This window comes from Lolium rigidum, chromosome 5 (genome assembly GCF_022539505.1).
Source record: "Lolium rigidum isolate FL_2022 chromosome 5, APGP_CSIRO_Lrig_0.1, whole genome shotgun sequence".
Taxonomy (NCBI): Eukaryota; Viridiplantae; Streptophyta; class Magnoliopsida; order Poales; family Poaceae; genus Lolium; species Lolium rigidum.
This window is the reverse complement of record NC_061512.1, coordinates 25,156,427-25,228,515: the sequence shown is the minus strand read 5'-3', so window position 1 is coordinate 25,228,515 and position 72,089 is coordinate 25,156,427. Positions and strand designations below refer to the sequence as shown.

General features: G+C 47.0%; 1 protein-coding gene and 1 long non-coding RNA gene across 3 annotated transcripts; both read left to right on the top strand.

Moving 5' to 3' along the window:
- Window positions 1-22,123: 22,123 nt before the first annotated feature.
- Window positions 22,124-30,546, top strand: LOC124658151. Of its 2 annotated transcripts, XR_006989034.1 has the most exons (5): window positions 22,124-22,235; window positions 22,923-23,004; window positions 23,094-23,202; window positions 23,292-23,405; window positions 30,492-30,546. It is a non-coding gene; the product is annotated as an uncharacterized LOC124658151 (long non-coding RNA). The 2 variants fall into 2 exon arrangements; XR_006989033.1 differs by lacking the exon at window positions 30,492-30,546 and having other exon boundaries at window positions 23,292-23,699.
- A 17,131-nt stretch (window positions 30,547-47,677) lies between these two features.
- Window positions 47,678-57,877, top strand: LOC124658150 (receptor-like serine/threonine-protein kinase ALE2). Its single transcript, XM_047196570.1, has 6 exons — window positions 47,678-47,842; window positions 53,982-54,083; window positions 55,340-55,496; window positions 55,619-55,841; window positions 55,931-56,051; window positions 56,432-57,877. The coding sequence occupies exons 1-6, from the start codon at window positions 47,678-47,680 to the stop codon at window positions 57,809-57,811; spliced, it is 2,148 nt and encodes a 715-aa protein (XP_047052526.1). The 3' UTR covers window positions 57,812-57,877.
- Window positions 57,878-72,089: the final 14,212 nt, after the last annotated feature.

The following is a 72,089-nucleotide window of genomic DNA, read 5'->3' as shown; positions in this document are numbered from 1 at the left end:
GCATCCCCTTCTTCATCGACAACTTATCAGCTCACCTCTAGTGAAACTATATTTTTATTCTGTCACATCTTACGTGCTTTACTTGGAGCGTCTGTATGTTTTTGTTTTTGTTTGTGTTTGAATAAAATCGGATCCTAGCATTCCTTGTGTGGATGACGAGGGATCACCTCGGCAATGCCTACGTATTGTAGACTAGGGTTTCGAGAGAGAGCGACGATGGAGATTCCGGGGACGAGATTAGGCACACGACGTACCCAGCTTCGGGTCCCCTCGGTGGAGGATCCCTACGTGCTGCTAGCAATCCAGTATATGAGCATAATATGTTTACATGGTGCTGCCATAGGCGGAGCTATGTTGTCTATATTCTGTCTCTCTATTGGCCTCTTTATTTCGGGTGCCCTGGCTAGCTTTATATATGCAACCAGCCTAGGATTTTACAAGAGTCCTAGTCGACTACTTCTTCGGGTTGCCTTGTTGGGCCTTCTCCATATTTGGTCTTCTCCATATTGGGCTGAGCCAGGTATACTAATAATAGGTACCCGAAGGGTATGCCCATGTCAGTAGCCCCCGAGTTTATAGGAAAGTCGAAGACTTGCGTAGAAACTCCAAGCATAACCATCTCGGAAGTCGAAGAAATACAATGCGAGGTCCATGTCGTAGATCATATGTAGCGTAGATGATGTCGACGATTCTTGAAATTATCGGGTGCGCGGTAGCGCTCCCGATGGGAGTAGCCCCCGAGTCTATGGGCAAGTGCTTGCACTTGGGCATAGACTCAAGTTGTACTACTCGATGAAGAATTTGACTGTACTTCAGGCGCAGCCCCTTTTTATCGACTCTGTTAGAGAACTTAATGAAATCCAGCACTCCCGATGGGAGTAGGCTCCACTCGAGTCGTAGAATCGAGTTGAGTCTACAAACCTTGATTGTCGTAGATGCTTGTCGAAGTTATTTTCTATCGGGTGCGCGACCAGCGCTCCCGATGGGAGTAGCCCCCGAGGCTACAGCCAAGTGTTTGCACTTGGGTGTAGGCTCAACTTGCTTGTAATTGACTCCACAATTTTTCCTCTTTCTTGTATTCTATCGGGAGGGTGAACAATACTCTCGATAAGAGTAGCCCCCGAGCCTATGAGCAGGTGCTTGCACCTAGGCATAGGGTCAAGTTGTACTACTCGATAAACAACTTGGCGCAGCCCCTCTTTTTATCGACTCCAGGCCATTGCTATGTTTATTTGACATCCATATCTATATTGTACAGGGATAATGGTAATTGGGGCTAGTTCATCTGACGGATCAGGTACTAGTTAACTGCTCTAGTGGCAATCCGCAAAAACCTACTTGAAGATCACGTCCCTGGACATGATCCCGGGATACTGGTGTTAGCTCGACAGGTGCCGCTTAAGGTCTTACCATTCCGTCGAGTCCCAGTCATGTTTTATCGGGTACCTAACGCGTCCGTTAGGATTTTTCTTCGTATCTGTTGATACGGATAAAAGTAGCAAACCGACGTCAGAGACGGTGCCACGCCGCTCGGAATGGATCCGGGGTCTTACCTTCGCAGAGTTTTGCGGCATTCAGAGATTATTCGCGACTTTTGGCGCTCTGAGAATATATTGTCTGCCTTGTTCGGCTGATGCAATGACCCATTTTACGGGCTCTTCTATATTTTTCTCGGGCATGATGAGATAGCCGAATATACTGGGTTCTTCTATATTGTCAGCAGGCACATCGCCGATACTCTTGCTCGGAACAAATGACGAGTCAATGGACCCAAAGATTTGTCTATCCTCTTCTCTTTCCCTCTTTTTTTTTGGTTCCTTCTTGATGATAATTTCGTCGAGTTCCTCCTTTAGGAAAATTTCTTCGGGTCCTCCTTGAAGATAATTCTTCGGGTCCTCCTTGAGGACAATTTCGCCGGGACCTGTCCTTGAGGACAATTTCGTTGGGACCTGTCCTTTCTTGAAGACAATTTCGTCTGGTTCTCTCTTATATACTTTAAATTTTGCTTTCTCCTGCACAAATAAACAAACTTTTTCTATCTTTTCCTTGACTCTCTTTTTCGCATGCGGTGTCAGATGCTCGGATTCGATGATATGTAAAGTGAATATATGCCGCGCAGCCCCCGAGCGTCGGGTGCGGCGAAAGTAAATGATAATCAACTTTATGTGAAATAAAGGAACACTTAGCTTATTGGGCACAACAGAGTTGATGCATGATGAGGTCTTCGAGTGCAACGAAAAAGTCGAGCCGAAGTAGAAACCACCGAATAGCGAAAGTGGATGCCACATGAAGAGATAGCCGAGCCCCCGAGCACTGCTGGGGTGATGTCATTATTGTTGCTTAGATGCCGTGTCATAATTGTTACTCGGGGCGAAGTCGTTGTCGAGGCCCCGAGTATTATCCGTGTCGCCGAAAGAAGGCCATGGAGGATGAAATACTGAAGATGAAATCCGAGATGAAGTACTTGAGATGAATCCATATTAAAGATTACACCATCAAATATGAATCATATATTGAAGATGAATCCGCCGATATCATAGAGGTTGAATCCATTGACCCGAAGAATCCAGTAATAACCATAGAAGATGAATCCGTTGATATCATAGAGGAAAAATCCATTGACCCGAAGAAAATAGTTCCAGTAATAACCATAGAAGATGAATCCATTGATATTATAGAGGATGAATCCATTGACCCAAAGAAAATAGTTCCAGTAATAACCATAGAAGATGAATCCATTGATCCGGAAACGCATCGGGTAATATTGTATAAGTGGACCAATTATTAACCAAAGAAAACCAATCCAGTAATCCAAAGAAAATAAATCCACTGATCCGAAGAAGATAAATCCACTAAGTCGAAGAAAATAATTCCACTGAGCCGAAGAAAATAATTTCACTGAGCCGAATAAAATGTATCCAGAGCCGAAGAAAAGAAATTCACCAAGTAACAGAGTATATTTGCGATAACGAAGTAATGGCGCAGCCCCAGATGTCGGATAAATTTGCTGTAATGATGCAATGTTGCAGCCCCCGAGTATTCGGGTGTAACAAAAGCAAATAATAATTGAATCTTTAAAGAGGGACACTTAGCTTTTTTATCGGCTGTGGCGGAGCCGACGTGAAAGGAGGTCGTGCGACGGGCACAGTCGATGTAGTTGCGCGGCGCCTGACCAGAAGTAGTCGATGAAGAGGACGTAGTTGATGTGGCAGATTCGCGACGGGCGAACCCCCGAGCATGGCGAGTGCGCTATGTCGAGTCCGCGACAGGCGAATAGTCGGAGCTGGCGTTCTTTTTGTCGGATGTACGCAGTGCTACAACGAAGCCGAATCTTTGATCGTATAATCGGGCTCTTGTCGGAGTTACCAGTATAGTTTTTGTGGGCACCGAGATAGCCTGAAGAATATGCAGCGTATTCGAAATATTTCCGTATTGATGCTTCCTTCCTCCTGACACAAGCACTGCAATTTTCCATCACCCGATCACGTCATGGCGTCTTCAGGGATCCAATAATTTAGATTACTTTGAAGCTGGCTCCTTTGTTCACCCGATTGAGGCACCAAGAAAATATTGATGGTGAGCCCCATAATAAACTGTTGCAACTTACGGTGATGCTACTGACCCTGCAGCTTACAGATCGATCGAACCGGGCGGTGCACCCGTAGAAAATTGATTTGCTCTCACGATTGTTTCCTGATCTCATGGTCGAACAAGGCAGCTTTGACGTGGTTGACGTGGCGCTGACTTGCTGGTGGAAGAATCTATTTGCTCTAGCCTCTCACAGACTTTTCCTGACCTCACGACTTGAAACAAGGCGGCTTTGAAGTGGCGCGGGCTTGCTGGTGCGGCCGCGTCCGCGTGAATTTTCCGATCTTCCGATCTTTCTGATGATATTGCTCACGAACTCGAAATTTTCAAGATTGTTGATGATGAACCTCGACGGATCCCGCCCGGATAATAAAATCCAGTCGTCGCGATCCCCACGGACGGCGCCAATTAACGAGGGATCACCTCGGCAATGCCTACGTATTGTAGACTAGGGTTTCGAGAGAGAGCGACGATGGAGATTCCGGGGACGAGATTAGGCACACGACGTACCCAGCCTGGGTCCCCTCGGTGGAGGATCCCTACGTGCTGCTAGCAATCCAGTATATGAGCATAATATGTTTACATGGTGCTGCCATAGGTGGAGCTATGTTGTCTATATTCTGTCTCTCTATTGGCCTCTTTATTTCGGGTGCCCTGGCTAGCTTTATATATGCAACCAGCCTAGGGTTTTACAAGAGTCCTAGTCGACTACTTCTTCGGGTTGCCTTGTTGGGCCTTCTCCATATTTGGTCTTCTCCATATTGGGCTGAGCCAGGTATACTAATAATGGGTACCCGAAGGGTATGCCCATGTCAGTGGGAGAGAGACACGCTCCGCTCGTTCATATGAACACTGGTGTTCTTAGCTTTAATCTTAATGTTTATGGCGAAGGTTGAAACTGCTTCGTTCATCGTTATATGGTTGGAACAGAAAATGCTTCACGTGGTAATCGGTATATTGTCTTGAAAAATTTGATACTTGGCAATTGTTTTGCTTGAATAGATCATGTTTAAGCTCTTGCATCATGTACTTTGCACCTATTAATGAAGAACTACCATAGAGCTTGTTAAAATTTGGTTTGCATGATTGGTCTCTCTAAAGTCTAGATATTTCTGGTGAAGTGTTTGAACAACAAGGAAGACAGTGTAGAGTCTTATAATGCTTGCAATATGTTCTTATGTAAGTTTTGTTTGTACTCGGTTCATACTTGTGTTTGCTTCAAACAACCTTGCTAGCCAAAGCCTTGTACTGAGAGGGAATTCTTCTCGTGCATCCAAATCCTTGAGCCAAAAACTATGCCATTTGTGTCCACCATACCTACCTACTATGTGGTATTTCTCTGCCATTCCAAAGTAAATTGCTTGAGTGCTACCTTTAAAATTTCATTCCTTGTCTTTGCAATACATAGCTCATGGGAAAATAGCTTAAAAACTATTGTGGTAAAGAATATGTAGCTTATGTATCTTATTTCTTATAAGTTGCTTGTTGAGCACTAATCATGTTTCTGGGGACGCCATCAACTATTACACCTTTGTTGAATATCATGTGAGTTGCTATGCATGTTCGTCTTGTCTGAAGTAAGGGTGATTTATCATGATCAAATGGTTTGAGTATGCATATTGTTAGAGAAGAACATTGGGCCGCTAACTAAAGCCATGAATCATGGTGGAAGTTTCGGTTTGGACATCAATCCTCAATCTCTTATGAGAATATTATCTATTGTTGAATGCTTATGCATTAAAGAGGAGTCCATTATCTGTTTTCTATGTTGTCCCGGTATTGATGTCCTTAGTTGAGATCTATCAAAAACGAGAAATCAAATGCGATCTATCTCCTTGGACCTTTGTACAGGCGGCATAGAGGTACCCCTTTGTGACACTTGGTTGAAACATATGTTATGTAATGATAATCCATGTAAACCCAAGCTAATTAGGACAAGGTGCGAGCACTATTGGTATTCTATGCATGAGGCTTGCAACTTATAGGATGTCGTATGCATAACACATATGAATTATTACTACCGTTGACAAAATTGTTTCTATGTTTTTAAAATAAAAAAGCTCTAGCACAAAAATAGTAATCCATGCTTCCCTCTGCGAAGGGCCTTTCTTTTACTTTATGTTGAGTCAGTTTACCTACTTCTTTCTATCTTAGAAGCAAACACTTGTGTCAACTGTGTGCATTGATTCCTACATATTTGCTTATTTGCATTCATCATATTACTTTGTGTTGACAATTATCCATGAGATATACATGTTGAAGTTGAAAGCAACTGCTGAAACTTATATCTTCCTTTCTGTTGCTTCAAAATCTTCTACTAAGAATTTATTGCTTTATGAGTTAACTCCTATGCAAGTCTTATTGATGCTTGTCTTGAAAGTACTATTCATGAAAAGTCTTTGCTATATGATTCAGTTGTTTAGTCATTATCTTTACCATTGCTTTGAATCACTTCATTCATCTCATATGCTTTACAATAGTATGATCAAGATTATGTTAGTAGCATGTCACTTCAGAAATTATTCTTTTTATCGTTTACCTACTCAAGGACGAGTAGGAACTAAGCTTGGGGATGCTTGATACGTCTCCAATGTATCTATAATTTCTGATGTTCCATGCTAGTTTTATGACAATACCTACACGTTTTGCTCACACTTTATAATGTTTTTATGCATTTTCCGGAACTAACCTATTAACAAGATGCCGAAGTGCCAGTTCCTGTTTTCTGCTGTTTTTGGTTCCTGAAAGGCTGTTCGGGCAATACTCTCGGAATTCGACGAAACAAAATCCAAACATCCTATTTCACCGAGAAGGACCAGAACATCGAAGGGGAGTCGGAGAGGAGGCCCAGGCCCTCCAAACCATAGGCTGGCGCGGCCTAGAGGGGGGGGCGCCGCCCTATGGGGTGGGCCCCCAGGCACCCCCTCGCGCCGCCTCTTCGCCTATATTATCCCTCGTGACCTAAAAACCCGACAACAATTGACGAAACTCCAGAAAGACTCCAGGGACGCCGCCGCCATCGCGAAACTCTGTTTCGGGGGACAGAAGTCTCTGTTCCGGCACGCCGTCGGGACGGGGAATTGCCCCCGGAGTCATCTCCATCGACACCACCGCCATCTTCATCGCCGTTGCTGTCTCCCATGATGAGGAGGGAGTAGTTCTCCCCCGAGGCTGAGGGCTCTACCGGTAGCTATGTGGTTCATCTCTCTCTCTCCCATGGTGTGATCTTTATGTGATCATGAGCTTTGTATCACTATTAATCTATGTGTTACTCTAGTGATGTTATTAAAGTAGTCTATTCCTCCTCCATGATGTAATGTTGACAGTGTGTGCATCATGTAGTACTTGGCGTAGGTTATGATTGTAATCTCTTGTAGATTATGAAGTTAACTATTACTATGATAGTATTAATGCGATCTATTCCCCCTTTCATAGCTATTGTTGATAGTGTGTATGCTATGTTAGTACTCGGTCTAAATTGCAACGGTCTATTATGCACTCTAGAGGTTACTTTAATATGAACTCCGTGAAGTTGTGGAGCTTGTTTACTCCGGCTTGAGGTGTGCTTTTATAGCCCTACACAATGAATGGTGTTTGTTATCCAACAAGAGAGTGTTTGGAAGTAGCACAAGAGAAGAGAAGTTATTTATTTATGTGATCATTGTTGAGAGTGTCCACTAGTGAAAGTATTATCCCTAGGCCTTGTTTCTAAGCATTGAAATACCGTTTCCAACAAGTTCTGCTACATGTTCGCTTGCTGCCATTTTTATTTCAGATTGCAATTACTACTTACAGTCATCCATATTACTTGTATTTCACTATCTCTTCGCCGAACTAGTGCACCTATACATCTGACAAGTGTATTAGGTGTGTTGGGGACACAAGAGACTTCTTGTATCGTAATTGCAGGGTTGCTTGAGAGGGATATCTTTGACCTCTACCTCCCTGAGTTCGATAAACCTTGGGTGATTCACTTAAGGGAAACTTGCTGCTGTTCTATAACCTCTGCTCTTGGAGGCCCAACACTGTCTACAGGAATAGAAGCGTGCGTAGACATCAAGCTATTTTCTGGCGCCGTTGCCGGGGAGGTAAGGTAAAAGGTATTCACATCCTCCGACTACTAAGCTATTTCCTAGCACTGTTGCCGGTGTGTGAGTGCTCGAAGCTATTTCCTTTAGATCCTGCAATTATATCTTTTTGTTTCTTGTTTTTATTTTCACTAGTTAGGCTTAATGGAAAACAACAAAAAAATTAGAGATCTTTATGAACTTTATATTCAATTAGGACATGATGTGTTTGAAGAGACAATTAAAAAACCCATGGAACTTTGTTTGCAAAATAGTTGTAGCACTGTTATTAGCATGAACTCTTTGAACACTATTATTGCTAATGCTATGGAAGAATTTAAGCTTGGGGAAGCTGGTTGTGATATTTTTAGTCCCCCAAGTTTTGAGGAGAAATTTTTCTTTGATGATACTTTGCCTCCCATTTATGATGATTATAATGATAGTGGTATTTTGGTGCCACCTACTATGGAGGATAAAGTTTATTATGATAAAGTTTATTATGATTATACTATGGAGGATATTTATTTCAGATTGTTATTACCACTCATATTCATCCATATCACTTGCATTTTACTATCTCTTCGCCGAACTAGTGCACCTATACATCTGACAAGTGTATTAGGTGTGTTGGGGACACAAGAGACTTCTTGTATCGTAATTACAGGGTTGCTTGAGAGGGATATCTTTGACCTATACCTCCCTGAGTTCGATAAACCTTGGGTGATTCACTTAAGGGAAACTTGCTGCTGTTCTACAAACCTCTGCTCTTGGAGGCCCAACACTGTCTACAGGAATAGAGGCGTGCGTAGACATCAAGCGGCAATACCGGTCGAGGTACCGCTTGCGATACCATCTTTTAGGGTCAACCTTACAGTATCCCTGTAGGTACCCAACCGGCACTACCGCTTGAGGTCACCTTTGATGGTGAATCGCGGTAGTATTGGTCAGGTACCGGTGATGCACTGATGCGCGTAGTTGACACGTCCGTTGGGAACCCCAAGAGGAAGGTGTGATGCGCACAGCAGTAAGTTTTCCCTCAGTAAGAAACCAAGGTTATCGAACCAGTAGGAGCCAAGAAGCACGTTGAAGGTTGTTGGTGGCGGAGTGTAGTGCGGCGCAACAGCAGGGATTCCGGCGCCAACGTGGAACCTGCACAACACAATCACAGTACTTTGCCCCAACGTAACAGTGAGGTTGTCAATCTCACCGGCTTGCTGCAACCAAAGGATTAGATGTATAGTGTGGACGATGATGATTGTTTACGAAGAACAGTAAAGAACAATTGCAGTAGATTGTATTTCAGATGTAAAGAATAGGACCGGGGTCCACAGTTCACTAGTGGTGTCTCTCCCATAAGATAAACAGATGTTGGGTGAACAAATTACAGTTGGGCAATTGACAAATAAAGAAGGCATAACAATGCACATATATATCATGATGAGTACTATGAGATTTAATCAGGGCATTACGACAAATTACATAGACCGCTATCCAGCATGCATCTATGCCTAAAAAGTCCACCTTCAGGTTATCATCCGAACCCCTTCCAGTATTAAGTTGCAAACAACAGACAATTGCATTAAGTATGGTGCGTAATGTAATCAACACAAATATCCTTAAACAAAGCATCGATGTTTTATCCCTAGTGGCAACAGCACATCCACAACCTTAGAACTTTCTGTCACTGTCCCAGATTTAATGGAGGCATGAACCCACTATCAACTTGGCCAGAGCCTCTACTAGCAACGGAGAGCATGCAAGAACATAAATAACATATATGATAGATTGGTAATCAACTTGACATAGTATTCAATATTCATTGGATCCCAACAAACACAACATGTAGCATTACAAATAGATGATCTTGATCATGATAGGCAGCTGATACGCGTACAGCACGCGTCCGTTGGGAACCCCAAGAGGAAGGTGTGATGCGTACAGCGGCAAGTTTTCCCTCAGAAAGAAACCAAGGTTTATCGAACCAGTAGGAGCCAAGAAGCACGTTGAAGGTTGATGGCGGCGAGATGTAGTGCGGCGCAACACCGGGGATTCCGGCGCCAACGTGGAACCTGCACAACACAACCAAAGTACTTTGCCCCAACGAAACGGTGAGGTTGTCAATCTCACCGAGCTTGTCGTAACAAAGGATTAGATGTATAGTGTGGATGATGATTGTTTGCAAAGAACAAGTAAAGAACAAATATTGCGATAGATTGTATTCGATGTAAAAGAATGGACCGGGGTCCATAGTTCACTAGAGGTGTCTCTCCCATAAGATAAATAGCATGTTGGGTGAACAAATTACGATCGAGCAATTGACAAATAGAGAGGGCATGACAATGCACATACATGATATAATGAGTATTGTGAGATTTAATTGGGCATTACGACAAAGTACATAGACCGCTATCCGAGCATGCATCTATGCCTAAAAAGTCCACCTTCGAGGTTATCATCCGAACCCCTTCCGGTATTAAGTTGCAAAACAACGAGACAATTGCATTAAGTATGGTGCGTAATGTAATCAATAACTACATCCTCGGACATAGCATCAATGTTTTATCCCTAGTGGCAACATCACATCCACAACCTTAGAACTTTACGTCACTTGTCCCAGATTTAATGGTGGCATGAACCCACTATCGAGCATAAATACTCCCTCTTGGAGTTAAGAGCAAAAACTTGGCCAGAGCCTCTACTAATAACAGAGAGCATGCAAGATCATAACAACACATAGGTAATAGATTGATAATCAACATAACATAGTATTCTCTATCCATCGGATCCCGACAAACACAACATATAGAATTACAGATAGATGATCTTGATCATGTTAGGCAGCTCACAAGATCCGACAATGAAGCTGATGGCGTGTATTTCACACGTTCGTTGGGCAACCCCAAGAGGAAGGTATGATGCGCACAGCAGCAAGTTTTCCCTCAGAAAGAAACCAAGGTTTATCGAACCAGGAGGAGCCAAGAAGCACGTTGAAGGTTGATGGCGGCGGGATGTAGTGCGGCGCAACACCGAGATTCCGGCGCCAACGTGGAACCTGCACAACACAACCAAGCTACTTTGCCCCAACGAAACGGTGAGGTTGTCAATCTCACCGGCTTGCTGTAACAAAGGATTAACCGTATTGTGTGGAAGATGATTGTTTGCGAGAGAAAACGATAAAAACAAGTATTGCGGTAGATTGTATTTCGATAAAGAGAATTGGACCGGGGTCCACAGTTCACTAGAGGTGTCTCTCCCATAAGACGAACAACATGTTGGGTGAACAAATTACGAGTTGGGCAATTGACAAATAAAGAGAGCATGACCATGCACATACATATCATGATGAGTATAGTGAGATTTAATTGGGCATTACGACAAAGTACATAGACCGCCATCCAACTGCATCTATGCCTAAAAAGTCCACCTTCGAGGTTATCGTCCGAACCCCTCCAAGTATTAAGTTGCAAAGCAACAGACAATTGCATTAAGTATGGTGCGTAATGTAATCAACAACTACATCCTTAGACATAGCATCAATGTTTTATCCCTAGTGGCAACAGCACAACACAACCTTAGAAGTTTACATCACTTGTCCCGGTGTCAATGCGGGCATGAACCCACTATCGAGCATAAGTACTCCCTCTTGGAGTTAAAAGTAAAAACTTGGCCGGAGCCTCTACTAGAAACGGAGAGCATGCAAGATCATAAACAACACATAAGCATAACTTTGATAATCAACATAACAAGTATTCTCTATTCATCGGATCCCAACAAACGCAACATATAGAATTACATATAGATGATCTTGATCATGATAGGAAGCTCACAAGATCCGACAATGATAGCACAATGGGGAGAAGACAACCATCTAGCTACTGCTATGGACCCATAGTCCAGGGGTAGACTACTCACTCATCACTCCGGAGGCGACCATGGCGGTGTAGAGTCCTCCGGGAGATGATTCCCCTCTCCGGCGAGGGTGCCGGAGGCGATCTCCGGGATCCCCGAGATGGGATCGGCGGCGACGGCGTCTCGGTAAGGTTTTCCGTATCGTGGCTCTCGGTACTGGAAGTTTCGTCACGGAGGCTTTAAGTAGGCGGAAGGGCAAGTCGAGAGGCGGCACGGGGGCCCCACACCACAGGGCCGCGCGGCCAAGGGGGGGCCGCGCCGCCCTAGGGTTTGGCTCCCCCGTGGCCCCTCTTCGTCTCGTCTTCGGTCTTCTGGAAGCTTCGTGAGAAAATAGGCCTCTGGGCTTTTATTTCGTCCAATTCCGAGAATATTTCTTTACTAGGATTTCTGAAACCAAAAACAGCAGAAAACGACAGAATCGGCACTTCGGCATCTTGTTAATAGGTTAGTTCCAGAAAATGCACGAATATGACATAAAGTGTGCATAAAACATGTAGATAACATCAATAAAGTGGCATGGAACACAAGAAATTATCGATACGTTGGAGACGTATCAGCATCCCCAAGCTTAGTTCTCGCTCGTCCCGAGCGAGGTAAAACGATAACAAAGATAATTTCTGGAGTGACATGCCATCATAAACTTGATCATACTATTTGTAAAGCATATGTAGAGAATGCAGCGATCAAAACAATGTGTATGACATGAGTAAACAAGTGAATCATAAAGCAAAGACTTTTCATGAATAGCACTTCAAGACAAGCATCAATAAGTCTTGCATAAGAGTTAACTCATAAAGCAATAATTTAAAGTAAAGATATTGAAGCAACACAAAAGAAGATTAAGTTTCAGCGGTTGCTTTCAACTTGTAACATGTATATCTCATGGATATTGTCAACATAGAGTAATATAATAAGTGCAATAAGCAAGTATGTAAGAATCAATGCACAGTTCACACAAGTGTTTGCTTCTTTGAGGTGGAGAGAAATAGGTGAACTGACTCGACATTGAAAGTAAAAGAATGGTCCTCATAGAGGAAAAGCATCGATTGCTATATTTGTGCTAGAGCTTTGATTTTGAAAACATGAAACAATTTTGTCAACGGTAGTAATAAAGCATATGCATCATGTAAATTATATCTTATAAGTTGCAAGCCTCATGCATAGTGTACTAATAGTGCTCGCACCTTGTCCTAATTAGCTTGGACTACCCGGATTATCACCGCAATACATATGCTTTAACCAAGTTTCACAAGGGGTACCTCTATGCCGCCTGTACAAAGGTCTAAGGAGAAAGCTCGCATTTGGATTTCTCGCTTTTGATTATTCTCAACTTAGACATCCATACCGGGACAACATAGACAACGGATAATGGACTCCTCTTTTAATGCTTTAAGCATTTGACAACAATTAATTCTTTTCTCATTAGAGATTTGAGGATGTTTGTCCAAAACTGAAACTTCCACCATGAATCATGGCTTTAGTTAGCGGCCCAATGTTCTTCTCTCACAATATGCATGCTCAAACCATTCAACTCGGTGTAGATCGCCCTTACTTCGGACAAGACGAACATGCATAGCAACTCACATGAAATTCAACAATGAGTTGATGGCGTTCCCCGAGAAACATGGTTATCGCACAACAAGCAACTTAATAAGAGATAAAGTGCATAATTACATATTCAATACTACAATAGTTTTTAAGGCTATTTTGTCCCATGAGCTATATATTGCAAAGGTGAATGATGGAATTTTAAAGGTAGCACTCAAGCAATTTACTTTGGAATGGCGGGAAAATACCATGTAGTAGGTAGGTATGGTGGACACAAATGGCATAGTGGTTGGCTCAAGTATTTTGGATGCATGAGAAGTATTCCCTCTCGATACAAGGTTTAGGCTAGCAAGGCTTATTTGAAACAAACACAAGGATGAACCGGTGCAGCAAAACTTACATAAAAGACATATTGAAAACATTATAAGACTCTACACCGTCTTCCTTGTTGTTCAAACTCAAAACTAGAAATTATCTAGACCTTAGAGAAACCAAATATGCAAACCAAATTTTAGCATGCTCTATGTATTTCTTCATTAATGGGTGCAAAGCATATGATGCAAGAGCTTAAACATGAGCACAACAATTGCCAAGTATCACATTACTCAAAACATTTATAGCAATTACTACATGTATCATTTTCCAATTCCAACCATATAACAATTTAACGAAGGAGAAACTTCGCCATGAATACTATGAGTAGAAACCAAGGACATATTTGTCCATATGCTACAGCGGAGTGTGTATCTCTCCCATAAAGTGAATGCTAGGATCCATTTTATTCAAACAAAACAAAAACAAAAACAAACCGACGCTCCAAGAAAAAGCACATAAGATGTGGCCGAATAAAAATGTAGTTTCGGGGGAGGAACCCGATAATTTGTTGATGAAGAAGGGGATGCCTTGGGCATCCCCAAGCTTAGACGCTTGAGTCTTCTTGATATATGCAGGGGTGAACCACCGGGTGCATCCCCAAGCTTAGAGCTTTCACTCTCCTTGATCATGTTGCATCATACTCCTCTCTTGATCCTTGAAAACTTCCTCCACACCAAACTCAAAACAACTCATTAGAGGGTTAGTGCACAATATAAATTGACATATTCAGAGGTGACACAATCATTCTTAACACTTTTGGACATTGCATAATGCTACTGGACATTAGTGGATCAAAGAAATTCATCCAACATAGCGAAAGAGGCAATGCGAAATAAAAGGCAGAATCTGTCAAAACAGAACAGTTCGTATTGACGAATTTTAAAATGGCACCAGACTTGCTCAAATGAAAATGCTCAAATTGAATGAAAGTTGCGTACATATCTGAGGATCATGCTCGTAAATTGGCATAATTTTCTGAGCTTCCTGCAGAGCAGTGGGCTCAGATTCGTGACAGCAAAGAAATCTGGAACTGCGCAGTAATCCAAATCTAGTACTTACTTTTCTATCAACGGCTTAACTTGGCACAACAAAGCTCAAAACTAAGATAAGGAGAGGTTGCTACAGTAGTAAACAACTTCCAAGACACAAAATAAAAACAAAGTACTGTAGGTAAAACATGGGTTGTCTCCCATAAGCGCTTTTCTTTAACGCCTTTCAGCTAGGCGCAGAAAGTGTGTATCAAGTAACATCAAGAGATGAAGCATCAACATCATAATTTGTTCTAATGATAGAATCATAAGGTAACTTCATTCTCTTTCTAGGGAAGTGTTCCATACCTTTCTTGAGAGGAAATTAATATTTTATATTACCTCCCCTCATATCAATAATAGCACCAACAGTTCGAAGAAAAGGTCTTCCCAATATAATTGGACAAGATGCATTGCATTCAATATCCAAGACAACAAAATCAACGGGAACAAGATTATTGTTAACGGTAATGCGAACATTATCAACTTTACCCAAAGGTTTCTTTGTAGAATGATCAGCAAGATTAACATCTAAATAACAATTTTTCAGCGGTGGCAAGTCAAGCATATTATAAATTTTCTTCGGCATAACAGAAATACTTGCACCAAGATCACATAAAGCATTACAATCAAAATCTTTAACTTTCATCTTAATAATGGGCTCCCAACCATCTTCTAGCTTTTTAGGAATAGAGGCTTCGCGCTCTAGTTTCTCTTCTCTAGCTTTTATGAGAGCATTTGTAATATGATGCGTGAAAGCCAAATTTATAGCACTAGCATTAGGACTTTTAGCAAGTTTTTGCAAGAACTTTATAACTTCAGAGATGTGGCAATCATCAAAATTCAAACCATTATAATCTAAAGCAATGGGATCATCATCCCCAATGTTGGAAAAAATTTCAGCAGCTTTATCACGAGCAGTTTCAGCAGTTTTAGCGATTTCAGGCAGTTTTCGCGCTTTGCATTAGAAGTGGAAACATTTCTAACACCAATTCTTTTATTAGTATGAGTAGGAGGTGCAGCAACATGTGTAGCATTAGCATTACTAGTGGTGGTAATAGTCCAAACTTTAGCTATATTCTTCTCTTTAGCTAGTTTTTCATTTTCTTCTCTATCCCACCTAGCACGCAGTTCAGCCATTAATCTTATATTCTCATTAATTCTAACTTGAATGGCATTTGCTGTAGTAACAATTTTATTTTCAATATCCCTATTAGGCATAACTTTCGATTTCAAAAGATCAACATCGGAGGCAAGACTATCAACTCTAGAAACAAGAATATCAATTTTATTGAGCTTTTCCTCAACGAGATTTGTTAAAGGCAGTTTGTGTACTAATAAATTCTTTAAGCATGGCCTCAAGTCCAGGGGGTGTATTCCTATTATTGTTGTAAGAATTCCCATAAGAATTAGCATAACCGTTACCATTATTATAAGGATATGGCCTATAGTTATTACTAGAATTGTTCCGATAAGCATTGTTGTTGAAATTATTATTTTTAATGAAGTTTACATCAACATGTTCTTCTTGTGCAACCAATGAAGCTAATGGAACATTATTAGGATCAACATTAGTCCTATCATTCGCAAGCATAGACATAATAGCATCAACCTTATCATTCAAGGAAGAGGATTCCTCAACACAATTTACCTTCTTACCTTGTGGGGCTCTTTCCGTGTGCCATTCAGAGTAGTTGATCATCATATTATCAAGAAGCTTTGTTGCTTCACCAAGAGTGATGGACATAAAGGTACCTCCAGCAGCTGAATCCAATAAATTCCGCGAAGAAAAATTTAGTCCTGCATAGAAGGTTTGGATGATCATCCAAGTAGTCACTCCATGGGTTGGGCAATTTTTAACCGGAGATTTCATTCTTTCCCAAGCTTGAGCAACATGTTCAGTATCTAATTGTTTAAAATTCATTATGCTACTCCTCAAAGATATAATTTTAGCAGGGGGATAATATCTACCAATAAAAGCATCCTTGCATTTAGTCCATGAATCAATACTATTCTTAGGCAGAGATAGCAACTAAGCTTTAGCTCTTCCTCTTAATGAGAAAGGGAACAATTTTAGTTTAATAATATCACCATCTACATCTTTATATTTTTGCATTTCACATAGTTCAACAAAATTATTAAGATGGGCAGCAGACATCATCGAACTAATTCCGTAAAATTGATTGTTCATGACAAGGTTCAAGAAAGCGGGTTTAATTTCAAAGAATTCTACTGTAGTAGCAGGTGGAGCAATAGGTGTGCATAAGAAATCATTATTATTTGTGCTAGTGAAGTCACACAACTTAGTATTTTCAGGGTTGGCCATTTTAGCAACAGTAAATAAAGCAAACTAGATAAAGTAAATGCAAGTAAACTAATTTTTTTGTGTTTTCGATATAGCAAACAAGATAGCAAATAAAGTAAAACTAGCAACTAATTTTTTTTGTGTTTTGATATAGTGCAGCAAACAAAGTAGTAAATAAAACTAAGCAAGACAAAAACAAAGTAAAGAGATTGAGAAGTGGAGACTCCCCTTGCAGCGTGTCTTGATCTCCCCGGCAACGGCGCCGTAAAAAGAGTTGCCGGCGCGTAGTTGACGTGGGAGTCGAAATCTTTGTGGTGTAGCTTTTCTTCGGTCCCCGGCAACGGCGCCGTAAAAGAGCTTGATGGCGTGTATTTCACACGTTCGTTGGGCAACCCCAAGAGGAAGGTATGATGCGCACAGCAGCAAGTTTTCCCTCGTAAAGAAACCAAGGTTTATCGAACCAGGAGGAGCCAAGAAGCACGTTGAAGGTTGATGGCGGCGGGATGTAGTGCGGCGCAACACCGTAGATTCCGGCGCCAACGTGGAACCTGCACAACACAACCAAGCTACTTTGCCCCAACGAAACAGATGAGGTTGTCAATCTCACCGGCTTGCTGTAACAAAGGATTAACCGTATTGTGTGGAAGATGATTGTTTGCAGAGAAAACAAGTAAAAACAAGTATTGCAGTAGATTGTATTTCAAGAAAGAGAATTGGACCGGGGTCCACAGCTCACTAGAGGTGTCTCTCCCATAAGACGAACAACATGTTGGGTGAATAAATTACAGCTTGGGCAATTGACAAATAAAGAGAGCATGACCATGCACATACATATCATGATGAGTATAGTGAGATTTAATTGGGCATTACGACAAAGTACATAGACCGCCATCCAACCGCATCTATGCCTAAAAAGTCCACCTTCAGAGTTATCGTCCGAACCCCCTCCAGTATTAAGTTGCAAAGCAACTGACAATTGCATTAAGTATGGTGCGTAATGTAATCATCAACTACATCCTTAGACATAGCATCAATGTTTTATCCCTAGTGGCAACAAGCACAACACAACCTTAGAACTTTCGTCACACGTCCCGTGTCAATGCGTGCATGAACCCACTATCGAGCATAAGTACTCCCTCTTGGAGTTAAAAGTAAAAACTTGGCCAGAGCCTCTACTAGAAACGGAGAGCATGCAAGATCATAAACAACACATAAGCATAACTTTGATAATCAACATAACAAGTATTCTCTATTCATCGGATCCCAACAAACGCAACATATAGAATTACATATAGATGATCTTGATCATGATAGGCAGCTCACAAGATCCGACAATGATAGCACAATGGGGAGAAGACAACCATCTAGCTACCGCTATGGACCCATAGTCCAGGGGTAGACTACTCACTCATCACTCCGGAGGCGACCATGGCGGTGTAGAGTCCTCCGGGAGATGATTCCCCTCTCCGGCAGGGTGCCGGAGGCGATCTCCGGGATCCCCCGAGATGGGATCGGCGGCGACGGCGTCTCGCAAGGTTTTCCGTATCGTGGCTCTCGGCATCGGAAGTTTCGTCACGGAGGCTTTAAGTAGGCGGAAGGGCAAGTCGAGAGGCGGCACGGGGGCCCCACACCACGGGCCGCGCGGCCAAGGGGGGCCGCGCCGCCCTAGGGTTTGGCTCCCCGTGGCCCCTCTTCGTCTCGTCTTCGGTCTTCCGGAAGCTTCGTGAGAAAATAGGCCTCTGGGCTTTTATTTCGTCCAATTCCGAGAATATTTCTTTACTAGGATTTCGAAACCAAAAACAGCATAAAACAAAGAATTGGCACTTCGGCATCTTGTTAATAGGTTAGTTCCAGAAAATGCACGAATATGACATAAAGTGTGCATAAAACATGTAGATAACATCAATAAAGTGGCATGGAACACAAGAAATTATCGATACGTTGGAGACGTATCAGAAGCACATGAGGAGAAGACAACCATCTAGCTACTGTTATGGACCCATAGTCCAGGGGTGAACTACTCACTCATCACTCCGGAGGCGACCATGGCGGTGAAGAGTCCTCCGGGAGATGATTCCCCTCTCCGGCAGGGTGCCGGAGGCGATCTCCGAATCCCTCGAGATGGGATTGGCGGCGGCGGCGTCTCGCAAGGTTTTCCGTATCGTGGCTCTCGGTATCGGGGGTTTCGCGACGAAGGCTTTAAGTAGGCGGAAGGGCAACGCGGGGGGCCACACGAGGGCCCCACACGCCAGGGCCGCGCGGCCAGGGCCCAGGTCGCGCCGCCCTGTTGTGTCGGCGCCTCGTGGCCCCACTTCCTTTCCCCCTCGGTCTTCTGGAAGCTTCGTGCAAAAATAGGACCCTGGGCGTTGATTTCGTCCAATTCCGAGAATATTTCCTTTGTAGGATTTCTGAAACCAAAAACAGTAGCAGAAACAAAGAATCGGCTCTTCGGCATCTCGTTAATAGGTTAGTGCCGGAAAATGCATAAATACGACATATAATGTGTATAAAACATGTAGGTATCATCAATAATATGGCATAGAACATAAGAAATTGTCGATACGTCGGAGACGTATCACTCACAAGATCTAACATGATAGCACAATGAGGAGAAGACAACCATCTAGCTACTGCTATGGACCCATAGTCCAGGGGTGGACTACTCACACATCGATCCGGAGGCGATCATGGCGATGAAGAGACCTCCGGGAGATGATTCCCCTCTCCGGCAGGGTGCCGGAGGCGATCTCCCGAATCCCCCGAGATGGGATTGGCGGCGGCGTCTCGGAAGGTTTTCCGTATCGTGGCTCTCGGTACTGGGGGTTTCACGACGAAGACTTTAAGTAGGCGGAAGGGTAGGTCAAGGGGCGTCACGAGGGGCCCACACGCTAGGGCCGCGCGGCCAGCACCTGGGCCGCGCCGCCCTATTGTGTGGCCACCTCGTGGCCCCACTTCGTTTTCTCTCCGGTCTTCTGGAAGCTTCGTGGAAAAATAGAACCCTGGGCGTTGATTTCGTCCAATTCCGAGAATATTTCCTTACTAGGATTTCTGAAACCAAAAACAGCAGAAAAACAAAGAATCGGCTCTTCGGCATCTCGTCAATAGGTTAGTGCCGGAAAATGCATAATAATGACATATAATGTGTATAAAACATGTGAGTATCATCATAAAAGTAGCATGGAACATAAGAAATTATAGATACGTTTGGGACGTATCATGCACCGATTAAGGGAAACGTGGCAGTGATACCGGGTCCGGTACCACTCTGGTACCGGCCAAGCATCCAGTGCTCCCAGAACTCATGCCGGTACATTGACGATATCAGTACCGGTTGGAGCTCCACGTGTCCTTCTCAGAAGGCACCTGTATGACCCTAGGCCGTAGTACCGCTTGACCAAGCAGTAATACCAGTTGAGAGTAATCTGTGAATAACGGTTGGAATTGACGAGCCCTATAAAAGGGGGTCTTCTTCCCCAACTCGAATTACATATTTTCCACTCTCTCGATCTCCTCAATTTTTGCTGAGCTCAAATCTAAAGTTTCTCCCTCCCCATTTAACCAATCATGCCCATACTTTGATGAGTGAAGGAGGAGGCCCCGATCTACCTATCCACCAAGAAATAATTCGCCAATCCCACCTAGTCCTTTGTGGATCTTGTAACCCTAGGGTCCCTTTGTGGGATCCCTTGAGATTAGCATGTGTGGAGACTAGCTTGGTGTTGCGCTAGTCCTACATGATGTTGGGAGCCTTCGGCTGTTGTGGAGCTAGTCCCAACCTTGTGTGAAGGAATCGCCGCCTCCACCGGCCTTGATAGTGGAGAAGTGAATACTCCTTTTTGGGGTGTTCACGAGGAATAAGGTGAATCCTTCGTGGTTCACACCTCCTCAACGCAGACGTACTCCCTTTAGTAGGGGGAACTGCGGTAAACACATCGCGCGTCTCGTCTCCTCCACCGTCCACCCGGTTGTTTCGATTCCCTTACACTTGCTCATTACTTGATCTACCACGAAACCTCAGTGACAGAAAGGAAAAAGTAATGGTACGTGTTTAGTGATTCATTCGAGATCAGCGACACAATCATCTAACATAATGGTTTGGTCTGTATTCATTTACTTAATAACCGTCGTTACTCGCGATTGTGGGAACAGTGGTTGGACGAAGAGACTATTGTCACCTCTGGATTTAGGGGCAAGAGTATTTACGAATGTACTGCTCACAAATGTCGTATCTATTTTATTTACTACACATTTTCACTTCATTTCTATATGTATGCATAGTTGCAGGAGAATCCTTAACCCTGACATATTTCCATCCATTGAACACAACCCAATTAAGAGTAAACTAGATAAGTCCGGTAAACATAAAAAAAATAAACTAGCAAGTCTTGTAGATGTTTCCTTTACACCATTTTAGCAGTGCTTCCCAAGGGGCTAGTGAGATGCTCTAGATGAAATATCTTCTGAGAGAAATGCATCTTCTAAGGAAGGGGTCCCTAAAAGTTTGGTGTGACAATCATTCAGCTATAAGTATTACAAATAATCTAGTCCAACACGATAGGACAAAATATGTGAAAATTGACCGCTTCTTCATTAAGGACAAACTTGATGGTGAAATCATCAGTCTTACTCATGTTAGCTCTAGGCATCAAATTGAAAATTGTTTGACAATGGGATTGTGAAGTGATAGCTGCACAATCCAGCATCTATACTTGAAGAAACAAAAGATGAACCTATCTCGCGATGCTTGAAGGGCAATGGCGTAGATGAATGCATTTTGAGTGAAAGTAGCCACTTCTTGGAGAAATTATAAGATATTATCTTGTTTTGCATATTTGGGAGAAACTTGCCAGTAGTTGCCAATGGCAAATGTTTGCCTTATCATTTAGTTGTCAATTTGCTATTTTTTGAACACATTTGATTTTCGAGAACTTTTGGAGAATACATCACACTCTTGCACCCTGTTGCCGCCTCATCCCCCTACCGGCCCCTATCCAGCCCAGTTGTAGCCCATGTACGTCTTGCATTTTCCGTGTCAGCAAAGCCCACGCACCAACCCGAGGAAGACACGAACTTGGCTCGCTATCTCTCTCTCTCTTACGCCGAGGCCGAGCCGGCCAGACCTGCAGGTACTCGTTGCCGGCTCGCCGCTCCCTCCCGCCACCCATCCGCGGCCGCCGGACTCTGCTACGCGCGCTCGCCGCCCCGTCGTCCTCTCCTCCGCCGCTGGTCCGCGTCGCCTCCCGGCTCCAGCCATGCCGGCCGCCGCTTCTACCGCCTGCTAGCCGCGCCTGCCTGCGCCGCCACACTGGCGCGCGCCCCGTGTCCGCGCCGGAACCTCAAAGCAACAACCCAGCAGCCGATCCCGGGCTCCCCCCTCCAGTCCTGCTGCTCTCCGAGGACCCACCAAGCCCTAAAGTAATTTCTAATTTACATCCATATCAATTTCCTTTTGTACTCTGTATGTGTCTTGGAGACTTGGACTGCAGTATTGAATCAAGGCATTTGTTACCAGCAGTATCATTTTATTTAAGTAGAACGAAACTATTCTATCCGTCAGTGTCACAGTACCCAACAGATCACCGACCCACCCCATGGTCTGAACAAATTCTACAGAATGAAGCAACTCCACAAACTGAAACAGCTGTTGTGTTGTGCTGTCAGTGACAGGACCGCCGAAATAGAACCTTCGATCTACGTTCACTAAGAATTGAGTTCAAATTTTGCATTCATTGCGGAATCAACCCATTTTTATGCTTCAACATGAGGAATGTTTTGGGTAGTATGCAAGCACTTAGTTGTTGGCCCGTGGCTTGCTCTAATACTGTCTCCGATACTGCTTACTAGTTTCTAGTAACCAAGTGCTTTTCGAAAGCCACCGGAATGCCAAAATATGAGTGGACAATGCAGTGGCTGTAGGTATAGAACACAAGGTAGGCTAGAAAACCAAGCTGAAAAGTGCAGTTGATTGGAAGAACTATAAACGTGCAGAAAGTATCGATGCATGATTTATTTCTCATCGCGGTGTTGTTCTGATAGCCCTGTTTCAGTATTACATTTTTTTCCATGTTGTTGAAGTTAATAGCTAGCTCTTTCTGGATTCAGATTCACGTTTGGCCTCAACCGCAGTATGGATCTTGATCCTTTCAAGCTGGATATTGACGAGCTGCTAGATGATTATGCCAAGGTAGTTTTTGTCTCGTGGAGTTCATCTAGTTGTGTCATGTTCATACTAAACGTTAAATAAGTAGCATCCTTTGCATTTCTGTGTGGCAGGAAAATTTCAAGAGAGTGTGGATGGCCAAAAAGTTCTCTTACATCTATGAGGGCAGACCCAAGATCAACTCGGGTGTTTTCATGCAGTCCCTCCTTTTGCATTGAATCGGTAGGCTATTGTTTCCTGGAAATTGGCACTTTCACCACAGATAATATTTTTTTGCAGCACTGCTGATGCATTTTCCCTTTCTTGTAAAGTTTGAAGTCTAAACGGTATCTCCGAGGAGCTCACGAGAGTTCATTGTGGGGAACTTGCGAGGATTCTACGAATCAATAATCTTGGACATGGACTGGTTTGGCAGGTTTAGAGAGGTACAACTATTTTTCTCGAGTTGCCCGCTTTTTGAGGGACGAAAACGAAGAAAATTCGCTACGGAGGCTTTCTAGTTGGACCGGTAGACTTGTGACCGGGTCCGTTGCACATTTTTTTGGGGGATTCAATAAGCTACGAAGAAACCAAACCGGTTTTCTAGCAATCGGTTAACGACGGACCAAACAAGAAGACGGACGAAACCAAACGTACCAAAGTATGGAAATGCTTCCTACTTTATTATTAGGTATATAGATAAAATAGATTTAAAAGGGACAAAATTTTAGGAAGAATCTTACATTCTTTATTAGTAGACTAAGACAGTGCCCGCGCGATGTGGTGGATTTTAAATACTTCCTTATCCTTTCTCGTAGTAGTATTTTCTGCCTTTTTCTAACTTTTGAACTCCACGTATCCTCTGAATCTCTTTCCTACCGATTTGTTTGCAGTACAAAAGATGTGCATTTTGCCTGTCGCACCTTACTAGTCTCTTTCGTCGTTCATCGCAAACCTGTAGGTGGTGAGATACAAAACTGGAACTGGTGCTCGACTTAATCTGTATTCACTAAGGACGATTATGCTAAAATTATAAAAATGGCTTAAGTGGAAGGAATTGAAAGGTATAGCTTGATTAGCTTAATTGATGGAGCCTAAGGCCACGTGGGTTGCCCAATCTCACGAATTGACCGAGGGAAAGGCGGGGGAGAGGAAGAACATGAAGAACACGACGAAGAACAAGATGAACACACACAAATGCACACCAACCCGATACAATTCCGGTTTACTCCCGATAGCCCAAACCACTATCCTGATAGAAAGACACGAGGTAGAATCCCCGAGAGAAAGATAGGTATATGAACGGTAGAATTACACGAGTGAGAGATCGGTGGTAGAATCACAAGTGTGAGAGACTAATCATATAAGGAGTGTCTTAATATAATAGATTTGATAATCTAAGGAGGGGGTTTTCCTAATCCCAAAAGGATGGTGGAGGTATAAGCCAAGTTCTCACTCAAGTTATGTCTAATCTAATGAAGGGGAAGGTAGGAGCCTATATATAGGGAGCCACTAAGGAGGGGTAGTTTAGGCATACAAAGAGCATCGTGAGATGGTTCAAATTATGAGTCTCATAGTGGGGGTGGTAGTGCTGGCATAGACAGGGCGACAGTGTCGTCTTCCTCCAGCGTCGAGCGGGGCGGCAGTGCAGACCATTCCAGGGCGGTAGTGTCGACCTTCCTGGACGCGCGCTCCTTTCTCTGTCTCCTCTTCCATGCTTCTGTAATGTCAAACTTGAGCGTAGTTTTTAATGATGATCATGATGCGGATAAGACCGAAAATCGGGATGCATCATTAATTCTACTATAAAATTAGGTGCTCACAATGATAACATCAACAAAGCTATTTTTTTGATATCACCTGCTATCCGTGTACACCTCTCGCACACAGAGCCCGCTCTCGCCGACAGTGTCATCGTCCCTAGCTGAATCAGCTATCCGCACTGCTTCTTCTTTGCCTGACTGCAGCGCAAGTTTTTTTTTTTTTTTTTTTGAAGAATCACAAAGTCAGGTGTCGTCATGAACCAGCAATCCGCACTGTTTTTTCTTTGCCTCCCTGGAGCTCTAGCTTCTTCGTTCTTTTAGACAATCATAACGTCAGCTCGAATTTGAGCCATGCTAAATCTGACGGCCTCTGCTTTCGACCGGCCGGCAGCTAGACCCAGAGTTCTTGAATTCGAGGACCATGCCGGTGGAACACGGGATTGCCATGACGGGTTGAAGAGGATAGAGTTTGTTGCACGAAGCACTCTACCACGAGCAGGCCAGCGAGGAGGAGTAAATAACCTGTTTTCTGCCTGTTCTTTGCTTAGTTGGATTGGGTGGCCGCTGTGCCCCTGTACAACTGCTTGTGCCCACGAGCCTTGTTTATGCCTAGTTCATGTGAGGATTCTTCGGGGCCTCTTGTGCACGGAAAACATACAGGAACGGGGCAGAAGACGATCCGTGACTTCCGGTGGCGAGCGAACTTCGGTCACTTCGTATATGATGGGATTTCTTGGATCAGGGGGCAAGAAATCTACACTACTTAAGAGCACCTCCAGTCGTCTCCCCGACAAGATCCCCACGAGCTGTTTTTTTTTTCATCCGGACCTCGTTTTCGCTTGGATTTGAGTTTTTATCCATCCGGCGAGCCCATGTCAACCCTGCTCTTTCGAGGAGCGCTCAGGGAGTCCGGAGGAAACAAAAGCGTGGAAATAGTCGAGGAAAGTTCCTGCGCGCCTAGTGGCTCCAACTTGTCGGCGAGAAAGGCCGATCATCGTCCTCATCACATCGTCTTCTGCGCGCTGTAAAAGCCTGCCGCCGATCAGTCGTCGCCGCGACACGTAGGTTTCACGCGGCGAGTTAATGTTGTTTCCTCGAATTTACACGCAGCTCCCCTCTATTTATCGCGGAGCTCGTGCCTGCCGCATTCACCACCACCATCCCCCTCTCTCCACTCTTCTCTCGTCGAAACTTCTCCAATGGCGAACCGTTTCCCCGGCGACGGTGCGACGAACAACGGCTTCGGCCGGTGGTCCCTCCACCAGTGGGAGGGGCGGCTCTTGTACATGGTGGGCTGCCCGGCGCCGCCGAACTTCCGCACGCCTGGAGGCTGGCGGCTAAGCGCGGGAGGCGTGCCGATCCCGCCGTGCGAGAAATTAAATAGATGTATCAAGCGATTCTGAAGGAATTGGGATTCAAGGGCGGAGGAGAGGAGCTATATATGAGGGGATTTCTTGGATCAGGGGGCAAGAAATTAAATAGATGTATCGAGCGAAGGAATCGAGTTTCGTGCAAACCTGTTCTGGATTCGATAGTTAGGAGATGAATGGATTGTGCATTCAGAAAACTCGCCAGGCCCAGGCGAGGGAGAGAGGAAGCAGGCCAGCCAAAATAGGAGGAAACGAACCTAGGCGAACGATGGAGGAAGCGAGCCAAACGTTTTAAGTTTTGCGATGGCAGCTACAGTAATTTCCATCAAAAATTAAGGGCAATTGCGAAATGGATGAAAAATAAGGGAGAAATCTTACTTTCTTTATTCGTAGGTATAGATATAGATAAAAACTATTATTGTTATTGTTATTATTATTAGGTATATATTAATGTGAATTTGGAAAGAAAAACTTTCAAGGGTTAAATAGGGAAGGCAAACTTAAGTTAGTATTAAATAAGGAATTTTATTATTTAAATTTTTTCCTACTTGTTATGTATCCAAAGCGAAATACTCCCTCCTACCTATTTTACTATTTTATATTGTGTATAATTTTTCGTGCAAGTTAAACTGTGCAAACTTTAGCCAAGAATATAGATAATAATATAAAGATCTACTATGACAAATGCATATAATATGAAAATATATTTCATAATAATTCTAAAAACATTATTCTTTTATTGTATATGTTTATATTTTTATCAATATAGATGATAAACTTTATGAAGTTTGACTTTGATCAAACCTTATATGCAACATATTTTGAGCAGGAGGGAGTAGTTTTCTGTATTATATGCTTCGGAGATTGGTGTGCATAATAACTAAGCTCGATTGACTAGTCAGCTGCAGTTGGTTGGTTTGAAAAATAAGGCCAGTTCGTTTTCCGAGTCAAACTTTAACTAATAATTTAGTTATCTAAATATCTAAAAATGAGTTACATTTTATCCAAAAATATATGAGTGGGTGCATATTTTGAAGAACAATCCAATGATATTACTTTTAGATAACTTACAACTTATATTTGATCGACTAAATTATTAGTTAACATTTGACATGAAAAAACATAGTGATTTTATATTCATGAACGAAGGAAGTACTACTGATTCAGCTTAGGTTGCCACTTGCAGCCTACCACCATAAACCATGTGTTTATTAAATTGCTTTTTTGTATTGGTACGGTAGGCTAGGCACCAGTGATAAGCGACAAAAGATTATTATTAGTAATACCACACCCCATGGAGAGATAGCTACAAGCTAGGCGTTGACGAGAAACAATCAAAGGAGAAGGGAAGGAAAGACAGGTAGCTAAGCTCGCATTTGTGTTGAACAGGCTTGGCATTCCTCAGATCTCCACCGATCGAAATCATAACTTGCCTTGGAATCGATAGATTACTTCACCGACCAGTTGATTGATCGCTTCGCCTGTAGAGGTATGTACGGTGTTTCTTATAGCTTAATTAGCTAACCATTAGTTGCTTATCGATCTTATTTTCTTCGGATGGAAGCTAGGCAGGATTCAGTTAAAAAGCCCCTAATGCATCATGCATCATCATGTATGTATGTTCTGATTTCATATTTGTTAACCTCTGTGTATCACTCTGGTAGAGGTACGTACGTAATTCCCCATTCATGTCTGTTAGAAATAATCTTGTGCTAGGCACCTAGACCTCATCTATTTATTTTACTGTGTCATCGTGTATATGCCATTGCCTGGTACTGTTTCCTCTAGATTTTCTGCTACCAAAACGGATAGCAGACAATAGAGGACGGCGAACGCACATGGGGCACGATCTATTTTTTTTAGCCCAACCACGTATTTTATTAATACAAAATTTAATAAAAGATCACGTTAAATGAACCAAGAAATGTGGAAACTGAAAAACAGACCACAAGAAAACAGTTTTCCTGAAAACTTTGTAGATAGAACCCTAAAAGATGGAACAATACAGAACAATTCCTAGAGTTTCCTGCACTCGCCGAAACTAGCGGTCGACGCAAACCTCCAACGCCGCCTAAGTACACGTTTGTGGAGACATCGAGCCTCCATCATTGATCCGAAGAAGCAGCATCGCCAACGGGACTTTCTGAGTCGATGAACAGGCCCACTGCAACCAGGGAGGCATATGTCGTTGTGCCACGTCGATCGGGGGACGTCCCCGTGCTTCCTTGAACCAAGATTCAACGCATCCCATCGACGAAGTCTGGGAACAACGGTAGATCCACCACCTCCGGACCAACATCCTCGCTCTCCAGAACATCCACCTCGCCCCGATTCCTAGCGTCGTGGTGGAAAACGACGAACGCCAGCGACACATCGAGAAACAAATCTCGCCAGATCTGAAGAGAGGTGAGAAGACCAAGCTGTCGATCCGAAGAAACAACAAGCACATGTTGCCATCAATTTCGAGACGCCGCCGTGAAGGTCGCCGCCGGTGTGGAAGTAGAGTTGAGGCATATTTATTCGTCCGGGCGTCGCTCCCACCACCATAACGACGCACCACATCAGACAAACTCTAACCCTAACTACAGAGCGGAGGAACGAGGTCTCCCCTCCTGCCGCCGGAGCGGCAAGGAAGGAGAGGGTACCAACGTCTTGGCTGGTGGAGATGGGAGGGAGATGGGCGCCGCCTAGGAGAGGAAGAGTGGACGCGTTGTTAGACTGCTAACTCAAGTTGGATGGCACACGATCTGGCGTACATATCGAATGGGATTCTCGGACTTGGCACGTGTGACTTTAGGTTACTGGCAGGCGGGATCCATATTTGATGGGGCCCATGTTTTAGTGACTCAAAGTTAGGGAAAAGTCAAAGAATCTGTGCCCGAGGATTATATATCTTCTTCTCCCTTGGTGGCTAAAGAATTAACCCCAAAAAATACCAAAAAAGCACGCGGTGTACTGCCGACCCAATCTCACGTGTTCTTGTTCTTCTTTGTTCTTCCTCTTCTCCTGGTGCATACTCCACTCTGCATATCAGCATATCAGCTATTCGATCTTGGGTCTAGCCTAGGTTCCTACTTCCTGTGGGGTTTGAGTTAGCCGTGGTGTCCACCTTGATAGTGAGACAGAGTATCGAAATCAGTTAATGTCTGCTAATTTGGATTGTGCTTAATTGTCCAATTCAAATCATATGCATGTGGTATGCTGAGGGATCTACTTGGCGTTCCGGGCTTGCAGCAGTGGTATGCATGTGGGGGCGGCAGCACAGGGGAAGTTCAGAGTCTTACCTCTCAGGGTGAAAACCCAAGGTCTGGCCTTAACTGGTTGTGCTTGGCAATGTTCTTGTTGGATGCATTATTTTGAGAGTGGTGACTATCTTCGTGGTGAAATCCTAAGACCTTTGGTCGGGCGACGACGGCGCTGGTGCACTGTTTCCTTCTTGGAGGCGTCGCTTTTGGAGAGTCTGTACTTCATGTGTTGTCACGGTGGTGGTTGTATTGCTGTTGCTGGGTCTAGAAGGCTGTAGCGGGACTTTTATTTCTTAGTTTTCTTTACTCTTTTTGGGATGTGTGCATCCGTACTACCATTAGGGTGGGGCGTTGCTGCAGAGGCTGGGTGTAATTGGTATCTTTTGATATTAATATATTTCCTTTATCGAAAAAATCATATGATTAATTAAATCTTATGATCAATTCGATCTCACCATTGGTACCTAGCTAGTAGAATTTCAGTGATCTACTAGAGCAACCATGATGTATTCGTCCTAAGACTAGTTGTAGTGGGAAGTAACATAAAATAGTGACATGTATAACAATAGTCATATCTTTATAGCGCATAGTAATTAGGATGTAGTATCATACATGAGTATATTTATTAGCTTGTAAATTTATTCGACCTTGAAAAGTGCGATATTAAAGTTGTAAGAATCGTGATTCTAAATAGGATCGGAACCTTTTTCGTAGGATCTAAAATCATAGATCTTAACTTTCAGAATCGTAATTTTTTTAGATCTACTCAACAGAATCATTGAATAGTTGCACTCAATTTGGATCGTAAAGTCATAGAATCGCATAATAGAATCATGATTCTGACAACTATCCACAACCATATATCTTCATTTAATGTCAAGCTATGTAATTGAAATGCCTAATTGGTAATACATGTCTGTGGAAATGTCATTTCTACTCCGGGGAGCACATGCTCCTGGTTTTTAAAATAAAATTTGAATGTATTGTATAATGTTGAAAAATTCCGACAAAAAGTGTCACCGATACAACTTGATGTTCTATGTGTTTGCAAAGTCGTTTCACGAAAAATCGATATATTTTGTATCATGTGTGAAATAGTTATTAGTGATAAAAATAAGGTCTTCACAAGACATTTGTTTTTCATTTTTACACAGGATATAAAAATGTCGGTTTTGCGCGAAACTTGGCATACATACATGGAGTGTTGACATATACATGTAAAAAATTTGTTCGTAATTTTTGTGATATTTTAAAATATTTTTCTCGGTGACAGGAGCACATGTACCTGAGATCAAAATTACATTTCCTTTTAGTTACTTTCACTGCCAGTAGTCAGAGGTGTTTCCAGCAATTTTACTCTGTCCTCGCTGGCAGCCTGGGCTTAGACCTAAGGGCATTTTGAACGGGGCGACGCCGTTTTCGTCTGCGCAGATAAAAATTACGCTTCAGCGGCTAGACGTAAAATAACCGTAGACGCTCGTTTTAACGCAAACGTGGATCAATATGCGTCAAGAATGTGTCTTTGCGGACGTGTTCGCGCGTCCGTTTGCGTCCGTTTGGTCTGCATGTAGCTCTCTCTCCTTCTTTAATATAGGGCAGACTCTGTGCTGGCTATTCCTATCCACACAAATGAAAGCCTTCCCTCTCTCTCCTCCCTAATCATCCCTTGCGGTCAAATAAATATGTCCCTTCCCTGCCGCTGGAGAAGGGGCAGACGCATAGGAATATGTGGACAATTTTTGTGTCCGTACCTGCCGCAAATAAACATAAATTGTGTTCAAAATGCGTCGCTCCGTTGGAGATGACTTAACCCTCTGCCGGCAGTTATTATTTATGTCGGTTAGCTAGAGGCATGAGCGCTCAGCTCCTTTGCCATTTATTTGACTTTTAATTTTTCTAGCGTTGTGTCTGTAATGGTTAAAACGTGGGATGAGACGTTATGAACTCATTAACACTTGTATTAACACTTGTATTATAGAGCATCTCCACCAACGCCTTCCAAATAGTCGCCGGTAGGGGCGCCGATACTACCATATGGGTTCGCCCGCAGAGCATCCTCTATTTGGGGATGCTGCTTCCACACCAGCGGCCTCCATAGTGTAGCCCCAATAGAAATTTAATTTAAACTGACATTTAAAAACCGAAATTCATAGGAAATTAACTCGAATTTAAACCTAAATAAAGCTTAAACTTAATCCTAATTTACTGGCCGTCGGTTGGGGCGCGCGATGGGCCTGCCTCGTCGTCGTTCTTCGCTTTTGCCGCCTGCGTCCGTGCCCGCCTCTCGTCCCTTGCTTCGCGCATCTGACGGTGGCGCATGGCGGCCGGTGTCGTAGGAGCTTGCTGGCGGTGCTATCCCCGCGCTTCCAGCCTTTGCCGAGAAGTCTCGTTCTCGGCGCGCCTCGCTTTCTCGCGAGCGAATGCCTCGTAGTGGCGATGAGCGTTGAGCTCGTACAGCTTCTGTCGCTCCGCCTCCATGAGGAGGCGTCCCGCCTTCTCCGTGGCCGCTCGTTGGCGCGAGATCTCGAGGGCGTGCTTGAGGTTAGCGTCGTTGAAGAACTCCCGCTGCTCCTCCTTCAACCTCTGGAACCGCTGCGCGTTCAACGACGCTAGGATCGCCGCCTGCCCCGGGTCGGCGGGGGCCTGCGGCTGCTCGCCCCACTACGCTACCTCCTCCACCACCTCATCTTCCGCGTCTGCGACGTAGGCCTCGTGCCACGCCGCGAACCGTGGGTCCGCCCCGTCGTCAGAGATGTAGTCCGCGTTAGGCTGCGGCTTCGGCTGCGGTGGTGGTGGAGACGCCGCAGGCAGCGCGCGGCCGTTGACGCCAAGCATGGAGTACGCCGTCTTAAGACGACGCGACATTTTTGAGGTGGAGAGGAGAGAATGGCGCGGCGGCGGTGGTGGAGATGAGAGGATAGCACCGCGGTGGTGGACGGCGTACGTACTAAATAGTGGTGGGAACTACCCGCATTTACGGCGGCGTAGGCGACTGGACGCCGCGTGGCCAGTTGCTGCCCTCATCGCCGCCTCGGTTTTCGCGCGGGAGACCATTAAACGCCGACGACCAACCTTCCCACGTCGCGGCCGATGCGAACCATCACGTCCTCTCGCTGACATGGCGCCTTCACCCGCTAAAACCGTCATGCCGCGAGGCGCCGGCGCGCCTGATTCGCGCCATACGCGAAGGGGCGGGCACGGGGATGCCGCCGATTCTATTGGGCTCGAAAACTAGCCGTTTAGGTCGCACCGGTGCGAGCCCAAAAACCACGCCGGCCCTCAAATCACTATCGGGGCCGCTATGGGGGCCGGTGGAGATGCTCTTAGCTACTGCAGTGTATAAGGGCATCTCCAACACTAAGACCCAAACAAATGGGGTATTTTTTCGTTTGAGTTGTCCAACGGACACACGTATGTCGCGCGGACGTCCACAGACGTCCGCCTCCATTTTTATTTCCCAACGCGCAGCCACGACCCAAATCGGCCTGGGCATGGTTCAAGCCGCCGGAGCAGCTCATGCGCGGGGCGGTCGGCGTCGTGGCGAGGCGCGTGCACGACCGGCGTTTTGGTGCAGCGCGGCCAGATGGAGGCGGCCAACATCGTGGTGAGGTGCGTGTGCGGCTAGCAGCGTGGCGAGGTGCGGCCAGATGGAGGTGGCTGACGTCGAGGGTGGCGACTCACGGCCGACGCGCTCACGGCCGTGCTCGTGCCCATGCTCGCTGCCGACGTGCTCGCGTGGCGAGGTGCGGACGCCGGGAGGCACGACTAGGGCGGTGCGGTGAGGCAAGCCCCCCTCGCGGTGCGGCCAGGAACGCGGCAAGGTGAGGTGCGGCCGCTGCGAGGCACGGCTAGGGCGGCGTGGTGCAGCGAGGCCCCCGCGTGGCGAGGCGAGGCCGCCGCGAGGCACGGCTAGGGCAGCGCGGGCGTGGGTGTGGCTCGACCGTGGCGGGCGAGGGCGGCGCAGGTGTGGCTCTGCCACGACGGGCTCGGGCGGCGCGGGCGTGGCTTGGCCATGGTGGGCTCGTTGGCGCCGAGTCCGGCAGCGCCACGGCCATTTCGGCTCCAACGACTTCCAGCAGAGATAAAAAAAAGGAGGCGACAGCGTCGAGGTCCTCCAGGCGAGGGTGACAGTGAAACATGGCCAGGCGAGCTCTAATCCGGCGGGGAGTGATGGAGGTATCCATGGCAAAAAGCAAACAGAGAGGTAGAGGAGAGAGAAAAGACGTGGAGGCCTTGTTGTTCCATTTTCTGTCACTGCCAAATGGGCACAGGAGCGGATAGGAAGGGACGTAGAAGCACGTCTGCGTTCGTCCAGCTCGCCCCAAAAGCCTCCTAGATTTGGGCTGATTTTGGGTCGTACCGAACGCTGCAGCCGTCCATTTTTAGTTGGGTCCGCGCCTCGTTGGGTGTTGTTTTACCCAACCGGACACATATGGACGGTTTGAGATGAATTTGGGTCTTAAGCATCAGTATAAACTAATAAAAATGCTAGGATGTTTTGGCAGCACCAAACCATTTGTCTTTCATCTCTTGTGTGTGTTCGTGTGTGTTTCAAGGCTTTCACAGCAACACTTGGAATTAGAGTGCCGGTGTTCGATCCACTCCTGCCGCCTGCGGTGTTTGATCCGCAGCCGTCATGCCGAAGCTTGGAGAAACTCTCAATAATTCGGCGAAAAAATGTGAGGAGACTCCACCGGGAATGAAGGCGCCTACGCCAAGCATTAGGGGAGCTACGCGTTGCCGAGCACGTGATCGGGGAGAGCGATAGCGGCGGTCAGTACCTGCAACTGATCGTGCGTCAACTACTCTGGGCTCTTGTCATGAGAGTCCAAGCCATAGGTCTGTCAGATGCCGTGAAGCATGACACCTTATGACATCTCTAGCAACGCGACGCATTTTGGACACCTAAAATATCGGTGGGTGTCCGTTTGCGTCGCCCGACGGACGCGGAAATGGTCGCGCGTTCGTTTGTGTCTGGGGCTGGCTCCAGCGGGGCGACGCATATTCGGCGTACGCCAGAATTCAAAAAAGAGGACTAAAACAAGTTTGCACGAAGCCGCAAATTGAGGGATGAAACAAGTTCATCACACTTTGCACATATCAGGGCGCAAAGTGGAGTCCAAAAGGGGCACAACAAGGCCTGAAGAGCAATAAAAAATCCAAAAGGAGGCCAACGTGCTGGGCGCAAGGCGCCGGCGATCAGGCGTCTCGCGCGTGGATTTTGGCACGCCTCTTCATGAACCATGCCCTGGTGTCGTTGTCGACGCCGCTCAAGTCGGCAAGCATGATCCTTGTATCTTCTGCACGCAATTTGGCCTCGGCGTCTGCCTTTTTGGCCTCGATGTCCAGCCTTTGGACATCGAGGACCTCCTTCGCGAGGTTCTGATAGATGGCAGCCGCGGCCTCTTTTTCCAGACGCCTCTTCTCGTCCCTAGCAGCCATGGCGGCACGGTTGTCATCCATTATCTTGTCCATGCTCTGGGTGAACGCAATGGCCTGCGCCTTCCGGACAAGATCGGCCTTGGTAGCCTTATGGCCTCGTGGACGAGGTGGAAGGGCTGGACGGCCTTGATCGTCGTCTTCGCCGTCGAGGTTGATAGCTGTCCCATTCCTCACAGCTTCTTTATAGGCCGCAAAGCTTGTCATCCACTTGTTGTTGTTCTTGAGCACCTCCCAGCAATGGACCATATGGTAGCCCTTCTTATGCGTCGCCCTGAACTTCTCCAAGGCACGGGATACCTGCAATCATAGCCGCCAATGATGTACATACAATGATGCAAATAGTGTAGAATGATGTTGGTTGTATCGTGTTTACCACTTGTCATGACGCTCGGCGCCGCTTACGGGGTTGTTAATAGCATGTTCGACCGCCGAGCAGAACTTGCTTGTCTCTTGTTTGATGTAGTTCCATCTTTTCTGGAGGGACTCTTCCGTCCGTGGGCTTGTGATATGGTAGGGCGGGTGCATCCTGGTCTCGTTGTACTGCTGCAAGACCTTGGCCCAACAGACCTTGCCCTTTTGTTGCGCGCCATTAATACAATCATGGGTCGTTGCCAGCCACGCTTCACACAAACACTTATCCTCGTCGTCGACGAAGCCTTTGTCCTGCGGCTCTCCCACTTCTTCTTCGTAGCAATGTCAGGCTGTGTTGGCGCGTCGTCGAAGTCGTCGACGGACACGGCTGTTGGCTGCGTCTGCTGGGTGGCGAACAGCCGTGCGGTTTCGATGTCGTCCGCATCTTGCGTTGCTGCCCAGTCATCTTGCGTCCCGGCCCGATCATCGCGAACGAAGCCGCCGCCGAAGATAATTTCTTCGATGTCTGAATCATGGCGGTCCTTCCAATAGTCCTACGAACGACCGGACATCAGATGCATGATACACGGCACTCGTACACTTTGACAAAGCTCACGTACCGGGTCGTCTATCGTCGGGGCAGTCGGCGCCATTTCGTCGAACAGGATGCGGGGCTGCGGCATGCTCTCCTCCGGCACCTGGCGCGTCTTTTGTGTCGCGCCCGGGCAGGAGTCACCGCTTCTAGGCGTCCGGTTGAGGTCGGGAACCGCCTCCCCGGTCAACTTCACCGGCGGCAGGCCGGAGGCGAACCGCGATGCCGCGTGGCCCTTCAAGGGAGCGGGAGTTTCAGGGCGCAGCTGGGAACTTACCGAGCTCACCGACTAGGCCGGAGGCGCGACGCCGGCCATCCCCTCTTTCTTGACGAGCATGTAGCCCTCCGCTAAGCTCGGATGGAGGGCTACTTGCACGACGCCGGCTTTGATCTGCATCTGCCAGGCCTGCTGGTTGGTGGCCGCGGCAGTCTTGATCTTCTGGTTCTTGCGCCGGCCGCGACGCTTCGCGGCCTCGATGATTTTCTCCTCCGGGGAGAGCACCTTCTTTGCTACCTTCGGCTTTGCCTCCCGGCCGCCGCTGGTGGCGGCCCGCTTTGCTTCCGCCGGAGCTGCAACCTCCATTGTGGCTATGGTCGTGGCTACGGGGGAGTGCGGGGCGGCGGCGGGTGCGAGGATTTGCTCCGCATCCATGGTGGTGGCTGCGTCGGCGAGGACGTCCATCGCTTCTGGACTGCTCGCGCCGGTCTAGTTTGCAATTTCGCGCGAGGAATGGCCAGTGGCGGGAATAAAACGAGCGCGGGTCCTACGTCTTTTTTCGGCGGACACTCCGCGCGATCGCCGAGCGTCCGCGGAGACGCAAACCTGACACATATTTGGATCAGGTTTGCGTCTCCGCGCACGGCCCGATCACTTTGCATCGCCCCGCTGGAGCAGATCCCAGACGCATTTCCGGTAACGGCGCGACCGTTTGCGTCGCGTCGCTGGAGATGCCCTTAGACTACCGCGAGGATTGGTGTCTGTCCGTGATCCGAAAAGGGGTGCTGCCATAGATGTTGCGCATCTTGGCGGTGAAGGACACAACCAAACTGGCCTGGGATACGATCAAGCGCCTTCGCGTTGGCCATTAGCGCGTGCAGGCGGCGCCCGCTCAGACACGGTGGCGTGAGTTTTATCAACTGGCGATCAAGGACGGGGAATCCATCGAGGATCTCTCGTTGCGCCTGATCAGCCTTGTCAATGACCTTGAATTTCTCGGTGACCCCGTGATGAAGTACAACACGGTGCAGAAATTTATGCGCATCGTGGCGCGTAGGTACATGCTGATGGCCGTGGCAACTAAGTCTCTGGGTGATCTCAAAACCATGTCGGTTGATGAGGCTTTTGGCTGTCGCGCAGTCTTATGACCTCAATGACGTGCCACAGACCAGCGGGCACATTCTCCTAACGGAGGAGGAGTGGGCATCTCATCAATGGAGCCGCGATCATGGCGGCTCATCAAGTTCTGGCGACGGTGAAAAGGAGAAGGCTCCGAAAAAATCCAAGACGTTGGCCACGAATAAGAACGTCGCCAAGAACGGTGCAAAGAAGAAAAAGGGAGATTGTTGCTACTGCGGCCTTGCCGGACATTGGACAAAGGAATTTAGATGAAAGAAGCATGATATGGAGCAGTAGGTGGGCGCAAATTTGGTGCGCGTCGAGGAGGACAAGGAACCCACACTACTCAAGGTGTGGGAGTTCACCCCATGCACACCCGTGGTGCTGGTGTCGCACCATGCATGCCCGTGGCGGATGACAACGTCACGTTGTAGGCCATCTTCTTCAACGAGGAGAAGGTGATCTAGGTGTAGAGGTTGTTGATGGTGTCTAGTATTTAGATACTGGAGCAAGTATTCACATGATAGGCAGGAAGCAAATGTTTACCACCCTTGATGAGGCAATGTCAAGTTTGGCGATGGATCCCTCGTCGACATCCACAGCAATAGCTCTATCCTCTTCACCCGCGGCACCCGTGACCAACGTATACTATCAGAGTATATACTACATACCTAGGCTTCGCAGCAATATCATTTCACTAGGAAAATTTGACGAGGGAGGCTGCAAGATTTGTATTGAGGGCTTCATCCTCACGGTCCTCAATCCGGAGCGGCAGGTGCTTGCACGTGTGTCGCGTACGAGGAACAGGCTATACACCCTCTACGTGAACCTCGATGTACCCACTTTCCTACTGTCCAAGGCGGACGACGCGTGCGTGGCGTGGAGGTGGCATACTCTCTACGGGCACATGCACTTCCGCGCACTCTGCACGCTATCACGGAAGAACATGGTGGACGGCATCCCCAACATCAACCACATGGAGGAGTTTTGCGACGGCTGTGCGATTGGCAAGCAGCACATGCTACTATTCGCACAATCCACGTCATATCGAGCGGAGATCTTCCTCGTCCTTGTCCACACTGATCTCTGTGGCCCTATATATCGCTTGAGGTTGTGAAATCAGAGGATTGGGCATTCAAACTCTTCAACAAGATCAAAATTGTTGTGGAGGTTTAAGGGAAGTGAAGATTGCACACGTTATGATCTGATCGGGGCGGTGAGTTCACCGGCGAGTTCCAGGAGTACTGCAAGCATCACGAGATCCAGCACTTCGTTTCTACACCCTACTCGCCCCCAAAAAAAATAGGATGGTAGATAGGTGGAACCAGATCATGCTAGAGATGGCCTGGTGCATGCTAAAGACCATGTCGAGGTCGCTCATGTTCAACCACACACCTACTCGGAGTGTCTCGACAAGCCAAGTGTTGCTCACATACGCGTCTTCGGATGCGTCACACATGTGAAGAAGATTGGTTTGGGTGTGACTAAATTGTCCAATAGGTCGGCTCCCATGGTGATGGTCGGCTATGCGGAAGGGGGCAAGAACTACCACATCTATGATCCAGTGGAGAAGAAGCTTCATGTGACACGGGATGTGGTGTTCGAGGAGAGAAGACCATGGAGCTGGTCGGCAACGGACATCACGGATGCAATCCGCTCGACAACCACATTCACGGTAGTATACACCAACGAGATATGGTGAGATATGGCCGACACGACATCGTGTATAAACACACTGTGCATGTCTGGTGCTCCGTACTTGCCAGTTTCTACGAACACTCTAGTGTCACCGTGCACTACCGGCATGTCAACAATCTATATGATGCGACGTAGGACGACGCTGTGTATGACTACAACAACCTCTGTCTCTTTACTGCGGCGGAACCTAGGAACATTAGCGAGGAACTCACCAATGTCTTTTCGAAGAAGGCGATGGATGAGGAGATGAGCTCAATCCTCGACAACGGCACCTGTGAGCTCACATCCCTCCCTGCAGGCCACCAAAAGCCATAGGGCTCAAATGAGTCTTCAAAGTGAAGAAGGACCCAGAAGGCAATGTCTTCAAGAATAAGGCAAGGCTCGTGGCTAATGGGTACGCTCAGCGGAAAGGCGTCGACTTTGAGAAGGTCTTTGCGCCGGTTGCGAGGATGGAGATGGTGCGACTGTCATTTGCATTGGTTGTGCACTCGGGCTGGAAGGTAGAACACATGGATGGAAAATCGACATTCTTGGATGGTGATCTTCTTGAGGAGCTCTACATTAGCCAACCAACAAGCTACGTCAAGGTCAGCGAGGAAATCACGATGTTAAAGCTACATAAAGCCATCTATGGGCTACGTCAGGCAACACGGGCTTGGTATGCTAAGCTAGACACATCACTCACGTCGCTTCAGTTCATGCGTAGCCCGTTGGAGCATGCGGTCTACATGAACGGCGGTGCAGAATCATTCATGCTTGTGGGCGTATATGTCGACGACCTCATCATCATTGGCACCAGTATCACCAACATCGACAATTTCAAGGAGCAGATGAGAAGAGTTCGTTCAAGATGAGAGATCTTGGTCTCCTAAACTACTATATGTGGATTGAGCTTAGGAAGGAACGCGGCTCTATCTCCTTGTGTTAGAGGATTTACAAGACCAATATCCTGAAAAATACAGGGATGAGTGGCTGCAACACTTGTCATACTCCGATATTGAATAGATTGAAGTTGCGAAGGATGCTGATGGAGAGGTTGTGGATTCCACTCTCTACCATAGCGTCATTGAAATCTTGCTCTACCTGGTCAACACACATCCTTACATAGCACATGCAATGGGAATCGCAAGCCTCTACATGGAGAAACCTATGGACATACGTGTTGTTTAACCCCTATCCCACATGAGTGGTATAACCCAGATCTATCTTCGCCGCAAGACGGTCCGGCACAACATTGCAAGACAAACCGTCTTGTTGTGCCTCGTAGCCGGCTAGCACCGCCTTGCCGTCCGTCCCGCCCATCAGCCACAATCATCACCGCTTGGAAGAGTCACCGTCGATGAGCCGGCATACGTACATACTCTTATCTATACATATGCTACATATTCGTATAATTTAGTTGGGTTATACGGGTTTTGTACAGGGCTACTTACACCTGTTTAATATTAATTTTTTCGATAAAGAGAATATATTAATATCAAGAGATACCAATTACACCCAACCTCTGCAACAACGCACCACCCTAATGGCGATGCACACAGCCAAAAAAAGGAAAAGAAAACTAAGAAACAAAAGTCCCGCTACATACAGACTCTCCAAAAACGACGCCTCCAAGAAGGAACAGTGCTCAAACACCGTCATCGCCCGATCAAAGATCTTAGGTTTTCACCCTAAAGATAGTCCCCGCTCTCAAAACAATGCCTCCACCAAGGTCATTGCCAGGCACAACCAGTTAAGGCCAGACCTTGGGTTTTCACCCTGAAAGGTAGGACTCTGCACTTCACCCGTGTTGTCGTCCCCACTTTCATACCACTAGTGTGAAGCCCGGAACATCAAGCAAGTCCCTCAACAGCGTGGAGACTTGAACCTCCTGTAGGCTTTTGGGGAAATTGTGGATGGGTTGGTCACTTGGACCTCCACACCCTCTCATATATATAGCTCAACTTAGGCTTACATGTTAACTCATACACTAGAATAGTCTAGACACTACTACTATACTAACACTCCCTAGAATACTCTAGACTTTGCTAATAAACTAACTTAGATTCTAGCACACTACTGGAATATTCTAGACTTTCCTAGGAGACTACTACTAATCTCCAATTCCCCTAGAGCATTCTAGACTCTACTAGAGTACTATTACACTAATCTTAGATTCCAACACTCCCCCTCAAGATGGGCGATGGATATCTATCATTCCCATCTTGTTACATGCCAACAAACATTCCTTACTACCTAATCCTTTGGTTAGACAATATGCTATTTGTTCTCTAGAGGTTACATGGCTTAACTTCAAGGTTCCTTCGTCAAGCCGTTCTTTAATGAAGAATCGATCTATTTCCACATGCTTTGTTCGGTCATGCTGAACGGGATTGTTAGCAATGTTTATTGCTGACTTGTTGTCGCACCAAAGATTCAATGGCCCTCTCCGCGGTAGCTTCAATTCTGATAGGAGGCCTTTCATCCATAACATCTCACACAAACACACCGCCATTGCTCTATACTCTGCTTCCGCAGTTGATCTTGAGACCACATGCTGCTTCTTGCTCCTCCAAGATACCAAGTTTCCTCCTACGAAGACACAAAAGCCTGATGTTGACCTTCTGTCATCAAGGCAACTTGCCCAATCAGCGTCACAATATCCCTCCACACTCAAGTGCCCATTGGCCTTGAACCATAGACCTTTTCCAGGACTTCCTTTCAGATAGCGTAAAATTCTATAAGCTGCCTCTAGATGTCCACTTCTTGGGCCATGCATGTAGCGGCTCACCACACTCACGACATAAGATATATCAGGTCTCGTATGGCATAAATAGGTAAGTCGACCAACAAGCCGTTGGTAGCGCTCTCTATTAACTGGATCTCCTGACTGAGCACATAGCTGGTGATTTTGCTCAATAGGAGTTGAAGCAGGCCGACACCCAAGCATACTAGTCTCATTGAGTAGATCCAACACATATTTCCGTCGAGAGATAACTATTCCTTTAGGAGATCTCGCAATCTCAATACCCAAGAAATACTTGAGTTGTCCTAGATCCTTAACCTCAAATTCTCTGCTCAATCTCATCTTCAGCCGACTTATTTCATCATTATCGTCTCCAGTGATAACAATGTCATCCACATAAACTGCAAGGATGGTAATACGACGCCCTGAATGCCTATAGAACACGGTATGATCAAGGAAAAAAATAGCTGGCTATAGCTTCGCTATAGCACCGCTATAGCTTCTAGGATAGCCTTCCGCTACGCTAAGCCTGTTTCGTCCGCTATGGACGCTAAGTCCGCTAAGGTGCCGCTAATTACCGCTAAAGAGTATAGCCGCTAGAGGAGCTATAGCGCCGCAAACAAAATTGCTCCATCACACTAGAACTTGAAGCCTAATGCATGTTTTCATTGCCCGAAAACCAAGCCCTCGATGCATAGTCAATTGCTTCCATCCATAACCTAGCCATTCCTCTCATTTTCGCTCGGTAGCTAGCGAAGGATTGAATCCTGATGCAGCTAGAGCAATCCACGATCTCTAGCACCAAGCCGGTTGTGCTCCACGGCTTCTACGCCCAGGCCGTGACAACCGTGGCTAGGGAGACATGGGCTGAATTGAGACGGATAAAAACAACGTGATGTCTCATCCTGAAACTCAAGATGGATTGTCGTAACTCCTATATCATTTATTCTTTGTTCCTCGGTGTATTGGTTCAGATGCCAGACAGTAGAACCACAAAATTAATTTGTATACAGAAGCTTGTTTGTCTATTCAAGAACTAGAACTGCTACATCGAGGCTTGCTTCTGTATCCTTTCCTCTTTGTACTATACTTCTATATGTGGAACAAATGTAGCCTGTCTATTCAATTCCATTCAACCCCGTGTCATTTTTTTTAGAAATAAGGATCGTAGATAGAATTGGCGTATCTAGTTTAGGTCCATAGCAGATTATAAGAAATGCAATAGTCTTGGAGATGAAGAAAAATAATATATTTCATAATGCATGCTGAGATTCTATGTTTGTGCGACATATATTACTTTTGTTAGGGAAAACCGCTAAATGGTTTAGCTTCCGCTATTGCGCCGCTATAGCTTTTGTAGCTTCTGGACAAGGCATCCGCTAAATCAAATAGCCCGCTATTTTTTTCCTTGGGTATGATCCCTATTACATTGCTTGTAACCCATATTGCGCATGGCTCTCCGGAACCTATCAAACCATGCCCTTGGTGACTACTTGAGACCATACAAAGACTTCTTCAATCTGCACACCTTCCCCTGGGTGTTGGAGTTACTAAAGCCAGGTGGAATGTCCATATAAACTTCTTCCCGGAGATCTCCATGCAAGAAAGCATTCTTGACATCCAGCTGATGCAAGGGCCAACTAAAGTTAGCAGCACAAGAAATAAGAGTTCTTATAGTACTCATCTTTGCAAAGGTCTCGTCATAGTCAATCCCATATGTTTGACTGTAACCCCTTGCCACCAACCTTGCCTTGTATCGTTCTATTTTCCCTTCTGGGGATTGCTTCACAGAATACACCCATTTGCAAGTAACTGGACATTTTCCAGCTGGAAGAGTAACAAGATCCCATGTATTGTTCTTCTCAAGAGCTTTCATTTCCTCCAACATGGCCTCGTACCACTTTGGGTCTTGTTTTGCTTCTTTCCAATCTCTTGGGATCACCACAGATTGCAATGATGCGATGAAGGCCACGTAGTTCGTAGACGAGAGATGCATATGATACATAATTAGCAATGTCATGCTCCTCCCGGTACCAATTTGGAGGTTTTCTAGTTGCGACTCGGGTTCCTTTTCTTAAGGCAATGGGCAAGTCCATTGGATCCCTTGTAATAGATGGACTGCGTCATCGGACAATTCATCGGTTTCAACACTTTGTTGGAGCATGTTGCTCCCCACACTCGTGTGTCACTTGTCGTGGGAGCTCTGTTGTTGCACATGTTGCTCCCCTGCACTCGTGTGTCACTTGTCGTGGGAACTCTGTTGTTGCTTGCTTTGCTCATCGCTGCGATTTTCTCCGTGTATACACTTTCAAGTTCTCTTCCTCGTTTGGCTTTCTCCATCTCTCTTCACTTGTAGCTTGTCTCCTTGTAGACACCCTTAGATTTTCTTCCTCATTTGGCTTTGTCCATCTCTCTTCACTCGTAGGAGATGGAATTGAACCAACAACAACTCTGGATGGTTCATGTTCCTTTGTCCTCAAAAGTTCACTCTCCCCCTCTCGACTAGCTTCGATTGTGCTAGGAGAGTCAAAGTCAAACAACGAGCTGAGGTCCATCTTCTCTCCATAGAACGGCTCAGACTCTCTAAATGTCATATCCATGCTAACAAATGTTCTCCGCTCACTAGGGCTCCAACACTTGTAGCCCTTTTGTCCAGATGGGTATCCAATGAAGATGCACTTCACGGACACGAGGATCCAATTTCCCACCGAAGGTCTATGGTCTCTAACAAAGCAAGTACACCCAAACACCTTTGGCGGAACGATGAACTCATTTTGGCCATAGATCATTTCATATGGAGTCTTCATCCCAAGCACTCTTGAGGGCATCCGGTTGATGAGATAAGTAGCGATCATAACCGCTTCACTCCACAAGAATTTGGGCACATTCATGGTAAACATAAGTGATCGAGCCACCTCCGAGCAGATGACGATTCTTCCTTTCGGCTACTCCATTCCGTGGAGAAGTATCGGGACATGAAGTTTGGTGAAGTATTCCTTTTTGGGAAAGAAAATTGCCAAATTCATTGTTCACATACTCCGTCCCATTATACGTCACGATAATTTGAACACTAGCGTTGAAGCGATTTTGGACATATGCATAGAAGTCCTTGAAGCATGTAAGCACCTCACTTTTATGTTTCGAGAAGATATATCCAAGTCATTCGGGAGTAGCAATCAATGAAGGTGACAAAATACTTCATCCCGCTAACGGAGACCACGGGGAAGTCCATACATCGAGTGAATCGGTACAAGGGCAACGTGCTCCGCAGTCCACGACTCACATATGATGTCCTGGTGTGTTTTCCAAACTCACATGCATCACACACAAGTTTTTCTTTGTCCACCTTCTTCATTTCTTCAGGGAATATCTTCTTACTCATAGTATCAAAGGACATATGGCCCAATCGACAATGTTGGAGTATCAACCTTGCCTCATCATCATTGGTAACAACTGTGAGAAGCGATGCACAACGCTTCATCGGTTTCCCTTCTATCCAAGTACCACAATCCCTTATGTCTCACACCTATCCCAAGCCTCCTTCCAGTCTTCCTCTCTTCAATTATACAATTATATCGATCGGCAATTATTCGACAATCAATATCATCAACTAAAGAGCTCATAGACACCAAACTCACCGGAAACGATGGAGCATATAATACCGAAGACAATGTAATGGACGGAGTGCATTTCAGCTGTGCCGACCCCTTTCACAGAGTTGATAAGTTCCATCGGCTGTTTGGATTGTCTCTTTATGCATGGGTGGATGTGGAGTATATGATGCAAACTCACTCCACTTACCCGTGACATGTCTTGATGCTCCCGAATCCAGAATCCAATTTGAACAAGTTCCATTTAATGCGGGAGCTCGACTTGAGATTGCTTCTTCGTTTGTGCAAGATTCACACAATTTCCTAGGACAGTTGTTTTTCCACTTTGTTTTGGAATTTCGCACTCTCCCTTGATTGTCTCAACTTCTCAATCTCCTTGAGCAATTGAGTCATTTTCTCAAGTAGCTTCTCAATTGTTTGATTCTCCCCCATTGATCAATATTGCTGAAAATCACCAACAAACCAGCTTATGTGCTTCTTCTCTTCTCTCGCTATATTTGACCTACTCTTGCGGATCTCTCGACCCCTCTCGGATCTTTCTTACGGCTGCACACGCAGCTTAGGTCTCTCCTCTGTCCTCTACTCGCACACGCGAGAAATCAGCACCTTTGCTTCTCCCTCTTCACTTGCCAAGCCACAAGCGATTGCACCTCACCCAGCTGCTCCCTTCACCACCACACCGAACTTTGCAAGATTCACCACCACTCCGACACGCTGCGGACGGTTGGCTCCGCACCTCTGCGGCAGCTCACATCAACACTTCTACCAGGCAGCACTCCACTCCTCTGCCCGTCATGTTGTATTTCCCCTGGATTTTGCGGAACTCCACCTCACTCCACTAGAATCACCACAGGCAGCCCGTAGCACACACCTTCACTGCCTCTAGCTCTGATACCATGTAGGCTTTTGGGGAAATTGTGGATGGGTTGGTCACTTGGATCTCCACACCCTCTCATATATATAGCTCAACTTAGGCTTACATGTTAACTCATACACTAGAATAGTCTAGACACTACTACTATACTAACACTCCCTAGAATACTCTAGACTTTGCTAATAAACTAACTTAGATTCTAGCACACTACGGAATATTCTAGACTTTCCTAGGAGACTACTACTAATCTCCAATTCCCCTAGAGCATTCTAGACTCTACTAGAGTACTATTACACTAATCTTAGATTCCAACACCTCCCTTAGCTAGTCCTCCCCTCCGGCCTTCATGAAATTCTCTTCTTCCGACTTTCATCATGGATCCATAGTCACTTGATGTCAACACAGAAAAAGAGCTTCGCGCCGCTCCCTCCAAAACCAATCGGTCGGAATAAATGCATGGGTGCGCACAACCGGATACCTCCGATCCAGCAAACTCCAGGCAAAGCACTGTTACATTCGCCGGCGGAGCCTTTCGGAACTCAATCCACCGGCCAGATCACAAGTCCAGGCCTCCGGTAGGTCCTCCTCTTCACGCAAGAGAGGCCCTAGGACCGCCGCCTTTATTCAGGTCGGACCCCAACGTCGGCGACCATCCCGGGCTGGCCAAACCAACCCTCCACCGGCGACACCATCGCCGGCTTCCAAGCACCTCCATCTCGCCGCCGGATCGCGGTGATAGATCAAAAGATCCACCACCACCAACCGCAGGCCAACCCTCTTCGGCGAAGAAGAGGGCCACCTCCTCCGTCGAACCCAAGGTTGCTGCCCCGGGCGCCCTCGTGTCGTGGAAGAAGCCCGAGATCGCCTCCACGCACCGACGAGAGGCGGGGGGGGGGGAGGGCATGGCGCAAACCGACGGTCTGGCGCCGCCCACCACCAGCCCCTGCCGGTGTGCTACGGGTGGAAGCCTACGGGAGGGGAGGAGGGACTGCAGCGCGAGAGCCGCCGCCGCCCATCACCATCCGCGCCGGCCGCCGCCGTATGCGTTGAGGAGGGGAGAGCCCGTCCGCCGTCCCCCACGACGGAGAGGAAAGGCCCCCGCCGCCGCCACGCCCTGTGGGTCTTTGCCCCGGCGGCGCTGCCGGCGGCGGCGGTTAGGGTTGGGGTGAGGGTCGGGAGAGGAGGGGGTCGGGAGAGCGTGCAGAGATGTTTCTCCTGCAGCTGGCACATCTCAGCCGTTCTTGTGTTTGAGTTTGATTGAGTTTGCTCTAAGTTTGAAGGGAGGGGGTTGTAATGGAGCAAAAGCTTTAGTAAACCAACTAAAATGCTAGGACGTTTTGGCAGCACCAAACTATTTGTCTTTCATCTCTCGGGTGTGTTGGCGTGTGTTTCACGGCTTCGGCAACAACAGCCTTAGACTTGGGAGATATACATCTGGAGCACAGTGCTGCCACGACTATAATTTTTTTTTTGAATGTTGCCACGACTATAATTTGAATAAACCAATATTCTGGCGGCACTAACAGTCTCGTAGCCATCTTTGAATTTGTTTCTATATTCCTCCTGGACCTGTCTGACTCTTTGTATCTTGTTCCTTTTTGTTTCAATTTTGTGGTAATCTGGTTGTGCGCACTTCATGGGTGGTGTTAAGATAGAAAATTCACTTCCTTAATCGTACTCATTGTGGTTTGCAGAATTGCAGTGATTTCAAATGGATCTCGAAACTAATAGTAGACACATTAGCGTTCTGGAGAGGATGCTAATTGATGAAAACGCAGAGCCGACGGACCTTCCGTTATCACTTCTCGAAGACATCACAGATCGGTTCTCCCCCGATCGCGAAATTGGCAGAGGTGGATTTGCGGTGGTTTATAAGGTACCTCTATTCTAACATGGTTTTCTCAATCCTAATGGTACCCGAGAGATATTTTTTCTGCAATGTATTTGATGTGTTAAAACTCTGGGATCACTAGTCTAGATCTTTCCGAGTAGGAACCATATCTGTGAATGAATCATGTATGGGTACTGTGAGAGGGAGAGAGAGATGTACATGTACTGTGGGTTTACCTTCTCGTTTGGAGGAGGAACTCGCCGATCCGGACATGGCGAGGACGGCGGTGCGTTGGGCGAGGTGGTGGTGGTGCTTCCGTCGGCCTTGCACTACCACGATCGGTGGGTCGTACGGTGGGGCGAGTGGCAGCTCGGGGTAACCTCGTACCTTGTGCCGCTGGCCCCCACCACTCTATATAGTGCGGGCGACGGGGGCCCACCAACCGGCGAACGGTTGGGCGCCCCCGATCGGGGCGCGGACGAGGTCAAGGGGTCGTGCCGAGCCGTTGGGCTGCAGTGCGGTGGAGATCAATCCTAACATTCTCCCCCTTGATCTCAACTTTTCTTTTAACTTTATACTTTCACTTTATTCGTTTCATTTTGGATCGGTCCATAGGGCATGTTTCATCGTCACAACTCTATTGCCGATAGAATCGAGACGACCACAATACACTTCTCTGTTTTGAAACAAATTCTTTTACTTTTGGACCTCTTATGATCCGGGATAGGTAAGACTTTCCCTTAAACCCATGCCGGCTACGTGCTCCTTGAACACGCTTGGGTGGTAAGCCTTTCGTTAGCGGATCCGCAAGCATATCTTTTGTCCTTATATGCTCGAGACTTATAGTTTGATCCTGGACCTTGTGTTTCACAACATAATACTTAACCTCAATTGGTTTCGTAGCTGTACTCGACTTGTTGTTGTGAGCATAAAATACTGCGAGCAAATTGTCGCAGTATATCTTTAGTGGTTTGTCAATACAATCTACCACTTTCAAGTCGGGTATGAATTTCTTTAACCATAATGTCTGCCCCGTGGCTTCATAACATGCTATAAATTCTGCATACATCGTGGATGATGCAACTATGGTCTGTTTGGAGCTTCTCCACGAAATAGCTCCCCCTGCGAGGGTGAATACATATCCGGATGTGGATTTTCTATCATCTTTATCCCCGTAAAATCTGCATCCGAATACCCTCTTATTTCTAGGGAATCGGATCTTACGTATGTTAGCATGTAACTCTTTGTGCCTTTCACATAACGCAATGCCTTCTTTACCATTTTCCGGTGTTCAAAACCTGGATTTTCTTGATATCTACCGAGTACTCCGGTGATAAATGCTAAGTCGGGCGAGTGCACACTTGTGCATACTTGTAGGCTTCCAATAGCCGAAGCATATGGAACCGCTTTCATTTGATCGAGCTCGTATTGATTTTGGGGACTTTGATGTTTCCCAAAGCTGTCAGCCCTTGACTATAGGGGCAGGTGTGGCACTTGCACTTATGCATATTATACTTACTTAGAATCTTTTCTAAATAAGCCTTTTGCGATAGTCCTAATGCTCCATTGTTTCTATCTCGGTGAATTTCTATGCCCAAAACATATGACGCTTCACCAAGATCTTTCATATCAAAATTTGAGGACAAGAACTTCTTTGTCTCTTGCGGTAGACTAACATCACCTGCTGGCAAGCGAATATCATCCACATACAAGATTAGGAAAATATATTTCCCACTTTTAAACTTTGCATAAACGCAATTGTCCTCAATATTTTCTTTAAATCCAAATCTCTTAATTGTTTCATTAAACTTTAGATACCACTGTCTGGAGGCTTGCTTTAATCCATAAATGGATTTCTTTAGGCGGCATCCCATTTCTTCCTTGCCTTCCATGATAAAACCCTTAGGTTGTTTCATGTAGACATTTTCTTCTAAATCCCCGTTTAGAAATGCCGTCTTTACATCCATTTGATGCAGCTCTAAATCAAAATGTGCAACTAGTGCCATGATGATTACTGAAGGAATCCTTACATGAGACCGGAGAAAATGTCTCATTGTAATCTATCCCTTCTCTTTGTGTAAATCCTTTTGCCACAAGTCGTGTTTTGTACTTTTCGACGTTCCCATTGGAGTCATATTTTATTTTGTAGACCCATTTGCAGCCCACTGTTTTGGCTCCTTTAGGAATATTCTCTAAGTCCCAAACATTGTTGGTACTCATCGATCTCATTTCGTCTTCCATGGCCTCCACCCACTTTGATGAATCCGGGCTTCTCATGGCTTCTTCATATGAAGTGGGATCACCTTCCATATGAACTCTTTACGTGTTGTAAACTTTGTCGATCGAAATGGCTGATTTTCTAGCTCTTGTAGACCTTCTAGGGGCCACATTCTCTTGAGCATTCTGTTCCTCAACTTGTGGCTCAGCTTACGGAGGTGGTCTGTTGTTGCTCCCTTTCATGCTCAACAAATGGTTCATTCGGCTCTCGACGGACAGGTTCCGAATTTTCACTCATCGTTGTCATGGGTGGAGTCACAACAGTGCTTGCACCACAATCGCAGGGATCGTCGGTACGGGTGCACATGGTAGCGCAAAAAATGGCTCTCGAGTCATCGGATTAGGTGCATGCACCCTCTTCTCCTCAAGATCAATTTTCCGAGCTACCATGCTCCCCTCATCATTTCGTCCTCTAAGAAGACGAGCATGTCTCGTTTCCACAAACTTTGTGTATTTCTCTGGACGGTAGAAACGATAACCTTTTGACTTTTCGGGATAGCCAATAAAATGGCAGCTGACTTGTTTTGGTATCTAACTTTGGTGTATTTGGATTGAATACTTTGGCCTCGACGGGGCTCCCCCACACTTTCGGGTGGTTTAGAGAAGGCACTCTCCCCGTCCATAGCTCATACGGCGTTTTGGGCACCGATTTGCTTGGTACTCTGTTTAGAATGTGAATAGCGGTTTTTAACGCCTCAATCCACAATCCCAATGGTAGGGTGGAATAGCTCATCATACTTGCGCACCATATCCATAAGGGTACGGTTGCGTCTTTCGGCTACCCCATTCTGCCGAGGTTCGCCCGTCATCGAGTGCTTGGGCGACTATTCCGGTCTCCTGTAGAAACCTTGCAAAAGGTCCGGGGACTTGGCCATATGGAGTATGTCGACCGTAGTACTCCCCTCCACGATCGGATCCGACTATCTTTATTCTTTTGTCATGCTGATTTTCAACTTCGGCTTTGAATATTTTGAATTTATCCAACTCTTCCGTTCTTTCTTTTATTGGATAAATATAACCATATCGGGAGTAATCATCCGTGAATGTTATGAACGAATCATAGCCATCCACACTTTTCACTTGGAAATGGTCCACATATATCGGTGTGAATTATTTCTAGTGTTGCTGTGCTTCGATTCGCACCCTTTTTAATTTGCTTTACAAATTTTCCTTTAATGCAATCGATGCACTGTTCTATGTCTGAGAATTCTAATGGAGGAAGAATACCATTTTTAGCAAGTCTTTCTATTCCCCCCCTCGAAATATGGCCTAAGCGACAATGCCATATTTCGACAATTCATCAGTTCTTTTCTTTTCTTTTGTTCTTTGTCCAACGCGGACAACACATTTTCACTCACATTACACATAGACAACACCCACATAAGCATTATTACAACATATGACACACTTGCCATGTCCTTCCTGTCCATGTGTACTTTTACGTCACCGATTGCTTCGACAGTTGGTCGCACATATCTTTGAAGAACCAGTGAAATGACTCTTTATTCTTTCAAGATACTCCCTTACGGAAGCACACACTCTGCAATTGAGCTCACAATAGCGTTCTCAATTGTATTCTTTATAAATGGCACTTAGCCACCTTTTATACTGCCATGCAGCATCATCATCCTTGTCATTTCTGACTGGATCTTTTGAGTCCGACCGGTCTGTGGGAACCCGGTTCACCTCAGCACAAATCGACCTTCTTTTCTCCATTCAGTGTAGTTGTCACCTTTGAGGGTTGGAACATCCTTGATGCAGCTCATCAAGTAGTACCCTCCTTTAAACCATAATGAATTGAGATCATAACAACAATTGCATGCAATAATCCAACGTTGGTCAAAATTAGAACATACAACTGTTTGTGCAATTAAAACTATATCACCGTTGGGCAGAAATAGAGATAAATGCACATGTCATTGCAACAAAACATGATCATGCCATCAATAACGTTGGTCATAAAATGACAGGATCTTAATTGTTTCAACAATCACTTTTAAACAACCTTTTAAATTTTAATCATCACTTTTGCATTTTCCCAAATTGAAAATGCATCTTAACTATTTGCAGCGGAAACTTTGAAGTCAAACTTTAAACTTTAAACTTTTCAGAAGCATTTCCTTTACTTTTTAATTTCTGAACAAATATTTCGTTGGTCCTATTTATTCAGAAAAAACTAGACAAAATTTTGGCCAAAAATGACCCAAAACTGCCTAAAATTGCCTCTGTAATTAATAAAACTGTAAAAAACTGTAATTACTGTACAGCGCGGCCCGCGGCCCACGCGGCCCACCACGCGGTGCGCGACGCGCAGCCTACGCGGCGCCCACGCTGTGCGGCACGCGGTAACGCGGCGCATACGCTGCCAACTGCAGCGGCCCGCTCACGCTGCCGAGCCAGCGGCCCAGCCGTCGAAAACGACGCGGCCTGCCGCCGCGGCCCAACACAGGGCCTCCACGCGGCCCAGCCGCGGTCCGGCCACTTCTCCCACGCGGCCCAGGCAACGGAGCCCACGCGGAGACCGGCTCCTTACGCTCCTGGCCGTCGGATTGAATCCGACGGTCGGGCATCATTTTAGGTCGGTTTATAAACCGCCGAAACGGCAGAAACCCTAACCCTAAAACATTTGCCCCATCTCTGGCCTCTCTGTGCTCTAAGCGGCGGCGCGGAGGCTGTACCTCCCGCCCACTCGCGTGGCCCTTCGGCTCGCCGGCGACTGCGACGGCGCCGCCCGGCGGCTCCTCGCGCTAGCTCGGCAGCCCGACCTCCCCTTTCTGTCTCTCCGTTCGCCCTCCGGCGGCGGAGGAACCTAGCCCGCAGGCCACCAGATCCTCCCTACCACCAGATCCCGACGGCCAAGGCCGAGACGAGCGACGGCGCCCCCCCTGGTCCTTTTGCCGGTGCGTGCGTTCACCCGAGGGTGGGCGCACCGCCGTCAAGTTGACCAGAGGTGGTGCCCCTTTCTTTTCCGGCGCCACGAGCTCAACCAGCAGCAGCCCGAGGCGGCTCAATGGCGGTGCGGTTTGCTTTGCCGGCGTGCGCGAGCAGCCGGTGACTGTTGGCGGTGGCGGCGCGGTGGCCCCACTTCCCTTGTTCTTTCTTGCCGGCGAGCCCAAGGCCCCGGCCAGTAGTAAACTTTCTTTTCCCTTTACGAACTAGGGTTTCGAGGATTGATCTAGGGTTTCCACTTTGCTGTTTCGATTTCTTTTCTACCGAAAAATAATCTAGGACTAGATGCTCTGATACCAATGTTAAAACTCTGGGATCACTAGTCTAGATCTTTCCGAGTAGGAACCATATCTGTGAATGAATCATGTATGGGTACTGTGAGAGGGAGAGAGAGATGTACATGTACTGTGGGTTTACCTTCTCGTTTGGAGGAGGAACTCGCCGATCTGGACATGGCGAGGACGGCGGTGCGTTGGGCGAGGTGGTGGTGGTGCTTCCCGTCGGCACTGCACTACCCTGATCGGTGGGTCGTCTGGTGGGGCGAGTGGCAGCTCAGGGTAACCTCGTACCGAGTGCCACTGGCCCCCACCACTCTATATAGTGCAGGCGACAGGGGCCCACCAACCAGCGAACGGTTGGGCGCCCCCGATCAGGGCGCGGACGAGGTCAAGGGGTCGTGCCAGAGCCGTTGGGCTCTGGTGCGGTGGAGATCAATCCTAACATGATGCTCAACTTTGATAACTGATATATAGAAAATTATATGGTTTCAGAATGCGCACAGTTGCATTCGGTTTGCAAATATCTTTCATTTCATATACATATCTATTAAATTTTTGTGTATATATTATAAGTACAAATTATAGTTTAAGTTATAAATTATTGAGCAGCGAAATTTCAAGGCGCTATATATTTTGAGATAGAGGGAGTATGACACTGAAAATATATGGTGTCTCGCCAGGGAATTGTTGGAGAAAGGATGGTCGCTGTGAAGAAGCTGTTCAAGACAATTGATGTAGTGCATGAGAATAAATTCCACAAAGAGGTCGAGTGCCTCATGAAGGCCAAGCATAGAGGAAATGACAAAAAACCACGACAATTGGGGCGGCGATGTCACATGACCACAGACTGGAGGCTCAGTGACACATAACCACAAACTCAGGGGCCGGTGCTAGACACAAAGCACTAATTCCACATTTTGCTGGATTTAATCAGGTTTATGATAGATGGGGCCTGCTGGTCAGGTGCCAGGTGGCGATGTCTTCACAAAAGTATTTATTTTTGTGTATCTACCTCTCTATTCTCATCTGTGTTGACCAGGCCAGAGCCGCCGGAGCCTTTGTGCCGCCGCCACGAGCCACCACTGCTCCGGCCATGGAGCGGCGCTGGCGAGATCTGCCCGGGGGAGGCCGGCACGGGCGACCGCGGCTAAGGGCTAGCGCGAACGAGCTCCCAGAGGGCGACGTGGGCGCGCTCGGCTAGGGCCGGCACAGGATCCGCGAGGTGGTTGCGCAGGCGAGATCCACCATGGCGCGGCTGGGCGAGCTCCGTCCCCCTCCCGCCCCCGCTCTACTGCGCCGCATGTAGTGGCCGCCGCCGCCCTGCAGCGAGCGCCGCCGTCCCCCTCCCGCCCCCGCTCTACTGCGCCGCATGTAGTGGCCGCCGCCGCCCCCCTCCCGCCCCCGCGCTGCTCCACCGCCCAGTCCCCTATCCTCCCCAACCTCTCGTCCCGGACCGACGGCGCGGGTGGTGCACGGGCCCGGCGGTGGTGCGCCCCGGCTGGAGCTGGGGTCCCTTTCCTCGGCGAGCAGGGGGTACAGAGCGGCGCTCTTCTGCGAGCAAGGGGCGGCGCGGCTATCATCCTGGGCCACGACCGTGGTCTCCGGCGAGGGGCAGAGCAACGGCCCCGTGGTCACCGACGAGGGGCAGGGGCAGGGCAGGGAGTCATCGACCCGGGGCAGGCGCTGCGGCGGGCATGCCCATGGCGCGGCGGCGGCCAGCGGGGAGGAGGCTAGACGCAGGTACACGCAGGTACGGGAGGAACCTGTCGGTTCCTTTTTCTTTTAGATTTGCACTTTTCTTTTCTTTTTTTAAATTTTATTTATTTCACAGCCTATCAAAAACATGGGGAAAACATCGCCACCTGGCACCTGACAGCGGGCCCATCTATCAGAAACTTGATTAAACCCAGCAAACCATGTAATCAGTGCTTTCTGTCGAGCGTCCGTCCCTGAGTTGGTGGTTATGTGTCGCTTAGCCTCTAATCCGTGGTCATGTGACACCGCCGCCCCAATTGTCGTGGTTTTTTGTCATTTTCTCGCCAAGCATAAGAATATAGTACGTTTTCTAGGATATTGTGCGGAGGCACATGGAAAAGCTGCTGACTATGAAGGGAGGTTTGTCATGGCAAATTTACTGAATTGGTTGCTCTGTTTTGAATATGTACCCAACGGGAATCTGCAGAAATATATCACGGGTATGACCAGCATCAAGAGATTTTGCATGTTTAGTCCTATCGTTATCTCGTCAATTAGATATAAAGACTTAGATTTACGGATTTATATTACACTATACAAAACATGCCTTCTTCCTCCATAGATGCATCAACTGGACTTGAATGGAAAGTGCGCTTTCGAATGATCAAAGAAATATGTCAAGGTTTACATTATCTTCACATGAACCGTATTCTTCATCTAGACCTCAAGCCAGCTAATATATTACTAGATAATAGCATGGTACCCAAAATTGCTGATTTCGGCCTCTCAAGGTATCTCAATGAAGAGAAGACCCACGATACAACTAAACACCTACTTGGAACACCGTAAGCAACTAAGCATGCCTGCCTCTTAAACGATCTTTTATTTTGGTAAAAGTTATATTTTGAGATTCACTGATTGAATCTTACTGCAGGGGGTATATGGCTCCTGAATTCTATGGAGGAAGGATCACATTCGCATCAGACATATATAGTCTTGGTGTTATAATCATGGAGATTCTAACAGGAGTGAAGGGATATCCCGAAGATGACAATGTAAGGAAAGTTTAAGTGCCTGCTCCAAGTTAAAGTATATGTTTGCAAATAATTATGTAAGGATGTGCATTCCATGTACTGTGCACGTGCATGTGTGTGTCCAGTGTCCAATTATATGGTTCATGAAGCACATAGTTCTATATTCTGAACAAACTAATCGTTATCCACCTGTATTTTGTATACATCGGATTTGATTTGCTTCTTGCCTTTTAACAAAAGCAATATATACAAAAATATGTGTACTGAAATTAAGTGACTTGCATGTGGAAAATCATTTTGGTCCACGGTTCTGTAGGATTGCAGCATATATTTTGTCCTCTACTTGCTATAACCACATATATCATCTTATCGTATTATTTATAAACTAACTCGTTTTGTAGGTAATTGAAAGTTGGATGAGTCGATTAGAGGGGGACACACAGTTGGAACAAGTAAGGCAATGCACAAAGATAGGGATAGAGTGCATGGAATCAGACCCAAAGAAAAGACCAGTTGCACAACATATAATTGATATGCTTGAGGAAATGGCAGGCGCTGATGAAACCGGGAGTAGCTCATTAGTTGAGGTGGAGCTAGGTTTACTTGAGGAACAGTCTGATCGAGAAAGAGTTGGGGGCCCGAGACTGACGGATATTGAGGAGTACCCTGAAACTGATCTAAGTGATTATTCTCAGCAAAAAGAAGAAGACGCAGATGATGAGCAAGACACAAAGCAAAAGGCTAAGCGCAAAGGAAAAAGCATCTTCAGCTCTAACTCTGGTGTGTTGGACAAGTTGAAAAGTTGGAACCTCTTCAGAAGGAATGCACGCAAGAATCTCGTGAGGAATGGAGGTCAAGTACCACAGATCAGAGGCCTGAAGATTTTCGCAGCGGGGGAATTAAAGAAAATCACAAGAAATTTTTCAGAGATGCTTCGTGAAGGAAGCTTTGCTAAAGTCTACAGAGGAACTCTTCCTGACGGTACGATGGTGGAAGTTAAGTACTTCAAGGCGCATTATACAAGTAAACAGTTCATCAATGCAGTTGAGATCCAGACACAAATGATCCATAAGAATATTCTTAAGCTTGTTGGTTACTGCCTGGAAGCAGATGTTCAAATATCAGTGCATGAGTATGATGCAAATGGGAGTCTCAACGACATTCTCCATCACAATCAGAATCAAATGCTTCCTATAGACTTGCGTTTGGACATTGCAATTGGGTCAGCAGAAGGACTACGATACATGCACTCCGCAGACATACGGCACGGTGATGTTAAACCAGCTAGCATACTGCTTGATGAAAAGTTTATTCCAAAAATCTCTGAATTTGACTTATCACGGTTGATTAATGTGGATGATTCTGATACCGCATTTATTACTGGAGCCGTTGGTTTCTTGGACCCAGTGTTCTCTCGTACTTGCTGTTTGGTGCTAGCGAATGATGTTTATAGCTTCGGTGCGGTTCTCCTGGAAGTCATTACAGGTAAGAAAATTATATATCAAAATGATGACAATAGCGTTTGTAACCTCGTCATGGAATACAAGAAAAATTACTTGGAACAACAGAATGGGAGAGTAATGTTCGACGTGGAGATTGTCGATCCAGAAGATATATTCTTCCTTGAAGAAATTGGCAAGCTGGCAATGGAGTGCTTGAGACATGATATAGAAGAACGGCCAGATATGATAGAGGTGACAAATCAACTTATGAATATTAGGAAAGATAGAAGGGCTCAATTTGAATATAATTTTTTATCTGATTCGGCGTCAAGTCCATGATATATTGTTTCCTCCCATAGTGGCATGTATGTACACAATAATGTTTAATTGATACGATTGTGCTAGTAATTGTATTGGACAGCTTTGTCCCGTTTTTATTGTTTCCTCCCATAGTGGCTCAGGCCGTTTGTTTTTAGTTCTCGTCGAGGTTTGTATTGGACAGCTTTGTCCCGTTTTCTTGGGGCGGTCTATTGCTGTGTGGTTGTAGACCTTTTTTGTTGTTGCCTTTTGACCTTTGTGTTGGCCTGCTGAAGTAACGGGTTAATTTTTCAGAGGAGCGATTCTAGGCCATGTTTTGCTTCTGTTTTCAGTTATTGTTTCTTTCTTTTTAATGTTCTCTATTCATGCTTACATATAGTTGTGCAGTTGTATATAAGTTTGATTTGGAAGCTCATGCTTTTTCTTATGTTTAATTGTACTAGGACAATGCCCGCGCGTTGCCGCGAAATAGCAAACATTGTTGAGTCCCTTTTCCGCCCGGCCTCGGCCAAGCACGCGCCATCCCCGTGTCTCTGTCTCTCCTATCGTCTTCCAACACCACTAGCTGCCCGCATCGCTCGTCTTGGATGCCGTCAACTCAACGTTAGCGGTGTGTTCCCGCCCACCTCCCTCTCTCATGCACGTGCTCGACCACCTCGGGCCGCTTCCATCGCTCGACAGTTCTCAACTCTGTCCCTCATCTCTCACTCGCAACAGCTAGTCAAAACGCTCTGCCTCGTGGCCGCGGACCTTACTCGTGAGTCGTGGATCATCCTAGAGCAGCAGCACGAGGTAAGGATGGAGTGTGTTGCAGTAGCGATGGATGCTCATGAGATAAAATTTACTCGTTGACGATAAAGAGCCACGTTTGGTAACTTGTCTCCACAACATGAAGGCGATAGGATGGGGCGAGCTGAATAGTGTTTCCGTCGATTGAGAATTCGAGACGGACGCAACGCCTGATAAAAGAAATACCGGTGCAAGAAAAATCAAGTATAATCTGCATATTAAATTGTCATAAATTAAAATATAGAAGTGTAAAGCAAATTGAACATGAGCTATTTTTGTTTTGTTGAGCTGTGAGCTAGCTATCTTTGACCAATAAAGAAAATTCCAAAAGCAATCTAGTATAGCAGATGGGCAAATTGATTCCTTTCCCGTCATTATGATCTCTTAGGCCAAACAATGATGCTGCACTGCTGCTACTTCTTGCTTTTGTGTGGAGGCTGTAAATATCTAGAAACTTGACGTATGTAAATCGGTGTGAATCCGCATAGAAAAACGAGGTGGGACTATTATTTCAGGCGTCATATTATTTTGTAGGCACATGTAGCATCCGGACGGGTTATTTGTGCCCACGCTGTAGATAAATCATGGCCCATGACACTAACCGAACGAAGCTAATCCAAGATTAATTTGATGGAGCGATGGAGCTGGGCCGTGCCTTTCTAGTTTTTGGTTGCTGGACCCGAGCAACGAGCTGACGGAAACCTTGTGCGAACCATTTTTTTAAGCGGTGGCAGGTTATGTAAATTTAAAAGAATAGTATGGATAATTTTATAACGGATGAAAAATTTGGGGAGAAGTCTATACCCCTACTAATAAAGTAAAAAGGGTTTCCGTCGTCCGTTTTTTTATTGTTCCTATTGTTTTTGGTAATTACGGCAATTGCCACCGCTGAGTCAACCGGCCGTTCCGCTCTGCCAGCACAGGTCATTAAAAAACGGTTCGAGCTAGCTTGAGAGAAAAAAAACTCCTACCACTCCGGGCTGCCCAAGCACGTCTCCTCCTCTCCCCTCCACTGCTTTCTACCTTGCCCGCCTTGCTGCCGAGCCGCCCTCTACACCGGCGCGACGCCGCGGCCGCGAGCTCCCGGGCGAGATGCAGGCCGCACGGACAGGAGAGCGATCAGCCGGCCGTGGCGGCCGGAGCGGCAGAGATGCGGGCTGGACGGGCGGGGCGCGAGGTGATCCGCGGCACCAATCCCACGAACCGATGTTTAATTTCACGCGTTCTGCCTGTGTCGCCTGGGCGGGCGGTCGTCGTGCTTCTTTTCGGTCGTGTGCGCTGCTGGACTGGATCACTCCAAATAAAAATCGATGAGGCCTCGTTCGGTTCCTGCGGGATCAATCCGCGCAGGGAAGTATCCACCCGTGTATTCGGGTGATCCCACCATGTCACCCTCCAATCCCACCAATCCTCTCTCCGCCGGATTCTGGTCCCTAATGCTCATTCGGTTAATCCCGCCGGAGCGCACACACGCAGCGCCTAGCAGCTAGCAGCAGCACACGCAGCGCCTAGCAGCAACATCGCTGTTGCTTGTCCATTTTGTCTAGCAGCAACAGCGCCTAGCAGTCAGGCAGCGGCAATGGACAAGCAGCATCAGCTCGTTAGTGCAGACATCAGATAATAATTACTTTATAGCAACTTTGAATCAATTTTCGGTGAGAATGAAAACTCGATTTCAGTAAAATTGTTATCTCAAACAAAATACACATCAAGTGCTCTGAAAGAGAGTCATCAGCTTATCACAATAACACAAACATAAATATCAATTTGTTCAGTTTGAAGCATGAAGCATCAAGTGCTCTGAAAGAGAGTCGTCAGCTTATTACAATAACACAAACATAAATATCAATTTGTTCAGTTTGAAGCATGAAGCATCAAGTTCTCTGATCCACAAGGTCCTTCTTGAACTCTTCAACTGGAAGGATGATTTGTCAACTCAGCTCCTCATTCCTCTCTTTTTCTTAGCATCTAATTTTCACAAGACATGTAAAATCAAGCAGTAAGAATTGCATCACACCATAATTTGATCTAAAGCATCATGGCATAATCTGAATGTAGCATAATGGCATAATTTAGATCAGGAGACTTGAAGATCAGATAAAAAAGAAGAAAAAACCAACACAGCTACAATCTATCTGCTTGGCAATTAGAAGATGAATTAGATAAAAACCAAACAGTAAAACATCCCATGGTCTGTAACATGCTTCTCATGATCAACAAAAATGAAAGAAAGGAAAAAAAAAGGAGATTTTACAATTTCTAAGCCATTTCATCTCGCAGCCACATCAGAGCAGTATCCACATCAACGCAAATGAAGAGCTCACAGTTGTCTGCATTCTTAAAAACTTTTAGGGCTTTGACCTTCTCCTCTCGTGAGAACGCCATTGTGTTCAGCCTAGCAACACAGTTCTTGATGGAGTACTCATCCACGGCCTCGATCTGCTTACTCTCGATCTGCTTCGACTTAATCTCAATGTATTTTTCCATCATAGCAGCAACATCTCCAGTTGTCCGGCGTTTCTTGGGCTCATTTTCAGTGCTAGTTGATGGTGCAGCAGACACCGTGGGTTGAGCCTCCTCGTTCCTAGCAATGTTCCCAGCAAGGTTGTCTAGCAGACTAGCCTCTTGCATCCCTCCTTGTGTATCATCCAGAACATGCACTGTGGTCTCTACATCAGGATAGGAATGTGTAGCCTCTACAGAACTGACTTTGTGTTGGTTCAGTGGAAGTAAAGTTGTAAGTTCCCTCTGCAAGCTGCCCATCGTATAGCTCTCCCAAGGCATCAAAAAGCGGAAAAGCCTTGTTGCTACGGAACTTCCCAATCTTAGGGAATGACTGCATAAGAGAAAAAGAACACATTAGTGATGCATACTGTAAAGAAGAATGGATGGAATCATGTAAGTAGCAAAACAATCAATCTTAGAATGATGAGGTTGTCCCACAGCTCTTGATCAGCTTCAATCATACATCGTTTCTCATTCCATGAAACCCCACTCTGCTTGTCTAGCCTCCTTCAGCATCTTGTATTCTCTTTTCATCTCCTTTTCTTTGTCTTGTATTTGTCCCTTTGTGTAATTCACATACGGGTGCTTCTCATGGAATTTACAGGTAATTCTGTTCCAAACATCGGTGGACCATCCATTCTGACCCTTATATTGAGGACAATTGTGCTCATGGAGCAACTCCACAAGAACCTTTTCCATTTCTGTGTTCCAAGAAGCCCTAGCTGTTTGACAAGATTTTCAAGATATGAGTAGAAACTTGACGACTAGACTGAATATACACTACAAGTTACAGTGAGCTTGTCAGGTTGACAATGAAATCATATTAAAGAACATTGAGCAGTAGTGAAAATATTTCAGTCGTCTGATGTAATAAAAAGCACGCACCTTTGATTCCAACCTTTGATGATGCTCTACTCTTTTTTATAACCCCACCTTTGACTTGCATTCCCACCATTGACGCTACTCCACTCTGTTGGGCATTTTTCGAGTTCTCTAGCCTTGGAGATCGCCTGACAGTTGACATGGTGACCCCTGAAAATATTAATGATACAAGCAGCAAGACATATTTTGTTACATAACATGAAAACAAAAGAAGTTCAAATCTGGTACTTTATTGCATCACAAAATAAGTTCACATGAACTACTTTCTTATAAATTACATAAGTATAGAAGTTCATATTACATCACATGAAAGCGAAAGAACTCCGATTCTGGTACTTTATTACATCACAAAATGAGTTTCAGATGTCACTACTTAACGCCGGTAATCCGCCCACATTTGTTGCGCAATCGTACCTCTAAGGTGGTAGCCTTCATTGTTGACTTGATGATTCTGTGGAGGGTCACCATCAGGTAGGTCAACATAGTTTGCTGCAGGCATGAGTTCTCTTTGGTTATCTAACCAACTCTCATCTCCCTTGTTCATACGGATGATGTTATGCAACACTGCAGCAGCAGCCGGTAACTTTACTTGGTTTTGTACTGTGTGATGTGTTCCAACCTTTAGAATGGGGAAGCGCTTCTTCAAGATTCCCAAATCCCGTTCAATATGATTCCGTATCAGGGCATGGCGGTGATTGAACAATCCTTTGGTTCACCCAACAGATGCAACATTGGTAAAAGAAAGAGAACCATATCATCATCATCCTCCTCTTCCTCTTCCTCTTCCTCCTCCCTTCTCTTCCTAATGTGATCCGTAATTCTCAAAGCCATCTACCTTAGTTTGAAATATGTAGATTTAAATACCATAAAAACAAAGAAAACATACAGAGTATAATTGCAGCTAAATACCACAGCACTCAATTACACTTTTACACTCAACAGGTTAGTACTGCCTCAACACATCAGACTTGCAGCAACTGCAATCACTTCATCCATCTCCAACTGTGGAGTATGGAGTGATGAATTAATATAGTACAAGAAAGACAAGTTTGCGTAAACAATCAAGCAAATTTTCTACTTCAATTGAAACACAGCTCTCTGTAATTGGTTCAGAAGAAAGAAAAATCTTGCTATCAAGCTTATCTGTCATTGTTTGGCAGTCATTTTGCATGTTGGATTACAATAACAGAAAAAAGATACAACAAGAACTGATTATTTTGGGATTCTCAGATCAATTCACCAATGCTTAAATTGGAACATCACTGTAGGTGAACATCTAGACGGCAACATTCCACATCAAACAAAATATTAACAAAACCATGCTAGAGCAGTATTTTCAAACAGTGAGATACAGATCGGACCATAGGAATAACGCTAGAGTAATCTCTGGTTCAACATCTCACCCTGTACAACATCTACCAGCAGGTTCATCCCGAGCAGATCGAAGCCAAATCGAAACATCACTACTGGGATCAACCAACACGAACAAGCCAGAAAAGAAGAAGAGGCGGAGGGGAGGAGGAGGAGGAGATTATTTACCTTCTACCGGCTAGCGTCGGAGGCGGGGAAGAGGAAGCTCTCCGCCTAGGGCTTCGGTCAGGCTCCGCGGCGGCGTCCGCGTCGAGGAAGGGCAGCGTCAGCTCCTCTCCTCCGGCCAGCCACCGTCTAGTCGCCGCCGCCGTCCCCTCAAACCCTCCGTTCCAGTCGCCGCCGCCACCGCCACTATCGCGTCGCGCTCGGGAGTCGGGATGCTATCCACGGGTCGAGCCTAGCGTTTCTAAAAACCGGCCAAAACAGAGGGTTTCGTACAAAACCGGACGGGGCAGAAAACCAGCGAGGTTTAGCCGAATGGGTCTCCAGCGTGGGCCGGTATTTTACCCCCTGGGGCCCAACCCCTGTGTGACCACGTGTATCTCGGCCCAAAACCGGCCGGGTAGGGAGCAACCGAACGAAGCCTGACGGGGATGCTGGCTGGGTGCCGCAGTGTGCGTACGCTGATTGCCTGGGATGCGGCCACGATGGGGATGCTGCCTGCTCTAATGCGTGCACTGAAGGATGGCTGCTACATCTGAGTTTGGGGAATTTGATTTTGATCAAACGTTGCGTTATTGTGTGTAAAACACGTAATTGTGTTGGTTTGGGAACCGGCACTTCTCCAATAGGGAGAGGCCAATATATATATAAAGAGGTGTATACAAGTTACAACGTATAATACAAGTGTATAAGCTAGGCTACTATACATGTCTAACACCCTCCCTCAATCTTAGCCACTTCGTAGAGAATCAAGAAGGGTAAGATTGCGCCGACACACCTCAAACTGTGGTAGTGGTAACGGCTTTGTGAAGATGTCTGCAAGTTGATCCTTAGAGGAGATGAACTTGATTTGTAGTAGCCTTTGTGAAACACGTTCCCTCACAAAATGATAGTTAACTTCGATGTGTTTTGTTCGAGCATGAAATACCGGATTTGCTGAAAGGTATGTAGCCCTAATGTTATCACACCAAAGTATAGGAGGCCTCGGTTGGGGAATGCCCAACTCCTTAAGCAATGACTGCACCCAAATGAGTTCCGCAGTGGCATTAGTAACAGCCGTGTACTCTGCTTCAGTACTGCTCCGAGATACTGTAGCCTATTTGCGCGCACTCCAGGCGATCAAACTAGAGCCAAAGAACACAGCATATCCCCCCGTAGATCGCCTGTCATCAGGACTACCTGCCCAGTCCGCATCAGAATACGCCGAGAGCACCCCTGAGGGGTTTGGCCGAATATGAAGACCATAGGACACAGTAAGACTGACATAACGCAAGATGCGTTTGACAGCGGACCAATGTGTGTCACGAGGCTCATGCAGGTACTGGCAGACTCTGTTGACAGCATAGGAGATATCGGGGCGCGTGATAGTCAAGTACTGGAGACCACCAAAAATGCTTCGGTACTCAGTAGCATCAGCAGAGGACAAGAGCTCACCATCAGCAGCAGTAATCTTGTCAGTGGATGACATAGGAGCGTAGTGGGTTTACACTTGAGCATCCCAGCACGACGAAGCAAATCCAGAGAGTATTTCTTTTGCGTCATAATCAGACCACGGTTGCAATGAGTAACCTCCAAACCGAGGAAAAAATGAAGCTGTCCAAGATCCTTGACCGCAAAATCTGTATCCAATGAGAGAATAAGCCTGTCCGCAGCAGCAGGAGACGAGCTGATCAGTATGATGTCGTCAACATATACCAGAAAATACATAGTCACTGCAGGTTTCTAGAGAAGGAATAATGATGAATCTGCTATGGAAGGCACAAAACCATGAGCACGGAGAGCCAAGGCAAGACGAGCATGCCACCCACAAGGAGCTTGCAAAATTACTAGCATGGCTGCCAGATGTGCCTTGGAAATTTTATTTTGACCAAACATAGCTAGCTGACGTTGTTGGATAATACGCGGGAAGGACGGACGATCGATCGGATCGGTGAAGATGATGTTGTACAATACAGAGCTGCCGCCAGTTGCATGATTCCTGCGAGCCATCTGGCGTGGACCGATCAAGTTGTAAGGCTGTTCGATTGGAGTTAGAGCAGAAGCGATCGGAGGAAGCTACAGGCCAATATAGAAGACGGCAATCCTAGCTGCTCAATTGTCAGATATGGTGGTGTGACTTGAGGAGCAGTCCGGAAGAAAGGAGTTTCTGATCGGGGTTGTAACATCAGCGTCGCCTCGATCGGACACACGCGAGAAGGGACACCAGATTGTAGCCCCAGGTCGTCGTTGTGTAGAAGCCTCCTTTGCGACGCGGTCCTTCACCTTGGTACACAAGGATGCCTCATGTTGGACGACGAGGTGTGCCTTGGCTACGCCCCTTTGGCGCCAAGATGACCTGAACATGGTAGGATTTACGGAGAGAAAGAGAAGGTGCATGTCGATGGGAAATTTGGACATGCACCCCCATTACATCGATGGGCGCTGGTGCAGCTGACGTCACACTCAAACTCGCCAAGCCACCATGTGAAGAGGTATCTTTTGAGACCGCCGTTGGCTCTAATGACTGCCACGACAGTGAGTTATAAACCACGAGGATCATAATGTGTGTACCTAATGTGAAGGAGCTTCCGTTGAGATGCTTCAGTAGCTGGCTGGGAGTTAAGCTCTGGATGCTAACAATACCGCATTGGAGCAAGTGATGTGACGTCATGCAAAGGTCGAAGAGGATGAAGTTGGTGTTGCATAATTTCTTTGCTTTAGCCACCTTTTTTCACCCGTAAGGTATCGTGTCGTCGTGGTGAACAGACAGATGCCATGTGATGGCTTAAGTTAGGGTCGAATGTGCGCTAGAGGATTCAGGGGAGGGTTTTGGTTACACAAAGGTGGATTTCGGATGGAATACCGGTATCTTTATTGATGAACTTGGCCTTGGCTAGAGGTTGAAGAAGAGCAGTACAAGCTCTACTTCTCTACTGCTAGCTAGTGATCCGTCTATCGTCTAATGATCAATCCTCCCGCGCAGGGTGTGCTCCCTCTCCTTATATAGGGGAGAGGGTGGCTTACAAGGGAAGAAACCCTAATGGCATCTTTGACTAGACAAACTACTTTACAGAGCCTCTTTGGCACCAGATGACACCGGTATGTCTTTAATAAGGGAAAGATGACATCCTCCGGTAGCTTTTACGTCATCTTCTGCTTTGACTTCAGAGCTTCGATTAAAGCTGATGTGCTTCGCTCATCCTTGTCCTCTAGTCCTTGAGGGAATCTTTGACCAGACTGCCGACGTGCTACAGTTTAGCTTGTGCCGGTACTCCGGTACCTTCTTGAGTTTAGCATACTCCGGTATACCCCTTCTGGGATACCGGTATACTTACACTTAGCCATGAACTTAACTCAGCTAACCGGAATAGCCTTTAAACCGGTACCTCGATAGCCTAAACAAGGCTAGTTTTCCATGCCTTTGGCATACCGGGGGCCATCCCCCCAGCATTAGTCCCTGAAGCTGGTATAGTCCGGCGGATTTTATCCGACGGACCATGCCAGGTTCCCATCTTAAAGTACCGGTTTAACCCTTCCGGTTTTCAGTTAAAACCTTCCGGCGTTTCTGCCGAAACCATATCACCACATCTCTTTGAATAAAGCTTCCGGTATCTTTCCCCTGGGGTCTTAGCCATTAAACCTTCCTCGACGAGGTCGACAACATGTTGGGAATCGTGCCTGTCAAAGACATGCGCACTGTTCCTGACGCCCCAGTGTCAGGGGTCACATCCTTTCGACTGCCGCGCTCACATTAAATGCGTTGTACCGAATCCCTGCGGCCATTCCAGATCCCTGTGGCCACCGTATGGCACCTTGGTACTACGCGTGTATCCTCACGCCACGTGGCGGCCCACGGGCGAAGTGGAACGGGCCTGGCTCGGTTCCGGCCCAGTAACCTTCTCAGCATAAAGGGGCGCGACGGTTCCTCTGCGTCGCCCACGCTCCACTTCATCTTCAACCTCTCACTTCGAGCCCTCTGCCGCTTGAGCTCTCTGCGCCTCCGTCCGCCGCAGAGCCCAAGCCCTCCGGCGAACTTTCGCGAGGGAGCACTGCAGAGCTTGCTCGCCCGTCCTCGCCAAGATCCGTCGAAGCATTCTCCTTCTTCTGCTCAGAAGACCACCACTGCATCGTCTTCCTCTTCCCCGTTCGCCACCGTCAACCGCCTCCTCTCCGAACTTCGGCGGATCGTCGACTCCACCGTACCTCAGAGTCTCTGCCGCCCTCAGGTCAGCTTCGCGGACGCTGTATTCTTTTGTTGTCGATGCTCGTAACTGATGCGGTAGAATATTTATTCCCCCTTATCTTTTGTTTTTCTCTTCCTCGTAGATCTTCGCGAAGGGATAGATTTGAGGAAAACTGTTCTTAGCTAGGTTCCGCACTTAGAAAAATATGTCTTCAGAGGATTCCCTTCCGGAACTTTCCACCGGCACCCACAATAGCGAAAGCCCCACTACCTCTTCCGGAGAAGAACTTCCGGTTGATCAAGCTACCGATGGGCTCAAGGAGGACCTCGCCCAGACCGAAGAAGTTACCGGTAGCTCTGCTCAAGCTACCGGTGACCAAGGAAAAGAAGCCGGCAGCTCGAGCCAGGGCGCCAGCGGCCATTCTTCCGGCATAAACCTGGATTCTTATACGCGCGGGGCCTGGATGAGCTCCGACGTGACTCAAGCAGAGTTCGATTGGCTCTACCGGTCCCGGAGAACACCGGAAGAAGTTTGGTGCCGTATTCCTGGCGAGGAGCGACAGCCTGAGCCTGAGCCCGGTGAACACGTTGTCTTCGCCGCTCATTTTGAGCGCGGCTTAGGCCTTCCGGCGTCGGATTTCTTCCGGCGCTTTCTAGATTTTTAAGAACTCCAGCCCCACCATCTTCCGGGCAACTCCATCTTTTATCTTTCTTCTTTTACCGCTTTCATGGAGGGGTATGCCGGTATCACTCCCTATGTAGATAACTTCTCCTACTTCTATTACCTTAGGAAGAATTCTATCCAAGATAAGAATCTTCCGCACCCCAAGCCGTTCGTTCGGTGCGGGGGCTGCATCCTCTCGCCCCGCCAAGGGAGCAGCTTCTACAAACTCTCCGGTCTAGAATCTGTCCGGACCTGGCAGAAATCTTTTTTCTATGTCCGGAACGGTGGCCCGGAAGATTTTATCAACCTTCCGGAATATGTTCCCGGGCCTCCCAGCATGAAGAACTGGCTCCACAACCCCAAGGATGATAAGGAGTCCAAGTGGGTGGCCCTTTTTGTCGAGACGAACAAGAAGGAGACCAACCTTTGCACGGATGACCTTGTCCGGCTTTTTCTCTCGCGCCGGGTCCTGCCCCTTCAGCGTCGCGCTCACAAGATGAGCCAGATGTCAGGCCTTAGGGATCCGACAAGGATCACTACCTACTCGCTGAGCGCCACAGACTTGGTCCTTAAGGCCAAGCAGATCTGCCAGAACACCCTGAGGCACAACGGAAAATATGGGCTGCTTCCTTACAGCCGCAGTAACTTTCCTCCGCCCCGAGTAAGATCTCGGGATCTCCGGAAAACCTTTTTCCTGTGTACTTGTGAATCTTTTGTTTTGACTTGGTTCTTTTGTGTTGCAGAACTTCTCCCGGATCGCCAGGGAGGAGCTTACGCCCCCAACCGGCATTTTCACGACGACTCAGACGCTGACCCCTACGTGAAGGGGAGACATAAGATGGGTCCGACGCACGTCAAGCACCCCGATAACTTTTCAACTCCTCATCCGGCAAATGATTCTGACACTGATGACGAGGTCGTTATCCTTGAGGTACATTGCTCACCTCTTTTTCCTTATAAAATTGTTTCCCTGTAGATCTTCCTTCAACCGGTGCAAACCCTCAGGTCATTGAGCACGTTGCTCCCCTGGCGGCCGAGGTTGACCAGGAATTCTTGGACAACTTGGCCTCGAGGGGGCGCAAGAACAAGGCTCCGGCCTCTGACGCCGGCACCAGCGATGCTCCGCCCCCCAAGCTCCTCAAGAAGAAGGGGAGCGCCGGGCCTCCCGGGAGGAAGCACAGGCACGAGATGCCGGTCGCAACTGGGTAACATTCCGGTTTTTCATTTTCGGGTTGAGATTCTCTTTGCTCGTTGCTTTTTAACTAACTTTCATACTTTTTCTTTCTTAGGGCTCCCCTGGTCCTTACCAGGAGCGCGCCAGGCATGAGGCCGGAAGCTCCCGCGAACGTTGCCAGGACCTCTCCTCCTCCTCACGCAAGTCCGGTACCTTCGGGTGCCGGCGAATCTCCAGCCTCCCCTCGGGAAGGAAACACAAGTTTGGGGCGCGCGGCCCCTGAACCGTCAAACCCCCGCGCGGAGGAGGAATTTACTTCCCCTCCAGATGTTGAAGACACCGGCGCCAGTAACATCGGCACCGGCAGTGAAGATGCCGAGCGGGCGGAACCTCCGGTTCCTCCCACTCCCAAGAAGAAGAAGAAGAAAGCCACTACTTCCCCCTCCAAGACTGTGCCGGAAACTCCCGCGCCAGCAACCTCCTCGCTGGCCAAGGAAGCGCAGAAAACCCCTTCACCGGCAAAGGACGCGCCGTCGCCGCCTCCGGCACCTCCTATCGGTGAACCAACTCCTGCCCCCGAGCCACCTCGCCCGGAAGGCGCAACCTTCACCGCTCAGCAACTTGCTGCAGTGGTTACCGCGGCGACCGCGCCCCCTTCCGGCTCACAGTCCTTGGTGCTGCATGCCGGCCGCGCCGCTATCGCTGCTGGCGAGAAGGCTTCAGCTCAGCTGGGCCGGATCGTCGAGCTCAGCCGCGGCGAGGTTGACTTGGGCCCGCTGCGTGAATACGCGGAGAAGTGGAACCGGGCGGACCTATCCGCCGCCACTCGCGGCCTAGGCAAGGATAAGCTACCGGTCGTGGACAACTCCGGCCCGCGGAGCACGGCGCAACACCTCAGCCGGCTCAAGCGTGTGGTGAAGGAGTTCGACACGGCCTGGCACGACGCCAGCGCCAACGTGGTGGTAAGCTCATCACTCAAACTTCAAACTCTTTTGTTTTACACGAATGCCGGTTTTCAATCTCCCAAATTATAGATATATACTCATAGTCCCCGAGTTTCGGGTTAAGCACGCAGTACTTAGCGCGAAACTGCAAAAAAATGGTATAGCTAGTCCCCGAGTTTCGAGTTAAACACGCAGTACTTAGCGCGAAACTGCAAAAATCCAGCATAGCCAGTCCCCGAGTTTCGGGTTAAGCACGCAGTACTTAGCGCGAAACTGCAAAAAACCGGCATAGCCTTACCGCAACTTTTAACTTGCACAGGGCACCCTGGACATCCGGAGCAGCTCTTCGAGGAGCTCCTATGGAAGCACCGGCACCTCTCCGAGACCTTCGCCAGCCTTGAGTTGTCCCACGGCAAATGCCAAGGTTAGTTTCCACTTTGCTGGCCTATTTTGTACCGGTCTACTTTTGACAATCCATATTCATAAATTATTTGTGCAGCTACCCTTCCGGAAGCCTCGCTTGAGGACCTCACCGGCCAAATCTCTGCGCTTAAAGGTAAAACTTGCTTGCTCCTCATTTGAGCATGTTGGTTTCTTTTTACTGAACTCTTGTTCCCCGGATTGCAGCTGAGAAGGAGCAGCTCGCCCTCGAGCACCGCAAGGCTCTGGATGCTCAGGAGAACATTTCTGCTGAACTGAAGTACAAGCTCATCCAAGCTGAACTTCAGCATGCGCGGGAGCTCAAGGAGGCCCAAGCTGCCAGCGAGGCCAAGCTGGATGATGCGCTGAAGGACTTCAGCGATGCTAGCGGGCAGATGCAGAAATGGAGGAGGAGACCGGGCTGCTGAAGGAGGCGTAGGATCGGAATGCTATCCTTGCATCGGATCAGCCCAGTTTGACCAGTTGGTCATCCAAACTGACGAGCTGGCTCTCAGTAAGTTCTTTTTTTCCTTTCCTTTTGCTTATTAGCTTATATCTTCCGGAAGTATGTCCTCATACCGGTTCCCCTTTTTTTCTTTTTCTTTTCTTTCAGAGCTTTTCCCGGACTCCCAGCCACACGCACATAAGAGGGTGACGGGGTTTCGAGCTGAACACGCCGTCAGTAACCCGGATGCCCCGTGGAACGCATACGATCACCTCGTTGCGCTGCACGCCCGGGTCTCCCACATGAAGGCTGTCGACCGGCACCTCGTCGACGTGCCGGAAGTGGCCATGCAGGTCTTCAAGTTCCTGTGGCCCGGGGAGGCTGTACCGGCGAACCTGACCCTTCTCGCTCAGCGCCTGAGAGATGCCGGCGAAAGGTTCAGCGAGTGGAAACGCTCGTCTGCCCGTGCCGGAGCTGACGCAGCGCTTCGCGTTGCGTGCTCCCGGTATGAGGAGCTGGACCTCGATGCCCTCCATAACTTGCGCGGCAATGCGCCTACCGACACAGATCCCGCCAAAACCGCCAAGTGCTAGGACCGCGCGTACCGGGTGGCTCAGTTTGCGCGCACCAGCATCTTCATCCCTCCTCCCGCTGATATTCAGGATGAACTATCCAACGATGAGGAAGAAGATGCCAGCGAGGACGAGGCGGAGGCTGCTGAAGAAGGTGATGCCCCTCCAGAGCAGGCCCCGGGAGCACCAGTTGTGCCTGAAGCTTCCCC

What these genes read in the sequence shown, in the direction of transcription:
- LOC124658150 (XM_047196570.1), top strand. Translation starts at nt 47,678, where the DNA reads ATGGATCTCGAAACTAATAGTAGACACATTAGCGTTCTGGAGAGGATG. An exon ending in GATTTGCGGTGGTTTATAAG is followed by an intron (nt 47,843 to 53,981) that starts GTACCTCTATTC and finishes GTGTCTCGCCAG; the next exon opens with GGAATTGTTGGAGAAAGGAT. An exon ending in AGGTCGAGTGCCTCATGAAG is followed by an intron (nt 54,084 to 55,339) that starts GCCAAGCATAGA and finishes TGTCATTTTCTC; the next exon opens with GCCAAGCATAAGAATATAGT.